Genomic DNA, 71,626 nt, shown 5'->3' with positions numbered 1-71,626 from the left:
TCGACTGGGGATGGGCGACTGAAGCGTAGTCGACCCGGGTGCCTTGAGAGGCGCAAAAAGCTCTGAACTTGTCTGAGTCGAAGTTTGACCCATTGTCTGTGATTATGCTGTGTGGGACTCCATATCTGAATGTTAATTCCCTGACGAAACTGATAGCCGTGCAAGCATCCAAGTTCTTGATAGGTTTAGCTTCAATCCATTTGGTGAACTTGTCGACTGCTACAAGTACATGTGTGAAACCACTCCTGCCTGTTCTCAGTGGGCCAACCATGTCCAGTCCCCACACAGCGAAGGGCCAGACGAGTGGAATGGTCTTCAAGGCTGATGTGGGCTTGTGTGACATGTTGGAGTAGAATTGGCATCCTTCACACTTGTCGACTATTTCTTTCGCCATTTCATTCGCTCTTGGCCAATAAAATCCCACGCGGTATGCTTTAGCCACTATGGTCCGAGAGGACGCATGATGGCCACAGGTCCCCGAGTGGATATCATCAAGGATTATCTGACCTTCTTCTGGCGTTATACACTTCTGACCAACTCCAGTCGCGCTTTCTCTATACAGCTGTCCCTTTATGACTGTGAAGGCCTTGGATCGACGGACGATCTGTCAAGCCTCTTCCTCGTCCTCCGGGAGCTCTTTCCTCAAGATATACGCGATGTACGGTATTGTCCAGTCGGGAGTGATTGTTAAGACTTCCATGATAAGGTCGACCACTGCTGGGATTTCGACTTCAGTCGGATCTGTGGCACTCTTCGGTTGTGGGGCTTCATCTGTAAAAGGATCTTCCTGGACTGACGGCGAGTGGATGCGCTCCAAAAACACATTGCTGGGAACGGCTTCTCTCTTGGAACCTATCTTTGCCCAATCATCAGCTGCTTGATTTTTCAGTCGGGGGATGTGATGAAGCTCTAACCCTTCGAATTTCTTCTCCAGCTTTCTTACTGCATTGCAATAACCAGTCATAGCTGGGCTTCTGACGTCCCATTCCTTCATCACCTGATTAACCACCAAATCTGAGTCGCCATAGACCATGAGGCGACGGACGCTGAGCGAAATGGCCATGCGCAACCCGTACAAAAGTGCTTCATATTCTGCTTCGTTGTTGGAGGAATCGAAGTGAATCTGGAGAACATATCTGAGCTGATCTCCTCGAGGGGCAACCAATACAACCCCAGCACCAGAACCATTCAGCATCTTAGATCCATCGAAGAACATGGTCCAGTGCTCCGAGTGAACTTGAGTCGGAAGTTGCTGCTCGATCCACTCGGCGATGAAATCTGCAATTGCTTGGGACTTGATAGCTTTCTTTGCCTCAAACTTGATATCTAAGGGAAGAAGTTCAATCGCCCATTTTGCCACTCGACCAGTTGCATCTCTGTTGTGTAAAATCTCTGACAGTGGAGCGTCGCTGACGACTATAATGGAATGATCAGAGAAATAATGTGCAACCTTCTTCGTGGTCATATAAATCCCATATACAAGCTTCTGGTAATGAGGATATCTTTGCTTTGATGGAGTCAAAACTTCAGAAACATAATATACTGGGCGTTGAACTTTGAAGGCCTTTCCTTCTTCTTCCCGCTCGATCGTAAGGACTGTACTGACAACTTGTCCTGTGGCTGCAATGTAAAGCAGCAAAGGCTCTTTGCTGATTGGGGCAGCAAGCACCGGCTGGGTGGAGAGCAGGGCTTTGAGCTCTGCAACCGCTGCATCAGCTTCTGGAGTCCACTCAAACTTGTCTGACTTCTTCATCAGTCGGTAAAGAGGCAATGCCCTCTCACCGAGACGAGAGATGAATCGACTCAAAGCGGCCAAGCAACCTGTAAGTTTCTGGACATCGTGCACGCGTACAGGACGCTTCACCCGGAGTATAGTTCCGACCTTTTCTGGATTGGCGTCGATTCCCTGTTTGGAAACGAGAAAACCGAGTAACTTTCCACCTGGAACTCCGAATGTGCATTTTGATAGATTGAGCTTGATATCATACCTCCGGAGGTTGGCAAAGGTTTCAGCAAGGTCAGTCAGCAGGTCGGAACCCTTCCGTGACTTGACCACAATATCATCCATGTATGCTTCCACGTTCCGACTGATTTGAGTGAGCAAACATTTCTGAATCATCCTCATGAACGTGGCTCCGGCATTCTTGAGGCCGAATGGCATGGTGACATAACAGAAGCACCCGAACGGGGTGATGAAAGCCGTTTTGATCTCGTCGGGTCCGTACAGACGGATCTGATGGTACCCGGAATAGGCGACTAGAAAAGACAATCGCTCATATCCCGCAGTCGAGTCGACTATCTGGTCGATGCGAGGGAGAGGAAAATGATCTTTCGGGCAGGCCCGATTTATATGCTTGAAGTCAATGCACATGCGAAGCGACTTGTCCTTCTTGGGGACCATGACAACATTGGTGAGCCACTCGGAATGGTAGATCTACCACGAGATCAAGGAGGCTAAACCCTAGAAGCTAGCCTATGGTATGATTGTGTATCATGAAGTTGTCCTACGGACTACAACCCTCCGGTTTATATAGACACCGGATAGGGTTAGGGTTACACAGAGTCGGTTACAATGGTAGGAGATGTTGAATATCTGCATCGCCTAGCTTGCCTTCCACGCCAAGGAAAGTTCCTTCCGGACACGGGACGAATTCTTCAATCTTGTATCTTCATGGTCCTGGAGTCCGGCGAAGGTATAGTTCGGCTACCCGAACACCTCCTAATCCAGGACTCCCTCAACCACCTACCAACCAACGTCCACTAGCATCGAGGTAAACAGAAAGCGGTGAGGATGACGCCCGGAACCAGAAATGTTGTGGCCTTTGACACCAACTCCCGGCACCGAACGCCTCCCACGTGAGTTGCCTCGCAGTCCACACGACCAAGACAACAAACCAACACCTACATAGCGGCACTCACCGTGAGCGCATAGTCATGTACACTGCCCGGGCCGCCCCACTAGATCCCGAGAGCCTAGCTTGCTCGCCTCCTAGTGAGAGACGAGCCGCGGATGTGCAGCCGGCCAGCCCCACTGCCGCACCAGCGCAGTACCACCAAGGTGGCCTAAATATGATAATTTACATTATCCCCTTCTTGGAACAGAGGTAAACTATAGCTAGAATACTACATATTATTTTTGCAAAGAAAGTTAACCCCATCAAGCAGCAGCTCCAACAGAAGGAGACAACACTAGGTCCATAGTATTCAAACTTAAGCCACATCAAAAACCCTCCATTTGCATGTACCATTTCTCTCACATAATCTCATCACTAGTCAACGAAAGTTTCAGCAAGCAATAATTGAAAGAAGTGATTGCAAGTCATGATCGAGCGATACACGTGGGTGTTAGCGAGTTACTCTAGCATCACATTGTCTTCTACGCGCCATCGCTACAGCTACACTAAGTTTTCCAGTGAAGAAAGTGGACGGCTATCTAGGCGTACCAATCGTAAGTGAACCAAAATCTTCTCATTATTTTGATTTAAGCAACTAAGTTCCTTACAGTTGGATTTTTGTTCTTGCTCAAGGACAACGAAAGTTTCAGCAAGCAATGTTTGAACAAAAGAAGGTTTGAGAATATTAGGGTGGCCGATTTGCGCCTCTACTTGCAAAAAAACAAGCTACTAGTAAATATTCTCAACCGTGCCCTGCGGACAGAGCGTAGTAGTAACGCGGGATGTAAAACCTGCGCTACTACTAAGTGGATAGTTATAGCGGAGGTGCGATATCCCATGCTACCATTAAGCGTGTCACCCCAATCCCATGCCATCGAGATGCCTTCCACCTCCTCTCGTCTCCTCTGCCGTCCACCCCCGATTGTGATTGTCGTTCTTCTCGAATCACTATCGTCCATGTCTCTCCCTCTCTCCGACCAAACCCAACCCACCCACCGCCGACGAGCACTAGCACACAGAGGGGTAAGAGCCAACAGCCAAGAGAGTACACCACCACGCCATGGCGCCTCCCCCAGCGGCGGCCTGGATCCCAGGGATGTGTGTGTCACCCGCGTTGCCCATCGACGCCCTTCTCGGCTCCCTCTCTTCCCTCGCGGCCACCAAGCTCGGCTCCATCGCCATCCAGGGTAACGAAATTTCTCTGTTTTCTTATTCCAATCCTCGCTACTAGTTAAGCAACCACTCAAATCGCGTCGCGGTAGTTGGATCCGAGCACCCAGTCAGTGATGATCTGCCACCCGATTTAAACAGGTGTCTCCGGAGAGCCAACTTCGACCGCACTGGTGCAGGAGGTGTTCATGGGCAACGTCCTCAGCGCCAACCTAGGCCAAGCCCCGGCTAGGCAGGCCTCTCTCCGTGCCGCTTGCCCAACACTGTCCCCTGCACCACTGTTAACAAAGTCTACTCCTCGGGGATGAAGGGTATCCAAAATCCATCTCTTCACCTGCAGTTACTTGTCGATGCTGCTAAAAAAACTTATGTTGTTGCTTGTTGGCCTGCTCCTTGCTATCTGAAGTATATATTTTTTGTCTGTCGCTCATTCTCTATCTGAAGAATTTTATGTAGGTAGTCTTAATGTGTGTTTAGCTTTCAGTTTTTACTTCTACTTCACAGAGTGGAAGATCGTAAGGAAACATTGGCTGATCTTTAACAATTATTCTTAGAAGTAAACCAGAGAAGTATTCGATGATATATTGTGAGTCACTGAAAATGCATATTGTTATTTTCTTCAGGATATGGATGACTATCGGAAGGGATGCAGGTTTCTTCCCAAACTTAACAACGAGATACCATGTGAAAGAAATGCTCCCTACAAGGAAAGGTTGAGCAGCCTAGAGATTTTAGTACTGATCATGGTAAGGCCGGCCGCACCTCCCCCTTTCTCCTTTATATATGGGGGCAGGGGGCACCCTAGACAGAAGTTGATCAGTTGATCTCTCCCAACCGTGTGCGGTGCCCCCCTCCACCATAGTCCACCTCGATAATACTGTAGCGGTGCTTAGGCAAAGCCCTGCGTCGGTAGAACATCAACATCGTTACCACGCCGTCGTGCTGACGAAACTCTCCTTCAACACTCGGCTGGATCGGAGTTCGAGGGACGTCATCGGGCAGAACGTGTGCTAAACTCGGAGGTGCCGTGCGTTTACTTGATCGGTCAGATCGTGAAGACGTACGACTACATCAACCGCGTTGTGCTAACGGTTCCGCTTTCGGTCTACGAGGGTACGTAGACAACACTCTCTCCTCTCGTTGCTATGCATCATTATGATCTTGCGTGTGCGTAGGAAATTTTTTGAAATTACTACATTCCCCAACACTTCTTGCTTCATATCACAATCAAAATATAGACGTCTAAAATGCCGACGAAGTAGTATTGTGCTCGCCATATTATATTTTTGGGCTATATAAAATGTTTCCATATTTTGTACGTATGTTTTCAGATTTTTATTTGTGTTGGAATGAGCATGTGAGGTATTGGGAATTCGATATCCGGCTGGACCAAGCTCAACTGTGGACCGCCTACTATGCACAAAAGGGGAATCTGGTGGTGCGCTGGACGAGATCAGTCTGTGATCAGTTGAAACTGAATGTGGACGGGGCTTTTTGCTACTCTTCCTACTAGGGAAGATGTGGGTTTATCGCATGAGCACTCAGCAGCGCATCTAGCGAACTTGAAACTAAAGGGGAAGATGGTCTTCGGATCTGTATGCAAGCGGCAGCAATGTGGGGCATTTCTGGCGTAATTTGCTGAGAATGAAAGTGCACATCTCTTTTTCAAGACTTATTCGTTTTCTTCTACTGAGACGAAGGAGAAAGCAACAAACAAAAAGAATGCATGACAATATAAACCAGGTCAAAAAATATTGGGCTAGAAACTAGTGATGTAAATCTTTAGTTGAAATAACCAAAATTTTCAAAGTCGCGTCACTTTTAGAAAATTAGTTCATTGGTTTGAACAAAAGAGGGTATTTGAATGTTAGGGTCACCAATTTGCACCTCTAATTTTTTTATTATTATTTTGGCAAAATTTGTGTGTCCACTTTTTGAGGAAAAGCATAGCTTTAACTTAACGGTGTCCCGGCAAATCAGCCTGGACACAAGCCGCCACAGCGGCTGGTACATCATCGTCCCACTGCATCGAGTGGTTTATTTCACACAAGCGACCCAAACTAGCTAATTCATGGGCAACAGAGTTCGCCTCACGCCTACAAGACACGATTACATGACGCGAGAACCACAACTTGAGCTGTAACTTGGTGTCCTCAATGACTGCAGAGTATGCAGAGGAGTCGGCCTTATGCAGGTCCATGGCATCAGCCAGGAGCTGGGAATCTGTTTCGAAGCTCACTCTCAGCAATCCCAACTCCGCAGCTAACGCGACGCCCTGTGCCATAGCATTGACCTCAGCTCCGAAGGCGTCGCCAACCTGCTCCTGTCGACCTGCACGCGCACAGATGACCGCACCCGCCGAGTCCCTCGCCACAACGCCCCAGCCAGCATGGTTCTCACCTGTCACAAAGGAGCCATCGACATTTACTTTGAACATCTCATCCTGAGGCGGGTTCCACCTGTCAACCCTGTGCTTCTCTGGCTTCTTAGTGAATATTTCCTGGTACTCCATGGCATAGCTTCGAGTTCGCCTTGCAACCTCTCCTGCAGACCATGGAAGTTCCCCCTCTCTAACCTTGTTACGGTTACTCCACCACAACCACCATGAGGTCAGGATCCGGACTCTTTTCTGTTCTTCTAACGTCCACAGGAAGTCCATCATTGCATGCACTGATGATATGCCTTCCAACTCCATCCGCTCAGCCTCCATTGACAACTCCCTCCAGACCTCCTTCACCACTTTGCACTTTATGAATAGATGTGCTCCATCCTCTTCCGCCCGGCCACAAAATAAACAGGATTTATCTTCAATAGGTATCCCTCTCCGGGTCAGATTTGTCCGCAAAGCTAAGGATTCATGCTTCACCCGCCAGGCAAACATCTGGATATTCCTTGGGCAAGGAAGCTTCCATATCCGTTTCCAAGTATCGTCCTGGCAGGTGTCCAACATCCCGGTCACCATGGAGCTGCTTCCAGCACCCCCATCCTTCTCCATTTTCTCGAGGTGGGTATGAAGCTTATAAGCGCTTTTTACCGAATGCACGCCCTTAGGGTTAAACTGCCAGGCTATAAAATCTTGAACCCCTTCCCTGACCGGTATCTTCAATATGCATTCTGCATCCTCGGTCCAGAAAGTGTCTCTGACCAGCTGTTCGTCCCAGTTGCCAGTTATAGGACAGATAAGGTCACTGACAAACTCAAGTAGGTTTCCTCCCCTTGGTGTCATTACCCGCCTTGCCCAAGGACGCGGCAGCCATGGATCGCTCCAGATCCTGATGCTAGTACCATCCCCGACCTGCCACACATATCCTTCTTTGATCAGCTGGATGCCATGCAAGAGGCTACGCCACGCATAGGAGATGCCCTCCTTCAGTACAGCTTCGAGCACATGGGTATCCGGGAAATAACGTGCTTTCAAGATTTGTGCACACAGCGAATCTGGGTGCTCAATCATCCTCCAAATCTGTTTGGATAACATGGCAATATTGAAACCGTGCATGTCTCTAAACCCTAAGCCGCCCTGGCCTTTGGACTTTGTTAGCTTCTCCCAACTGATCCAATGGACAGTATTCTCCTTATCCTGCTGTCTCCACCAGTATGTTCCCATCAACGAGCTCAACTCTTGACAAAAAGATTTAGTAAGATAGAAGCAAGACATGGCAAATGTTGGGATAGCTTGGGCTACGGCTTTGACTAGAGTTTCTTTCCCTGTTTTTGCAATCAGCTTCTCCAGCCACCCGTACATCCTTCCTGCCACTGCGCTCTTAATGTATGCAAAAGCTTTCTTTCTGGATTTCCCCACATGGACCGGTAACCCAAGGTACTTGTCATTCCAACTCTCAGTAACAATTTGCAGGGTCTCTTTCACGACGGCCTTCTCACTTACTGGTGTGTTAGGACTAAACATAATTGCAGATTTTTCAGTATTGATACATTGCCCCGAACAGTTCTCGTAGAGCTCCAGTACTCTTTTCATGGCCAAAGCTTCTTCCTGTGTTGCCTTCATGAGAAGCACCGAATCATCGGCGAAGAACAAATGAGACACCACCGGGGCATTAGGGCAGACTTTGATGCCACTTAGCTGACCGCTTCTCTCGGCATCATGGAGCAGAGCTGATAGACCCTCCGCGCAGATAGCAAACAGATATGGTGATGCTGGGTCACCTTGCCGCAAACCCCGGGAAGGACTAAACTGTTGTGTGAGAGTGCCATTAAGCTTAATTTGATACCTCACCGAGGTTACACAGCGCATGATCAACTCAACCCAGTGTTGTTTGAATCCCAGCTTACTTAGTGTCGTGGTTCTAACTCTGACAGTGATGTAGGGGGGTGTGTATGGAGAGGCTAGATCTTAGCTATGGAGAAGCTGTAAACACACGAGGATTACGAGTTCAGGCCCTTCTCGGTGGAAGTAACAGCCCTACGTCTCGGTGCCCGGAGGCGGTCGATTGGATTACGTATGTATGAATAACAGGGGTGCGAACCCTTGATACTGAGGAGGGGGTGGCTTATATAGAGTTTGCCAGGCCCCTCCGGCCCTCAGTAATGCAGGGTTTAAAGTACATTAAGATCGGGGGTTACTGGTAACGCCTCCAATAAAGTGCTATGATGACCATAAAAGCTACTAAATTACCGACCGTTTGCGTGCGGAGTGACTTTAGATCTCCTGGCGGTCGAGTGGTTGGCTTCGTGGTCGAGTGAGATACCTCCAAGTCGATTGGAAGGTAACTTCTTCTAGGGATGTCCTAGAGTAGGGCACTTAGGATTGGTCCATGCCCCTAACCTAGGTACATAGCTCCACCATTAGCCCCCGAATGGATCGAGGTTTGAGTGGGGAAGGAGTTGAGAATCCTTCCGACTGGTTTTCTGTGTTGTACGAGCGCCTTGTCTTGGATCGACTGTCACGGATGACGTCATCAACTTCTTCCAGTCGCCTTGATCCATTCTAGGCTCCTTGTCGAGTGAATTTCTTTGCCTGTGAGGTCCCGAGTGATTGTGTGAAGAGGATCTTTTGCCTGGCGATTTGCTCTGCAGCTCGCGGATTTTACGGGATTTGAATTTCGGGAAGCGCGCGGGACGGGAGCGGCCGTAGTAATCGGATGGGATAAGACGGAAGCTCCTCGATTCCCGCGCCACCTTTTTCGCCACGTACCGCGTGCGCGCCTGTTGCGGGATTTGACGGGATTGCCCGGGCCTACCAGTCAGCCACTCAGAAGCGGCCTCTTATAAGCTGCCGGCTCGGGGTTCCCAAACAGTACGCCTCCACATTTTCTTCTCTCTTCGCAAGATCTTTCGCCGCCTCCGTTCCCATCCTACTATTGTAGGTTCGCTCGAGTTTCGCCGGCGACAATGGTGAAGGAGAGGACGTCGGCTCTGGAGCGCGCAAAGAAGGCGGCGGTGCAGGGGAAGGGGAAGAAGTCCGCTCGGGGCGGATCTTCCTCGAGGACTGCTCTGCCCAAGGGTTGGATCCAGGGCGATTGGATGCCGTCGGTGATTCGGCAGGATGATCTCGATGATCTGGCCGAGGGGGGATTCATCTCCCACGGATCCGCGCACCTCCCGGGGAAAGAAGTCGAACCCCAGCCCCTCGATGGTGAGTGCGTCCTCCTCGCTACCCATATGGACCGCGGATTCTCTCTGCCTCCTCATCCCTTTTTCCGGAGTTTCTTGAACTTCTTCGGAGCGCAGCTCCACCACTTCACTCCCGATTCTATTGTGTATCTTGCTACTTTCGTTTCTTTGTGTGAAAACTTCTTGGGTTGCCGCCCCCATTGGGGACTCTTCAAACACATCTTCACGTGCCGCTCCCAGTCGGTTAAGAAGGCGAAGTCGAGTGACGAACGGACGCAGGTGATCCAGCTGTGTGGAGGCCTGGCGATCCAGACGAGGGGAAAGAGTTCCTTTCCGTCTATCACTTTTCCCGAGTCGGTCCGTGGATGGCAGTCGACTTGGTTTTACTGCCAAGATCAGGCGACCCCAGGACAGTCGACTGGACTTCCCCCTTTCTCTCTGGATCTAGCACAAAAACCTGCCTCTCTGAAGGTGACGCCGGAGGAGAAGGCGCAAGTCAAGGTGCTGGTAGGTCGAGTGGTTCAACTAGTCCGCGAGGGCGTGACCGGCATGGACCTGATGGAAGTCTTCCTTCGGAGGCGCATCCAGCCGCTCCAGGCTCGTGACCACCCGATGTGGCTGTACTCGGGTCTCGACGACACCACTCGGATCCACCCGGAGGAGGTTACCAACGAGATGATGGAGGGGTGGCTGTCGAGCATCACAGGGAATAAAGACAACCCCAGAGGAGCCAGGAGGATCCTTCCACTCGACCACTCATACGAAGTGGAGAAGGTCTGACCTTGAGTTTCCGATTGAGATCTCGTGTTCTTTATTTCTCCTCTCTGAATCGGTTGATTGATTTTTGTCTTGTTTGTTGTCCTCCAGGAAATTGCTGAGATGTACTCGACACCCAATGGTGCACAGGAGCAGACCGAGGAAGGAGAGGCAAGTGGAGGCGAAAGCGGAGACGAGCAAGGAGAGTGGGAGTCCGACGGCGAGGGAGAGGGGGACGACGACGTCGACTCCAGTGAAGAGGAGGAGGAAGCTGAACCTTCCCACACAGAAAAGCGGTCCAAGCTTACGCACGACCCTGCGCGGGAGCGTGGTAAGGCGACTGTCCCTGTTGGGCAGTCGTCGAAGCGCCCCCGGACCTCTTCTCCAGCGCTGACTGAAAAGGCTCCCAAGCATCCACGCGCGACGCCGTCTAAGCCGCCCAAGGCCCTGCCTAGGATGAAGATGACTATCCCCACCATTTCTGGGTAAAAGCAGAACTTGTCTTCCTTTGCCGAGCGTGACAGATTCTTGGTCGACTCATTGAGCGAGTTGACTGACTTTCGAAATTCGCAGTGCTGCCACCTCAGAGATTTCCGCCAAGGACGATGACCAAGAGATGGAAGACGCTGTTACCTCCAACCCTGGTATGATTACTGATGTCTTGCCTTGAGTCGACTGCTGATTTTTTATAATTCCGGTCGGTTGAATTTTTCTTGCAGCTCCTCCTCATGTCATTGACCTCCCTGATGACGACGACGAAGTGCCGCTGAGGGCAAGTAGGAACAGGAAGGCTCCGGCTGGCAAGACTCCACAAACTACTCCGGCGCCTGAGGCCGTAGCTCGGGATGGAGGTGATACCACTCGGGCTTCTGTGACTTTTGCTGTTCTCCTGACAAGCGTGCGTCCTTCAACGTCGGCTGCAAATCCGCCTTCACTTTTTGCTACATACCTTGTCCCTGAGGACCAAGTGGGTGCCGCAAAAGAGGCTATACGCCAAGCGGGAATCATGATGGAGCAAGTGAAGGTGGTTCGAGAAGCCAGCCAAGCAGCTTATGACGCAAGTTCTGCTCTTTAGAGCAACGCCAGGTCAGTCAATTCGCCGCTTGCTCTATTAGTACATACTGTCTGAAGAATCTCTTTTCCGAAGATCCTTATATCTGTACACCCACTGGGTGGGTCTGTTAATTTTTGGACGAGTGGGGGCACGCTAAGTGCACCCACTGGGTGTAGTCCCCGAGACTACAGTGGACTGCTGGCAGTCGACTGTAGTCTTTATATTGTGTTGTTGTAGTTGTACTTCTTCACTCTGTATGGTCAGGCCATGTCGAATGGAACTGTATCCGGTCGACTACGGGCAGTCGCTCTCTTTTTTCTCAAGACCGGTGGGGGCACACTTAGTGCACCCACTGGGTGTAGGCCCCGAGACTACTGTCGAATGTTTTTGATTCGGCTGTAGTCTTAGAGACACCATCATTGTCTCTTGGTTGCTCGGAAGTAACTTGTCTTTGACGTCTGTTGACTGATTTTTGCAGAAATCCTGCGAACTTGTGGCTCGTTATACTGAGCTGGAGAATAAACAAATCCAGCTCAACCTTGACTTGAAGCTTGCTCAAGAGAACTTATAGAAGGCGCGAGAAGAAGCAAAAGGTATGGCTGGTGAGGATTTTCATTCTTGTCGAGTGACTTCTCTTTTCCCATCCATCCTTGATGCTGATCTCACTCGACGTTCCATAGACAAACTGGAAGAAGCTCTAAAGAAGAAGGATCAAGATCTAGCCACAGCATAGCAGGAGACCTTGAACAAGACGAAACTCGCTGAAGAAAAACTGGCCTCAGTCGGAACTCTTGAAAAGGAGAACTCCCGACTGAAAACTGCTCTTGATGCGGCTAACCAGGAAGTCGGCCGTCTGAAGAACGACAAGATAGCTCTGGGTGACAAGGCCAGTGAGTTGGTAGGGAAGAAGAACGATCTGGAGGCTTATCTCAGTGGGCTCGCCAAGAAGCTGTTCGTCATGCTTGAAGGTGGCCATTTTGTCTTGACTGACTTGTCTTCATTACCAGTCGTTGTCTTATCTTTGGCTTGTGTTTATAGAATTCTGCCAGAACTTCGAGGAGGAGACCAGTCGAGTGGAGACCAGCTTGGACCCCATCAACTCTCCGGTGAAGGACAAAGCAGCTATGAACGTGCTCCGACTGGAGTCTCGCGTTGCAGGCGTGGTTGACTATCTGGCTCGACTGAAGGTTGCGATGTCTCGGATCGACACGTCGCTCTGGCCTAGGACAACGCTTCAAAATGACCTCGAGTCTCTGATGACTCGACTGAATGAAGTCCCAGGCCGAGTGGCGGAGTGGAAGAAATCTGCTGCCAGATGTGGCGCTGACGTAGCTCTGTCTCTGGTCCGCGTCCACTGCAAGGAGGCGCGAGAGGAAAAGTTGGCCGCCCTCCAAGTTGCCAATACTAGGAAGCACAACTTTCAGGACTTCATGGAGACTTTCATTGCTGCTGCTACCCGTATTGCAGACGGGATCGACTTGGACGAGTTCATCACCCCTTCCAGTCCTCCGCGTGAGGAATGAAAAACTTTTATGCTTCACTTTAAATTTGCCTCGGAATGCCGAGTGGATTTTGTAACAGTTAAACTGTATTGAGCTGGAGGCTCGAGTACTTTGATCTGCAGTTCAGGACCTTTGGATCTTATCCGAACTTAATTTACCGTCGAATATCCTCGTGGATTTTCCGTCGAGTGGAACTTGGCCTTCACTAAAAATAACTTCGTATTTGTGGTGCAGCTCCGAAGGAGAAGGTAGCAGTCGATTCGTACTGGACTGCAACTAAGCCCCCGAGTGGGAGGGTTGCTCTCCACTCGGTGGAATTTTTTCATCCTTAGGCGAGCACTGGGCTGCAGCTAAGCCCCCGAGTGGGAGGTTTGCTCTCCACTCGGTAGGATTTTTTAAACACTTAGGCGAGCACTGGCCTGCAGCTAAGCCATCGAGTGGGAGGTTTGCTCTCCACTCGGTAGGATTTTTTAAATACTTAGGCGAGCACTGGGCTGCAGCTAAGCCCCCGAGTGGGAATCTGGTTCACCACTCGATAGGATTTTTAAACAGTTAGGCGAGCACTGGGCTGCAGCTAAGCCCCCGAGTGGGAGGTTTGCTCTCCACTCGGTAGGATTTTTAAACACTTAGGCGAGCACTGGGCTGCAGCTATGCCCCCGAGTGGGAGGTTTGCTCTCCACTCGGTAGGATTTTTTAAATACTTAGGCGAGCACTGGGCTGCAGCTAAGCCCCCGAGTGGGAGGTTTGCTCTCCACTCGGTAGGATTTTTTAAATACTTAGGCGAGCACTGGGCTGCAACTAAGCCCCCGAGTGGGAATCTGGTTCACCACTCGGTAGGATTTTTTAAACACTTAGGCGAGCACTGGGCTGCAGCTAAGCCCCCGAGTGGGAGGTTTGCTCTCCACTCGGTAGGATTTTTTAAATACTTAGGCGAGCACTGGGCTGCAGCTAAGCCCCCGAGTGGGAGGTTTGCTCTCCACTCGGTAGGATTTTTTAAATACTTAGGCGAGCACTGGGCTGCAGCTAAGCCACCGAGTGGGAATCTGGTTCACCACTCAGTAGGATTTTTTAAATACTTAGGCGAGCACTGGGCTGCAGCTAAGCCCCCGAGTGGGAGGTTTGCTCTCCACTCGGTAGGATTTTTTAAATACTTAGGCGAGCACTGGGCTGCAGCTAAGCCCCCGAGTGGGAATCTGGTTCACCACTCGGTAGGATTTTTTAAATACTTAGGCGAGCACTGGGTTGCAGCTAAGCCCCCGAGTGAGAATCTGGTTCACCACTCGGTAGGATTTTTTAAATACTTAGGCGAGCACTGGGCTGCAGCTAAGCCCCCGAGTGGGACGTTTGCTCTCCACTTGGTAGGATTTTTAAAATACTTAGGCGAGCACTGGGCTGCAGCTAAGCCTCCGAGTGGGAATCTGGTTCACCACTCGGTAGGATTTTTTTTACAAACTTAGGCGAAACGGATTCGCAGCTCAGTCACCCACTGGGGGAATATCATAAGCAAACAGAAAACAATCAGCGATTATAAGAACAATTGGAACACTCTTTGCTTTGATAAATAAACTATAGAAGTTTTTATTATTACATCTCATCCGAGTGAGAATTCAAGTGTAAAAGGGGCGGAGCAGGTCCGCATTCCAAGCTCGTGGCTCGTTGATCTGGCGATCGACATAGTAAAGGTGATACGCTCCATTGTGAGAACTCTGGTGCCGATGAAGGGGCCTTCCCAAGTAGGAGCGAGCTTGTGTGATTTCTGTTGATCCACTCGAAGGACCAAATCTCCTTCTTGGAAGGCTCGACTCTTCACGTTTCTGGCATGGAATCGACGCAAGTCTTGCTGGTAAATAGTCGATTGGATCATAGCCATTTCTCTTTCTTCTTCCAAGAGGTCGACGGCATCTTGCCGAGCCTGTTCTGCTTCAGCTTCGGAGTAGAGCTCGACTCGCGGTGCATTGTGAAGTAGGTCACTCGGCAGGACCGCTTCTGCTCCGTAAACTAGAAAGAAGGGGGTCCTTCCAGTCGACCGATTAGGGGTGGTCCTCAATCCCCACAAAACTGACGGAAGCGCGTTGACCCAGGCGCCTGCTATGTGCTTGAGATCACGCATCAGCCGAGGCTTTAGTCCTTTGAGAATCAGACCATTTGCCCTTTCTGCTTGACCATTCGACTGGGGATGGGCGACTGAAGCGTAGTCGACCCGGGTGCCTTGAGAGGCGCAAAAAGCTCTGAACTTGTCTGAGTCGAAGTTTGACCCATTGTCTGTGATTATGCTGTGTGGGACTCCATATCTGAATGTTAATTCCCTGACGAAACTGATAGCCGTGCAAGCATCCAAGTTCTTGATAGGTTTAGCTTCAATCCATTTGGTGAACTTGTCGACTGCTACAAGTACATGTGTGAAACCACTCCTGCCTGTTCTCAGTGGGCCAACCATGTCCAGTCCCCACACAGCGAAGGGCCAGACGAGTGGAATGGTCTTCAAGGCTGATGTGGGCTTGTGTGACATGTTGGAGTAGAACTGGCATCCTTCACACTTGTCGACTATTTCTTTCGCCATTTCATTCGCTCTTGGCCAATAAAATCCCACGCGGTATGCTTTAGCCACTATGGTCCGAGAGGACGCATGATGGCCACAGGTCCCCGAGTGGATATCATCAAGGATTATCTGACCTTCTTCTGGCGTTATACACTTCTGACCAACTCCAGTCGCGCTTTCTCTATACAGCTGTCCCTTTATGACTGTGAAGGCCTTGGATCGACGGACGATCTGTCAAGCCTCTTCCTCGTCCTCCGGGAGCTCTTTCCTCAAGATATACGCGATGTACGGTATTGTCCAGTCGGGAGTGATTGTTAAGACTTCCATGATAAGGTCGACCACTGCTGGGATTTCGACTTCAGTCGGATCTGTGGCACTCTTCGGTTGTGGGGCTTCATCTGTAAAAGGATCTTCCTGGACTGACGGCGAGTGGATGCGCTCCAAAAACACATTGCTGGGAACGGCTTCTCTCTTGGAACCTATCTTTGCCCAATCATCAGCTGCTTGATTTTTCAGTCGGGGGATGTGATGAAGCTCTAACCCTTCGAATTTCTTCTCCAGCTTTCTTACTGCATTGCAATAACCAGTCATAGCTGGGCTTCTGACGTCCCATTCCTTCATCACCTGATTAACCACCAAATCTGAGTCGCCATAGACCATGAGGCGACGGACGCTGAGCGAAATGGCCATGCGCAACCCGTACAAAAGTGCTTCATATTCTGCTTCGTTGTTGGAGGAATCGAAGTGAATCTGGAGAACATATCTGAGCTGATCTCCTCGAGGGGCAACCAATACAACCCCAGCACCAGAACCATTCAGCATCTTAGATCCATCGAAGAACATGGTCCAGTGCTCCGAGTGAACTTGAGTCGGAAGTTGCTGCTCGATCCACTCGGCGATGAAATCTGCAATTGCTTGGGACTTGATAGCTTTCTTTGCCTCAAACTTGATATCTAAGGGAAGAAGTTCAATCGCCCATTTTGCCACTCGACCAGTTGCATCTCTGTTGTGTAAAATCTCTGACAGTGGAGCGTCGCTGACGACTGTAATGGAATGATCAGAGAAATAATGTGCAACCTTCTTCGTGGTCATATAAATCCCATATACAAGCTTCTGGTAATGAGGATATCTTTGCTTTGATGGAGTCAAAACTTCAGAAACATAATATACTGGGCGTTGAACTTTGAAGGCCTTTCCTTCTTCTTCCCGCTCGATCGTAAGGACTGTACTGACAACTTGTCCTGTGGCTGCAATGTAAAGCAGCAAAGGCTCTTTGCTGATTGGGGCAGCAAGCACCGGCTGGGTGGAGAGCAGGGCTTTGAGCTCTGCAACCGCTGCATCAGCTTCTGGAGTCCACTCAAACTTGTCTGACTTCTTCATCAGTCGGTAAAGAGGCAATGCCCTCTCACCGAGACGAGAGATGAATCGACTCAAAGCGGCCAAGCAACCTGTAAGTTTCTGGACATCGTGCACGCGTACAGGACGCTTCACCCGGAGTATAGTTCCGACCTTTTCTGGATTGGCGTCGATTCCCCGTTTGGAAACGAGAAAACCGAGTAACTTTCCACCTGGAACTCCGAATGTGCATTTTGATAGATTGAGCTTGATATCATACCTCCGGAGGTTGGCAAAGGTTTCAGCAAGGTCAGTCAGCAGGTCGGAACCCTTCCGTGACTTGACCACAATATCATCCATGTATGCTTCCACGTTCCGACTGATTTGAGTGAGCAAACATTTCTGAATCATCCTCATGAACGTGGCTCCGGCATTCTTGAGGCCGAATGGCATGGTGACATAACAGAAGCACCCGAACGGGGTGATGAAAGCCGTTTTGATCTCGTCGGGTCCGTACAGACGGATCTGATGGTACCCGGAATAGGCGACTAGAAAAGACAATCGCTCATATCCCGCAGTCGAGTCGACTATCTGGTCGATGCGAGGGAGAGGAAAATGATCTTTCAGGCAGGCCCGATTTATATGCTTGAAGTCAATGCACATGCGAAGCGACTTGTCCTTCTTGGGGACCATGACAACATTGGCGAGCCACTCGGAATGGTAGATTTCTCGGATGAACTCCGCTGCTAAGAGCCGAACCACCTCCTCACCAATGGCCTTCCTCTTCTGGATGGCGGACCGTCGAAGATGTTCTTTCATAGGTTTAACTTTTGGGTCGACTCGTAGGCGGTGCTCAGCCAGTCCCCTGGGAACTCCAGGCATGTCAGAAGGCTTCCATGCAAAGATGTCCCAGTTCTCACGGAGGAACTGGATGAGCGCTTCTTCCTATTTGGAGTCGAGTGTCGTTGAGATGTGAGTAGGGGCAGCATTTGGATCGGTCGGGTGAATGTGAACTGGCTTTGTTTTACCAGACGACTGAAAAGCTGATTCAGAAGCAGGCTTCTTGGCCCGCAGCAACTCACTTGGATCTGCAGTCTTCTGATAATCTTGTAACTCGACTACTGCCATCTGAGCATCAGCAATCTTTGAGCCTTTCTAAAAACATTCTTCGGCCTTCTTCCGATTGCCCGTAACAGTGATCACACCTTTGGGACCAGGCATCTTCAACTTGAGATACACATAACATGGTCAGGCCATGAAGCGTGCATAGGCTGGCCTGCCCAAAATAGCATGATATGCACTCTAGAAATCCACAACCTCAAATGTCAATTTTTCCTTGCGGTAATTCTTAGAATCACCGAAAACCACATCGAGAGCAATTTGGCCGAGTGACTCGGCTTTCTTCCCAGGAATGACTCTGTGGAAACTCATGTTACTGGCACTGAGCCTGGACATCGGAATGCCCATCCCTTTCAAGGTTTTTGCATACAGTATGTTCAAACCGCTGCCACCATCCATCAAGACTTTGGTCAGTCGAGTGCCTTCGACAATCGGGTCGACCACCAAAGCTTGCCTCCCAGGGGTGGCAATGTGCGTAGGATGATCAGACTGGTCGAATGTAATGGCAGTTTGAGACCACTTCAGATAACTGGGTGTCGCCGGAGCAACCATGTTCACCTCTCGGTTAATAACTTTCAGTCGACTTTTGCTTTCAATGTCAGCAAAAATCATCAGCGTGGAATTGACCAGGGGGTACCCATCATCACTATCTTCTTTGTTCTCAACCTTGTCCGACTCCTTTTCCTTATCTTTGGACTGCTTGCCCTGAAACTGCTGGATCAGGAGTCGACACTGTCGAGTGGTATGCTTTGGGAAAATGAGTTTGCCTTCTTCGTCTTTCTTGGTATGAATAGGACATGGCAGATCCAAAACAGCATTCCCATCTTGATCCTTAACTTTCTTGGGATTCCAAGGCCCCTTAGGTTTACCCTTGAATTTTCCCTGGGTTACGGCCAGAGCCTCCCCAGGAGCGGCTGGCTCGGCCTTCCGCTTCTGTTTCCGACTGGAATTTCCTCCGGTTTCCTGGGCGACTGCCTTATGCTTGCCACTCCGGAGTCGCTCCTCATCTTCACCATTAGCATATTTGGTGGCGATCTCCATCATCCGATTCAGAGACATTTCTCCAGTTCGACCGAACTTCATATTCAATTCTCTGTTCTTGACGCCTTCTTTAAAGGCACAAACTGCTTGATGATCCGGCACATTTTCAACGGTGTGATGCAATGTGATCCACCTCTGGATGTAATCCCTCAGAGTTTCACTCGGTTTCTGCACACAAGACCGCAATTCTGTAAGACCTGCAGGTCGCTTGCATGTTCCTTCAAAGGTTGTGACAAACACTCGGGAAAGGTCCTCCCAAGTGTAAATGTTGCTGGGTGCTAACTGATTTAGCCATGCTCTCGCAGAGCCCTCTAACATGAGAGGCAAATGCTTCATAGCTACCTCATCGTTGCCACCGCCAATCATGATAGCCACTCGGTAGTCTTCGAGCCAAGTGTCAGGCTTAGACTCATCTATGAACTTACTGACTCCAGTTGCCAACCTGAAGTTGGGAGGAATCACAGCGGCTCTGATGGCTCGACTGAAACATTCTGGCCCTGAAACGTGCCCTCTGTTACTGGTAGGCGCATCTCTGTCGTGGCCTTCACGGTGAGCTCTGTTCCTGTCGACCAAACCTTGAATGAGAATAGATCTCGCATCAAAGCCTGGCTCCCTGGGGTCGACTGGAATTCTCCGCCCAACACTATGAGGGCGTCTGTCATCTTGCTGTCGAGGCGCGTAAGACCCACTCCTCGAGGGAGGGGTTGGCGCTCGACGCCGATCATCTTGATCGAACCTGTGATCATATTGCTCATTCCTTCTGTATTGATCGTGTCGGTCCCCACGTCCCTCACGCCTCGGGGGCGATCTCGGGCTGTGAGGCGACTGGACTGTATCCGCTGCAATGGACCGACTATGGATCCTATTCCGCGACTAAGAAACAGCGGAATTCTGGTTCCCTGCTGCCCGGAGCAACGCTCTGATTTGCAGCAAGCCTCTGCCAGCCTCCGACTGGGAGGGTTGATTCGACTCTGCTATACGGGTCGCAGCTTCCAAATTTTGAACTGGAGTTCGATATACCTGCGTAGGCGGGAAGAGCTGACGTCGACTGGACTCTGGAACCCATTGACGCGCTCGCTCGTCGAGTGCTCGTTGAAGATTTTCCAGTCGAGTGCGCTCGGCCAAGTTAGCCAAGCGCGCGTCCTCCAAGACCCGGGCCTCGGGGGTTTCTCCAATGATAGGAGTGTGGAGGGCATCCATGTTCCGGCGGCGAAGCTCCTCCTGCTGCAAAGACGTGAGAGGCTCGGGGAGATACTCTTCGTGGGTACGTGAAGGATCACCCCCAGCTGCGCCTCCGTCACCGCGGGGGAAACCGGGGGGACTGCGCGACCCATCGATCGCCAGAACCTCCGCCGCCGGGTCGCTGCTGTCGCACTCGGATGCGGTGTCTACGGAGCCAGTCGACAGATCGAACAGGTCGCAGAGGGACTCGTCGGGCTCGATCGCCGCGACTTGTGGGGTGGCCGATTGGCGGGCCACCGCATGCCTCACCCACCTCTGAAGTCTCGACCGACCGGAGCGCTTGCGCCGGCGAGAGACAGGGCGAGGAGGTGCCATAGGAGCCGACCGATATTGGGTCGACGGCTGTCGCCGCGGACGGGGAGCGCGTCGATGTCGAGTGGGGCCTCCTGAAGCCAAGCGGAATCATCGGCGATGAACGTGAGCGCGCCGAGATGGATCTCGCGGCTCTCCACCAAAGCTCCGCCCGCAACCATGATCAAAGGGATCGGAAAAATCGCAACTTCTCCAACTAGGCGCTAAGACTCCTAGCCCCACGGTGGGCGCCAACTGTCGTGGTTCTAACTCTGACAGTGATGTAGGGGGGGGTGTATGGAGAGGCTAGATCTTAGCTATGGAGAAGCTGTAAACACACGAGGATTACGAGTTCAGGCCCTTCTCGGTGGAAGTAACAGCCCTACATCTTGGTGCCCGGAGGCGGTCGATTGGATTATGTATGTATGAATAACAGGGGTGCGAACCCTTGATACTGAGGAGGGGGTGGCTTATATAGAGTTCGCCAGGCCCCTCCGGCCCTCAGTAATTCAGGGTTTAAAGTACATTAAGATCGGGGGTTACTGGTAACGCCTCCAATAAAGTGTTATGATGACCATAAAAGCTACTAAATTACCGACCGTTTGCGTGTGGAGTGACTTTAGATCTCCTGGCGGTTGAGTGGTTGGCTTCGTGGTCGAGTGACGGCTCCATGGTCGAGTGTCTTGAACCCGTCGAGTGAGATACCTCCAAGTCGATTGGAAGGTAACTTCTTCTAGGGATGTCCTTGAGTAGGGCACTTAGGACAGGTCCATGCCCCTACCCTAGGTACATAGCTCCATCACTTAGCACAGCTGCCAAAAAGTTCCATTCAACTCTATCGTAAGCCTTGCTCATATCAGCTTTGACCGCAGCGATTCCTTCCTTGCCTTTCCTTTTATTCAACAAATAGTGTGACAGCTCATATGCAATGAGCACGTTGTCGGTGATAAGCCTCCCGGGGACGAACGCACTCTGATTACCAGATATTATATCAGGTAGGATGATTTTTAGTCGGTTAGCGATCACCTTCGACACAAGCTTATATATGACATTGCAGAGGCTTATTGGGCGGAGATCTTTAATACGGTTCGGGCACTTGACCTTCGGGATTAACATGACCACCGTGTCATTCCACCCCTCCGAGATCGGGTCCCCATTTAGGACAGCCAACACTTCCTCAACTACTTTGTCGCCCATGAAATCCCAGTGTCGTTTATACACAATTGCAGGCATCCCGTCCGGGCCCGGTGCTTTGAGATCTCCAATGTGATCGAGAGCCGCCTTCACCTCTTCTCGGGTAAACTCAACATCAAGGATTGCCTGCATTGGCTGTGTGATCCGGGGTTCAACTTTAGCAATGAGCTCATCAAGGCGATCACCCATGCTGGACGTAAAAAGACCCTGAAAAAATGAGCAGACATAGTTAGAGAGCTCCTCCCCTTCCTTCACTACCGTTCCATCCTCCCTCTTCAGCTCCTTCACTCTATTCATTTTCTTCCTGGCCGAAGCAAACGCCATGAAATAGCACGTGTTCCTATTGCCATCCTTCAGCCACGAGACCCGCGAGTACTGTTTTGCCTTCGTATTCTTCTTTTCTTCCAGATCCTCAACCACGCACCGCAAGGCTGCTTCCTCTTTGATTTTCTCTTCACTAACAGGAGCTCGCATGCAAAGTTCGAGCTCACTCCGTGCCTTCCTCAGCCTCTCCTCGAGATCCCCAACCACATCCTTCTGCCACCTCCTCATAGATCCCGCAATGTCCTGCATCCCTTGGCTTACCCCTCCTCCGGTTGCCTTCGCCCATTCCCAAGCATCCTTCACCACATCTCTGCACCCCTCCTCCTGAAGCCACCAAGCCTCGAACCGAAAGCTTCTGTCACCACCATGCACTCTGCGCCCACCCCCTTCCGTGCATATAATCACCGGCCGGTGATCCGAATGCCTGGGATTCCCATTCAACACCGAAAAGTCCGGGAACGCCTCACACCATTGCGTATTAGCAGTCGCCCGGTCAAGTCTCTCACAAATATATGAAGCCAACTCCTTGTTGTGGTTACGCCATGTGAACTTATCCCCCATGTAACCAATGTCCGATAACTCACAGCCTTCCAATGCCTCCCTGAATCGTTCCATGCATGTTTGAGGTCGGACCGCTCCCCCACACTTCTCATCACATGTGAGAATCTCGTTAAAATCTCCCACGCACAGCCACGGTCTCCCTGTCTGGTGCTGCTGCCCAAGAATCCTCATCGTCCTCCAAGTTTCAGATTTCCGCTCCACTACAGATTCCCCATACACACCTGTTAGTCACCACACCATACCACTCCCTTCTGTTACGTCGACATCAACATGCCGTCGTCCATAAGAACGCAACCCTACATCCACTCCCCTTCTCCAGAACATGGCCACACCACGACTCCTCCCATCGGCACTCCAGGCAACCATATTAGCTAACCCTAGCATCCATCTGAACCGTCCCAACTCCTTCTCCGTCATCTTCGTCTCAGCTAAAAACACAATATCGGGATCCTCCTTCCTTCCCATTTCGAGAAGGCTGCGAACTGTCGGGCCGTTCCCGAGACCCCGGCAGTTCCAGCTTACAATTTTCATTGTGCTCGACGGGGCTGCTCCTGCAGCCCGGCCGATGTGCAATTAGGGTTGTCCAACTCCAGCTTCTCAGCAGTCTCCTGCATCATCCCTTCCCCCTCCACTACTTTCCCTTTCTTGCTATCTTGTCCAACCATGTCATCCACCCTTCCTCTCTTTTCACCCAGCACAACTTCTCCCACTGTAGCCGACCCCATGCCTTTATCATCACGCCGAACTCTCCTAAATTTCTTGCTCTGCCTGTGTTTAGTACCCTCCTGGCTCTCCTAGTCGCTGGGTTTTTGTGACCCCACTAGCTCCAGCTTCTCTACCTCCAGGCTTTTGGCTTCTGCATCTACCTTAGCCCCCGATCCTTCTGTCCTCTCCGGCCCCATTGCACTGTCCCCCAGCTTGAGCTGCCGCGGTGTGCCAGCCCTTCTATCATTCTTGTTAGTCTTTGCTGGGCTCGTTACCTCCTCTCCCTTCTCCTCTGACCGCCCTTTGGAGCCCAAGTCACGTGATCCATCCTTGCGCCAAGAAAGACTATCACTACCACTCCCGGACCTCCCCGCCGATCTGCTAAAACCATAGCTCCTGCTGCCTCCCGACCCCCTACCCCCAGACCTCCATCCACCATTATCATGGGAGCTCCTCCGCTGCTCCATGTCTGCTTTAAGCCACCTCCCAAATTGTGACTTCACTCCTTTCTCCAGGATAGTCGAGCAGTCCTTCTCACCATGGCCTATGATCCCGCAAGTATAGCAGAAATCAGGCAGAAACTCATACTCGAACCGGCACCACCCAACCTCCTCCTCTTCCCCACCGCCTCCATCCTTCTCCTTCATCCTTCCTTTAACAGTATCCTCCTCCTTCCCTTCCAACGTAAACCCCCTCATCAGCGGCTTATCAATTCTCATCCTAATCTTGATCCTCAAAAACTTCCCAGTAGCATTGCCATCCGCCTCAGTGTCTGCCTCCACAAATTGCCCAATGATATTGCCAATATCCTCCGCCGACTCCTCATTCATCATACCCTGCGGTAGATTGTACACCCTCACCCAGATCGGAATGTTGTTGAACGCATAATCCTCAATTCTCTTGCTGGGCACAAAGTTCTCCACAACAACCAGATCTTTATCAAACATCCAAGGCCCATTATCAACCGCCTTCCTCTTCCCAGAGTCTTGGAAAAATGTAAACATGAAACGATTCTCTCCTACTTCCTTGCAATCGATGCCCTTGATTGGACACCAAACTCTTCCCAGAGACAGGCGGATAGCATCTGAGTGCACTAACCGATCGGACAACACCTTCCCCACCGCCTGCAGCTCCACGTTCTTCCCTTTCTCCTTAGCCGAGGCCCTGATCTTCACCCCCTTCTTCTCCTCCTCCGACAGCTTTAGCCCCTTCAACATCCCCGCCACTCCCTCCATCGCGCCCCGATCAGAACTACACTCCACCCCTCCCCCTCCACCTAGGTTTGTGTTTTACGACCGTATGCCCTAGGAACACACGGAAGGCCTCTGGTGGATGGGTTGGGAATCAGTCTCGGCTACGGATGTGATTATTGGAAGGAGATGAGCGACACAAACAAACCCTGATCTGATGGCGGCGCACCAGATCGGAACCCTACCGCGATCGCCTCCGCAATCGCCGGACAAAACGCTAACCGCCACACGAGGGGCGACTGAGAGGAGACAACAGGGTGAAAATTTGTGTGTCCACTTGATGAGACCTCCAAGTAGCCTAGTTTTTTTAGAAAGAAGGTTACTGCCCGGCTTTAAATTAATGAAGCCCTTACAGATCAGGATGGGAATGGGCCGGGTCGGCCCGCCAGGTCGCTGACCCGACCCAAAAATTCAAGGCCAATGGGTCATGTGGGTCGGCCTCAAACGAGATTTGGGTCAACAGGGCCGGCATCGGGTAACCCACTGGGTCAGCCGGGTCGGCCCATCCTATAGTCTTATATTTCACATCAGCTGCAATCTTCGTCGTGTCAATGTTGCCATAGGACTCGATTTTACGACGTACTTTGTCGTATAATTTTCGGTGAACGCTCGCATATATCAAGAACAAAAATGTGTTGACATCCCCACAAAAAAAATCTTTATATGTTTCAGCAAGATGCGCGCGTGTAAAACTACAAGTAGATGGTTAGATTATTTTTTCTTGTTAGACATGGGTTGTGCCGCCTCCCTGCTAGCTAGCATGCAGGGCGTGTACCAGGCAGGGCATGTACTCTACCAGTTGCACCGCCTCGAGTCGGATATGCCTCGAGTCGGATAACTGGTACTGGCTGTGACTGCGTATTCATCTCTCTCACACACACTTGTACGGCTACTTATTTGTAACCCCAAGTGAAGGAATATAGTGTGCGATGCATTCTTAGCTCTGCTTAATTCTACCATTCTGTTAACAACATATTAGTAATCTTACTAGTCGGATTCCATTATAAATCGTGCTAAATTTTAACACCTGTTTATCCACACAAAGCAATGTAAAGCAAAAAAATTGGATCGACCCAAAATACTCATCGGACCAACGAGACCATTGACTATTCTTTATATGGGTCGACCCGTGGCCTCTCAAATTGGCCTTGGGGCCACAGGGTCTGGGTCCAAGGCCAGGGCCGGGTCGGCCCGTTCCCATCCTGACTTACATAGTACAACTCTACACCGCAACACACATAACAAAGAAAAATGAAAGAAAAGAAAACGGCATGATACAAGGATGCCGAGGAACAACCACAAAAACCCCAGAAAACAGCAAGCCAACGTTGGGGAAGAATGAAGCACCGCTTGGAGTTAATTGGGTTCTCGTCCGCGGTCTAGCATCCGGAGCCAAGAACGAATCCAACTTGACAAAGGAACAAGTCGCCGAGGGGGCCCGTGCCATTGCCATCACATGGACGTCAAGTATCACAGAGCCAACCAGCTCCATCACCGAAAGGAGGCCCCTGCTCCCTCGCCCTAGCTCGAAAGGGTACGATGAAAATGCCCATCCCAGAGCCTGGATGGAAATTACCGCTGAGGTCCCAGTGTGAGGACTCCGAACACAACCCCTCTCCAAAACTCACAAACCTTGAGAGCATCATCGCCGAGGCCACAAAACCGTCAACACAAAGAGAAGAAGTTGTCGTCCACGACTGCCGCCGACCACCAGCAGATAGTGACTTGCTCATGAGACGGAGCCTCCAAGAAGGCAACGACGCCTTAGCGCCGCCTCAGCCGGGTATAGACGGACCAAAGGTTTTCACCCTGAGCATGGTGGATGAGGACACCTACAATGACGCCTTCAAGGAGGGGAACAACGCTCAAGAGTGTCACCGGCACCGACATTGTCGAGCAAAGCTTTCGCTTGGGAAACGACCACCTACCAACCAACGTCCACTAGCATCGAGGTAAACGGAAAGCGGTGAGGACGATGCCCGGAACCAGAAATGTTGTGGCCTTGACACCAACTCCCGGCACCGAACGCCTCCCACGTGAGCTGCCTCGCCGTCCACACGACCAAGACAACAAACCAGCACCTACATAGCGGCACTCACCGTGAGCGCACAGTCATGTACACTACCCGGAGCTGCCGCACTGGATGCCGAGAGCCTAGCTTGCTCACCTCCTAGTGAGAGACGAGCCGCGGATGTGCAGGCGGCAAGCCCCACTGCTGCACCGGCGTAGTACCACCAAGGTGGCCTAAATGTGATAATTTACATTATCCCCTTCTTGGAACAGAGGTAAACTATAGCTAGAATACTAGATATTGGTTTTGCAAAAAAAGTTAACACCATCAAGCAGCAGCTCCAACAGAAAGAGACAACACTAGGTCCATAGTATTCAAACTTAAGCCACATCGAAAACCCTCCATTTGCATGTATCATTTCTCTGACATAATCTCATCACTAGTCAACGAAAGTTTCAGCAAGCAATAATTGAAAGAAGTGATTGCAAGTGCTGATCAAGCGATACTCGTGGGTGTTAGCGAGTTACTCTAGCATCACATTGTCTTCTACACGCCATCGCTACAGCTACACTAAGTTTTCCAGTGAAGAAAGTGGACGGCTATCTAGGCGTACCGATCGTAAGTGAACCAAAATCTTCTCATTATTTTGATTTAAGCAACTAAGTTCCTTACGGTTGGATTTTTGTTCTTGCTCGAGGACAACGAAAGTTTCAGCAAGCAATGTTTGAACAAAAGAAGGTTTGAGAATATTAGGGTGACCGATTTGCGCCTCTACTTGCAAAAAAACAAGCTACTAGTAAATATTCTCAACCGTGCCCCGCGGACAGAGCGTAGTAGTAACGCGGGATGTAAAACCTGCGCTACTACTAAGTGGATAGTTATAGCGGAGGTGCGATATCCCATGCTACCATTAAGCGTGTCACCCCAATCCCACGCCATCGAGATGCCTTCCGCCTCCTCTCCTCTCCTCTGCCGTCCACCCCCGATTGTGGTTGTCGTTCTTCTCCGATCACTATCGTCCATGTCTCTCCCTCTCTCCGACCAAACCCAATCCACCCACCGTCGGCGAGCACTAGCACACAGAGGGGTAAGAGCCAACAGCCAAGAGAGTACACCACCACGCCCTGGCGCCTCCCCCGATGGCGGCCTGGATCCCAGGGACGTGTGTGTCGCCGGCGTCGCCCGCACGCCCATCCACGCCCTGCTCGGCTCCCTCTCTTCCCTCCCCACCACCAAGCTCGGCTCCATCGCCATCTAGGGTAACAAAATCTCTCTGCTTTCTTATTCCAATCCTTGCTACTAGTTAAGCAACCACTCAAATCGCCTCGCGGTAGTTGGATCCGAGCACCCAGTCAGTGATGATGTGCCGCCCGATTTAAACAGGTGTCTCCGGAGAGCCAACGTCGACCCGGCGCTGGTGGAGGAGGTGTTCATGGGCAACATGCTCAGTGCCAACCTCGGCCAGGCCCCGGCTAGGCGGGCCTCTCTCCGTGCCGCCTGCGCAACACTGTACCCTACACCACTGTCAACAAAGTCTACTCCTCGGGGATGAAGGGTATCCAAAATCCATCTCTTCACCTGCAATGTCTCGGTAATTACTTGTCGATGCTGCTAAAAAACTTATGTTGTTGCTTGTTGTCCTGCTCCTTGCTATCTGAAGTATATATTTTTTGTTTGTCGCTCATTCGCTATCTGAAGAATTTTATGTAGGTAGTCTTAATGTGTGTTTAGCTTTCAGTTTTTACTTCTACTTCACAGAGTGGAAGATCGTAAGGAAACATTGGCTGATCTTTAACAATTATTCTTAGAAGTAAACCAGAGAAGTATTCGATGATATATTGTGAGTCACTGAAAATGCATATTGTTATTTTCTTCAGGATATGGATGACTATCGGAAGGGATGCAGGTTTCTTCCCAAACTTAACAATGAGATACCATGTGAAAGAAATGCTCCCTACAAGGAAAGGTTGAGCAGCCTAGAGATTTTAGTACTGATCATGGTAAGGCTGATAAAGCCTGAAATCTCATTTTGATCCACGTTCAAAGAACATGGTAGCATATATACTTGAAGTTGGCATGGAATATCAAAATTCAAAATAGACTTCGCATATTCCTTGTTTTGAAAAGCAGTGGGAATCAATTTTCTCAAGTCCTTGGTTGGCGATTTTCCTGTCCATGCAACAATAAATGTTGAACGGAATGTTAACTGTCAAACATTTCAAGCATATATAGCTCAAATACACTAGTATTTCTTGTGTGCACCAAAACAACAAGATAGCATGAACACATACAACTAGGGTGCATTTAGTAGGTGTCGTTCAGTTTTGAAGATTCATAATAGACTAAAAGAGACTGATAATTGAAGAAAGTACCCTATTGGATCTGCAAGAGGACGCGAACTAACAAGTTTTCACTTTCCCGACGTGGGCGCAGGGGTGATCGACGTGGACTACCGCGGACCGGTGGGCATCGTGCTCTTCAATCACTCGAAGGCGGACTTCGCTATGAAGCCCGGCGACCGCGTCACATAGATGATCATCCAGGTGATTTTGACGCCGGAGGTCGCCGAGGTGGAGGACCTCGACGCCACCGTCCGGTCGCCAAGGTGGAGGACCTCGACGCCTCAGTAGATACATCTAGAGAAGTGGTCTGGTTAGGTTGGTGGTGAAACACTAGGGAAGGTACCCACCTTTCGATGATGGTTGTGTGCATCCCATGTATAAATGGAATCTCGTGATCTCTTCGAGTTGAGATGTTCCGTGTTGCATCCATAAACACTGCAAGTGTTAAGATGGTTCTGTAACCTTAATTTATTTTGCACTGGACGTTTCACCGATTTCCATGCATGAATACTGCATCTATTTTTTAATTCCTAATTAGTTACTAGTAGCATGCGAAAAAACTACGCGCTAGTAGTATTTAGGATAGTAGTAGCACTGGTGCAGTATAGTAGTAGCGTGGGTGCACCCGTGCTACTGCTAACTTTTTACTAGTAACTAGGGTGACATCCGCACTACTACTAACTTTTAAGTTGTAGCGTGATAGTAGTAGCGCGGGACCCTACGCTACTAGCAGTCAGTTTACCCACGTTACTGTTAGGCTTTTCCCTAGTAGTGGGTGATAAATTACCAATCATTAGACAAGACATTCAAGCTAGTAGTAGCCTAGTACCACCAAGGTGGCTCATACATGAATATTTACATTTTTTTCCCCTTCTTGGCACAAAGGTAAACTAGAGATAAAAAAAGACATTGGTTTTGCAAGGAAAGTTAACCCCATCAAGCAGCAACTCTAATAGGTAATAATTAAATGTTAATTCACCAAGCCAACATCCCCATATCATGGACATAAGCTATATATCCCATGTAAACGTGTATATAGCCAAAAAGATATATAGCGGCGAAACCTAATACTCAATTAGTTACTTAGAAATTTCCCGAAAACTCTCCAGATTCTATACAAGACAGGAAAGAGAACATCTTGTTCCTCTCTACCAAGGTATGAAATTACATGCACATTGTACCAAACGAAAAATCTCCACAACCGATCCTTGCTCCGCAGAATCAATGGCAATGCTCAAGAAGAATTAGCAACAACGACGGTGCACTTTGCCGCATGTTGACATTGGCAGGACTTCGACGCCATCCTCACCTGGTTCTTTGAGATCAACCGAAACATGTTAGGAATCTAGATAGAAATTCACATCTTGCAATACATCAATTTGGCCTTTTGCTTACCTCCTGTGATAATTAACTTCTCAGCCCGCGCAATGGAATGTTCGTTCAAGTGCGTGTCGATGCTTGACAAGATCTGCTCGTCGAGGATCAATGTTACTCTTTTTCTATTTCCTTTGTTTTTTCATCACCTAGGCATAGCTTCAGTCTTCAACAACTTTGCTCTTTGCATATGTGTGCGTGTGTGTGTGTGTGTGTGCCTCTTAGTTGTAATTTCTTCTACAAGTTACAGAGAAGGATGAAAAAAGTGCACAAGTGGCTGGTTCCCATGCCAAAACCGCGACATGAGTCACACTTCAACATTATATTCCTTGATGTGAACTCTTTTTCATTTGTTCTCGCAATTAACTCCCTCATGTCAAGGGTGATGTTTCAGCATACTAGATGAGTGGTTCTTGGCTGATGAGAAGAGATGAGTGGCCAATCTTTATATAGGTCCTTGCTAGATGAGTGGTTCGCGGTAGCATTACACTAATTATGTCACAACTCTAGTAATGATAATATACTGAGGCTTTTTAACATGCTTTATTTTTGTGGTTCTTACTTTCATGTGTATGTACATATTCTCATGTTTCCATCAATAAGCAATACAAGTACAGCACCACCTACCACCATATGGTTTCTCGGTAGAGCAGTGCATCTAGCTAACTTTGAGCTGAAGTTGAAGCTAGCAATGTAGGCCCTTTTCAATACTTGTTGAAACAACGAAGCTTACAAGAGTTATAAACACAAGACAAAACAAATATTGCTTGAAACAAATATTGCTTGAACTAGTGATACCATCATTAGTTCAATCAGATAAACAAGTTTTTCAAAATCACATCACTTTTGGAAAACCACTTCATTTGCTTCAACAAAAGAGGGTTTGTTTAAGAATGTTAGGCTCGCCATTAGACAAGACCTCCAAGCTTGTAGTAGCCTGGTACCACCATTGGTTTTGCAAAGAAAGCTAACCCCATCAAGTAGCAGCTCCAACAGAAACAAATTAAACAGTCACAATTCACCAAGCTAACAACTCCATAACATGTACAGCTATATATCCACCTGTAAACTTTTACATGGCCGAAAAGATATACAGCGGCAAACCCTAATACTCAACTAGTTACTCGGAAGTTTCCCGAAAACTCTCCAGATTCTATACAAGACACAGGAAAGAGAACACCTTGCTCCTCTTTACCAAGGCATGACATTACATGCACGCTGTACTACCGGAAAAACCTCCACGGTCCATCCATGTCCCACCAGAAGTGATGGCAAATGCTTAAGAAGAATCAGCGTCAGCGTCAGCGCACTTCGCCGCCTGTTGGCATCGGCAGGGCTTCGACGCCATCCGCACCCGGTTCTCTGAGAACAAGCACAAAGTGTTAGGAATCTGAAAAGAAATCCATATCTTGCGATACATCAGTCTGACCGTCTGCTTACCTCCTGTGATAATTAACTTCTCAACCCGTGCAACGATATGCTTCCCATATGTGTAGTTCTTCAGTTCGTTCAAGTGCACCTTGATGCTTGACAGGATCATCTCAAGGTGTTTGTCATCACAGGTCTGAAGGACTTTCTGTACGACATAGTTGCCAAACTGATCCTTCATCAGTGTCTGCATAACAAATGGGCAAAGTCAGACTGAAGTGCGCTGAAACCATTAAAGAATAGGTGTGCATCATGAAAAAAATTGCACAGCCAATAATAGAACACAGTAACAAATTAGAACCAAGGTTTGTCTGATAACCAATGACACAGAAGACAAGCACGCACTAAACCTGCAAGACTTTTGCAGACACTATCAACTCATGTATTGTCTAGCCATACAAAAAGAACAACACATTTTGGGGCTTTGATAAATTACTCCACTAATCGAAAAGTTAGCAGTGAAGATGCTCAGATATTTGTAGCAGTGAATATACTCTGTAGTCTATGAGTAATAGGTTAGGTTTGTACGGAAAATATGTTTACATATAACAAAAATGTATATGATCTTGGGAACACATGCTGTGGGCGATTGGTTTTGCACGGGCAGTGTTGATGACTAATAGCCAATCTGGCAAACTGAACTCAGTATCACCTCTCAAACAGTTTGATTAGAATAGTAGTGCGTGCATGCACAGTGTCGTAGTGAACTGGGACAAACCTGAAATGTTTGACCACAAGAAAATATCTCCCTTATAAGGACATCACGCTCTTCAGGAGTTCCGTAGGTCAAACACTTTTCAATGACATTAGATGCATATTTCTGCTGGCTCAAGATAACCACTTGCCCTGTGAGCTTCTGAATAATGGACGACCGTTCCTCTGGCTTCCCATGTTGCAAGACATGCTGAAGAGTAAGGGTTCATCAATAAGTACCTAACATCAACACTAGGTGGAAAGCAGCAATAAAATGGACTGAACAAATACAAATGCATCAAATGACATGGGAACTTTTACATGCTTCAGTTCTCAAATGGTCTGAACAGATTACATGGCCAGACTGACAATGAGATAAGGACTGCATATTGCTAACATAACTTGCTTTGGAGCACCAGCATTGGAAAATTGGAATGACTATTAAAACCCCTATAAAGGGGTATACTATGTTTATTTTTAAATGATACTTCAAAATCCTCATGGACAGATATTATCAAATTAGATAATATGGTATATACAGAAGTATTAAGTTTGATATTGCAAGATTCATCATGGACTATTACTTCTGCAATGCATAACTACATTTATGTGAGACAACATGTTCTATATGGTCAAAGTGCCGTCATGTCCTAAAAGACTTGCATTTTCAGTCAGAAGTACATCGTTAGATTTATCATAGTTAAAAAAGGCACACCCAGGCTCTAAACCACAGTAAAACGCCTTGCGCTTAATGTGTGCAGAATTGCGCTCAGGCGCTCGCTTTGTCAGAAAAGCATAACGCGGTGGCAAAACATAAAAGTAAAGCCTAGCTCTTTTTTTAACTTCTGCAATTTATATAATAAAATGTACGCATGTAATGTACAAGACTTTATTTAAAATAGACTAACATTTTAATATTGAAAAACATGCGGAAACTAGGTTGTTAACTAAACAAGTCATGTTCAAGTCTTGCTAAAAAAATGTGTATTATTTATCCAAGTATTCCTAAAACGAGCTGGTCTTTTAATTGAAAAGGAAATCCCCTGCAGATAAGTGCAAAATTATTTGTTATTGGATCAAATAGATTTTACACACTTCAATATGAAAGAGACATACAACTGGCAGCTAGTTAAGGAAATGTATCCTACTGTCAGTTCACATGATAAATGCAACACAACCTTTCTAGTTAGGATGTCACTCAGAAGTCAGAATTCAATAGAAACAAATTATTTTGTCAGCAACATATGCAGATTATTTGGCTGGACCAGTGGCTTAGGGCTGTACGATGTATAAATATCATACAAGTCAACACAGAAATAGAAAACTATTCCAGTATATACAATACATATACAGAGTGTACTGAAATACCTGAACAACGTAGTTCCCATATTTATCTTCAGTCAAGGCAAAAGCATGCTGCACAATTTCATTCATCACAGCACTTTGAGTCGCCGGTTTACGGCAATGCTCCAAAACTCTCTGCAAATACATAATACAATCTTCTTAGTTCAAAAGGGACTAATCTAACACTTTAAAAAGAAAAAGAATGTGCAATTTTTGTACCTGAATAACTCTACAGCCATATTGGTGAGTGCAAAGCTTACAAATTTGTGATAGTATAGGCTCTATAACAAATGGAATGCGATCTTCAGGAACACACTCAATGCACTTCTGGATTACATGGTTGCCATTCTGATCACCGATACAATCCAGAACAGAATCCATGAGCTCATAAACTATAGCAATCTTTGTGTCCATATCAACTACCTCAATAACCTGTCAATACTGAATATTAGGATTTCATAATTTAAAGCATGCTAAAGATATATAAAACTCCATTGCAAACGTGCCATGTCAATCAAAACCCCAATGGATGAGAACTACCATTCAATGCAACAACTCTTAGAAGTGAAGAACAGGTGCTCCAAAATGAGTAGAAAGGGAGCATGCTGACATCTATACAGACCAATAATGATTTACTACTCAATGGAACAGGGTAAGAAAAACACCAGTCAATAAATTTACTACTTCGAAAGGAGTAAAAACTCAACAATGCAGCACTGTCTCTGAACCTAACCTTTGTTTAGTATGGGTATGACAAATCAATGAGTTGGAGTTGGTCATCACAATGTCAAATGCCATCGGAAGACAAGAAATCAGGTCATCACATAACAACAAATGGATGGCCTCGTGAACAACCAAGACATCCTTGAATGGCTGTCAAGTTACTACTAGCAGGCTCAAAAGTCAAGTAAACTGAAGATTGACCTTTTGGAGGTCTAAGTATGGCTGTGCTGTCAAGTTACTACTAGCAGCAACATGGAAGTACCAGAATTTGGTGGATTATCTCATGTACAAACAACTGGAGCATCCAAAACAAGGTCAGGGCACAAACTAAATCGAAAGATAAATGCATTTTTGTGAAATATGCAGTACCACATAATTTTGTCACAAAAAATGGCTAAATAACTCACAAACTGCTTTCTAACTACCCATTCCTACACTGAATTTTGATTACTCAAAAATCAGAAAAATTCTTTAACACTGAATTTTTTATGGGTTGCGTTTTTGGGACATTTACATAAAAACAGAAGGAACAAATTTTGCATGACACTGTAACAGGAACAAATCGTTAACATTAAACTGACCTTTTGAACAACTCTGCAACCATACATCTGACCGCTTAGAGCCTTAATATGGCCATTGAGTTTATCTGCTAACTGTTTCAGCTGGCTCTCCGTAGCAAACTCAAAGAACTGTGAACAGTGCATCACAGGCATCAGTATATCCCAAAAAACAAATAATCAATAAATTACCAGGACCAGTTGATGTACCTTCTGGATCACATAATTACCAAACACATCAGTTGTTAGAGCAATAACATTGGCCAGTATCTCTGGAAAGATCTTTTCCCTATCCTCAGCAGATGCCTCTTCTAGTTTCTGTTGAATAAACCGACTGCCATGTTGATCCACACTGCATTAAGATAAAAATGAGATGACTTCCACAGAAATATATATTGAACTAAAAAGCCAACTGCGGAATAAAACAACAATATACCTGACGTTCATGACATGGCCAACTGCATCAAGTAGCTCCAAGGTTTCATCACTGTTTCTATCAATAGAATCTATGCAGTGTTCTACAGCATTATCTTGATTGCTCTGTAGGCCCATATTCCTACCAGCTGGCCTTCTATTAACAGAGAAGAGTCGTGATTGCTGGTCACCGTGACATGGAATGCTCCCCAAGTTAGGATGAAACTGCGACCCTAATCTTTGCGCCCTTGAAGAGGGGAAACAAGGCTCATCATGATAGAGCCTGTTACCACTATAAGAGAGACCAGATTTTGGTACATAACTACTTTCATTCTGCAGACACTGCCGGGCAAACTGATCCTCAAGGTATACCCTACGACTCCTAGCCAAATCCAAGTCTGTAATGGTGTTGTTTCTACAGCTCAAGGGGTTTATCATATTTGTCGTAGCTGCATCACGGAGATAATTGGCCTCCCCACGCAAATTGCCTGACTGCATCAAAGTTAGCCTTTCAGCAAAAGACAGTTGATCAACATTATCCATGTGATGGTGATTCATCCTTGGGACATTGGGGGCATCAATTGAACTGTTCTGCCTACGGAAACAATTTCGACGTGTCGGGCGAAAATCCATGTGCTTGGACCTAGGTGAGTGAAAAACATTACCAGCTGAAGGAAGCCGGCTATCATCAGCCATATTAGAGTTGAAATATCTGCGATGCATATGCATTTCATCAAGCAGCTCTTTCTCATGACTCCTTTCATCAAATGATGCCCTATTAGATAGCCTCAATCCAGAGAAAGTATCTGAAAGATCAGATTCCGAGAGATAAGTAGAATCAAAGTCCCTTCTGCCAAAAGTGTTGATCTTTCCCATGTCTGGCCTGAAGTGATTCTGATGCCCATACAATTCAGCATCATGTTCTGTCAATGTTGAACCCATATCAAATGTGGAGTGGTTTGGTGTTGCGCCAACACCGTGAACTATGCTTGGTCTAAATGGCTGCCCATCAAACCCTCTGGTACCATTAAGCTGGAGGCCTCCTGCACCTTTAGATAGTAATGCAGAGTTACCATAATGGTCCTGAAACAAAGAACACAAAACTTTATTAAGTGATGTATCAATTATGAACATGAACAGCAAAACTACATACATCTGAAATTGGTGTCTTTATATGAGATGCATTTAGTAAATCAGGATAGATGCCAAAGCTTTTGCTGATGAAATTTGCACACACCAGTTACACAATCACAGAAGAACAAATACCAAAAGTTAAACTACAAAAAAAGGAAGTTATGAGGACGCAAGTGCAATGAGCTCACACAACATATTCCATGACAGAGTACCACAAGTCCATTGCCTAAACGTGTGGAGCAGCATGGGTTAGCATGGGTGATTTAGTACAAAACAAGGGACAATTCGAATATAGATGTGACAGGGAAGAAGTGATAGGTAGAGTTGTGCCTTTGGTTTGCAGAGCATGAACCAACTGCAAACCCTACCGTATTTCTCTTTTCTTCACCCAAACCAGCTACCTTCCTCTCAATCCCTCTCCTTTTCCAGAGAGAAAAGAGAAAATAAATTATCAAAAATGTAAATGAAAAAGGGCGACATATTTGTACACTTAATAACTGACCAAAAATCCAAAACCTTGCTTGCCACATATAAGCTTGATGATATTTGCCACTCATTACATCACACAGAACGCACTAAGTCATACTGAAACAAAGTAGTCAACATAGGCAGCAGGTTATTAATACCTATGTTAAACAACCCGTGCTATATTTAGACTAAAGCCGAATGGTCTTAACCACATTGAAAAGAAAAAATAATCATCAAACTAAACAAGAGAAACAGGGCATCTACCAAAGCAGATGCCACGTTTCCCCCACGATCCAACTCATCACGGTGAACAGACACATAAATCGCAACTCAAGTAATTGCCAAGCAGAACTAACAATGGTTACCATTGCAAGCTAGGCAAAATTTTGACAAAAGATGTTCCAGCTGAATTCCTGCAGTACTCAAATATACTTGTTAAAAACAGGACTGCACAACCAAGAAGACATATGGACAATCAAATCAATCAATAAAAGCCATAGACCACATATGGATCCAAACATTGGAACCAAAACAGTGGTGCTTGCCTGCATCTGTAACATTAGAACCGATATACAGGACAAAAACAATGAAAAAGAATCAGGCTTCTGCCAACTTTAGCACACAGAGAGACCTGAAGCATCCAATTTCAACCCCCGCAGACGCACGAAGCGGGGCATAATGTACTCAATCGGAACCAATCTATGCCGTAGCCCTCGCTCGCCGGCATCTGCTCAATTAGACTACCAATCTAGCAACCTTCTTTTTGCGAGATAAACAAAAAGACGACAAATTTACAGCCACCCTCGCGCGAGCAGGAGAGGAACTAGCGGCGCACAGATCGAAACTAAATCCGACGGGAAGCCCCCTGCTAGAGCACACCGATAGATGATAAGTAGTAGATCCAATCTACACCACGCACGGCACGGCACGACGCCATTAACCAGCAACGGAAAAGCACGGAACAGGACAGGATTGAAGCATACAGAGCCAATCAAGAAACAGCGGCGCCGGCCTTTTCTTTACCTGGTCGATGACCCCGCGGCGCCTGCTGACCTCGTCGAGCCGGGCGCCGAGCCCGCCGGCCCCGGAGAAGAACGAATCCCCGCCGCCGCCGCCGCCAAGAACCCCCTCCGCCCCAAGCAGCGCGCCGTCCATGGTCGGCGGCGCGCTGCCGCTGCGCAGCGGGTCCCAGCCCCACCCGGGGTCGTCCTCCCCGCCGTGCCCGAACGCGCGTCCGGTGCCGCCGAACGCGCCGCCGCCCATCCCGCCGTTGCCGAACGGGCCTCCCCCCATCCCGCCGCCGTCCCCGAACGGCGCCATCCCGGAAAGCCCGCCCCGCGCCCGACCTGCAGACCGGCACCGAAATGGCTTTGCGGTGGCGGCGGCGGCGGCGGCGGTGTGGCTAGGGTTAGGGGTTTAAGCGGGGGCGCGGGACGGGGGAGGGAACGGAAAATTTTGGGGAGCGGCGGTGCGGTGGGGTGGCAGGGCAGGGAATGGGGCCCTGGCCCTGGGGTGGCGTATATATAGGCGTGGCGCAGGTCAAAGGGGCGGGCTGGGCGGATGGATAGCGACGGCGAGCCGGGGACGGACGGGACAAAACGGCGCGGCCGTTACTGGCGCGTGCTGGGCCGGTGGGCGCGGGTCGCCGGAGCCGCGGCGGGGCCGGCCCCGGCTGTCAGCGGAGGAGTGGAGTAGGGATGGATGCGGTCGTCACGGAAGGATATGGAGCGGGGGGTGGCGTGTGCGGGGCTGCGCGGCGCCGTTTCTGCTTTTTCTTTTTTATTAATAATAATAACAATAACATGGTACATACGCAACCGCGTTCGGACGCGCATCACCGGAAATTCTGAAATAAATCCGGAATAAATGCGAGCAGTGGAACTTGACTCCTGATGGGCTAGGATAACACTGTCCGCCTAACCATCCATCCAACCATAGGATAAAGCAACTCCACCGAGTAGGGCTCGAAAGCCGGGGACTCTCCTGGCAAAGAATCTGAACGATCTGGGTTATTTCTGAGAAAGAAGAAGATGCAAGGCATGTATATATCCAAGCCTGAAGGCGACGTGGAGTGTTATTATTATCGTTACTCCAGAGAATGGGAGGTTGCAAAATGCGAGATCTGTAATCTAGATGATTCTGGTTGAAGGGGGCGATGCAGCCTAACGGTTACGAACTTTTTGTTTGATGCAATGAAAAGGGAAGGAGGTGACCAGGTTCGTGCGGGCGGGGGCCGGGTTGGGGTGGCCCTTGGCTCCCCTGATCACCGTCGAAGCTGCCATGCGTGCGTTTGTGTTTTTTAAAGACCTGCTTGTTGATATCCTTCTTGGCCCTGGTATAAAAATCAGTCAACAAGTGGCTTTCAATGAGATGGACATCAGTCAAACGGGTGCCTTTCAAGGAGATCCATATCGCTAGTCTTTCTTAATAACAAAGAAAACGATGTGTTGTATTCGTGCTCTTTGATGTCGGTTCGGGTAACAAAGAATGCCGTTTTGTTTTAAATATGGTGGCGCCCTCATGTTAGGGCTTTGTTGACGGTGGTGTTCCGTTAGCGTCTGGTCCGGTCCAGACGTCCGTTTGTCTCCCCTCACGTACTCCTTGGAGCGACCGTTTTCGCGTGCATGCGCCATGCGGCGTATATGTCACTTGCGCGCCGAACGTTACGTTGCGTCTGCATGTCCCATGCACGTATACGTCTCACGCGGATCACGACACCTCGGAGCGCCTAGCGTGTGTCTCCACGCGCGTAAGGGGGTAGTTACACCTAAAAAGGCATGCCTTCTTAATTATTGATGCCTGTATTGGGAATCTGATGACGACAACTACAAATTTGGTAGTTTTGTCGGGTTCTTCTGATCGAGCGGCTATGGATTGATAACCGATATTAGTGGGTTTATCTATCGTGGCTTTCAGAGGAGGACGGAATTAGGGGGCAAAAACTTTGTGTCATGCAGATATTGGTTATGGTGCCCACCATAATGGTTGACTTGGGGCAAGCCGGTGCTAGGATCTAGGAGGGTTCATGTGATGGTTGATCCGATCAGGCTCTGATGGTGACCACTGAAGTTGCCATTCGTTCACTTGTGTGTTTCAAAACCTACATAGAAATCAGTCAACAAATACCTTTCAAGGAGATCCATGTCTTTCATCTTTCTTAACAAAGAAAATGGTATGTTGTGTTTGTCTTGTTTGATGTCTGAGGTCAGGGTTATCTTCGTCGGAGGCTTGCAGGAATCCATTTGTTTTAAATATGGCGGTGCCCTCATCTTAGGCTTGTCGGCGGCGGTGTTCCGTTAGCTGCTGGTCTAGTCTAGGCGTCTGTTTATCTCCCCTCGCGTACTCCTTGGAGACAGATTTCACGTGCATGATCCATGCAGCGTATACGTCACTCACGCACCAAACGTTACACTGTGTTTGCATGTCCCATGCACGTATACATCGCCCGCGTAAGTGGGACAGTTACGCCTAAAAAGGGATGCCTTTTTAATTATTGATGCATGCCTCGGGAATCAGATGACGACAACTGCAAAATCAGTACTTTTGTGCAGTTCTTCTTCCCGAACGGTTATGGATTGGTAACTGGCGGTTGGGTTACCTATCATAGCTTTTGCAGGAGAACAAAATTAGGGGACAAGAACGTTGTGTGATGCGAATATTGGTCATGGTGCATACCGTGATGGTTGACTTGGATGGAACTGATGCTATGATCTAGGAGGGTTCCTGTGATGGCTGATCCGTTTGGGCTCTGATGGTGACCACTGAAGTTGCCATTTGTTCGCTTGTGTGTTTCAAAGACATAGATAGAAATCAGTCAACAAGTACCTTTCAAGGAGATCCATGTCTTTCCTATTTCTTAACAGAGAAAATGGTATGTTGTATTTGTGTTGTTTGATGTCAAGGTGACGATTATCTTCGAGAGAGGCTCACGAGAATCCATTTTGTTAAATATGTCGGTGCCCTCACGTTAGGCTTGTTAGCGGCGATGTTCCATTAGCTTCTGGTCCAATCTAGACGTCCATTTATCTTCCCTCACGTACTCCTTGGAGCGACGGATTTCACGTGCATGATCCATGCACCGTATACATCACTCGTGCATCGAACGTTACATTGCATCTGCATGTCCCATGCACGTATATGTCTCGCGCGTAAGTGGGGACAGTTACGCCTAAAATGGGACGCCTTCTTTAACCATTGATGCACGCCTGGGGAATTAGATGACGACAACTACAAAACGAGTACTTTTGTCAGGTTCTTCCTCCCGAACAGTTATAGATTGGTAACTGGCGGTGGTTGGGTTACTATCTTAGCTTCCGCGGGAGAACAAAATTAGGGCACTGGAATGTTGTGTGGTGCAAATATTGGTTATGGTGCATACAGTAATGGTTGAGTTAGGTGGAGGTGGTGTCAAGATCTAGGAGGGTTTGTGTGATGGTGGGTGGCATGGAATGGGTTGCCAGTACAAAAAACGTTGGCCATCATCACAAATTGTATGGTGGTGGTGGTGTGTCACAGGTGGTGCGCTATTTCGGAAAATGGAAATGATGGGGTTTGCTTTTGTTTTCTAAGGCCTGGCTGGTGAGACCTTCTAGGCCTTGGATAAAACACACACAACAATTACCTTCTAAGAGAAGATCCCAAAGATTGCAATTGAGTGTATCTTGTCACTAGCATAGAAATGCTTATCAGCAATCTACGTCAGTGACGCGCCTTCAAAGAGACACGCCAGTGGTATTTGCCCAAAATACCGGTGGCATACCAGAACGAGCACACGCCATCAATAACAGCTTGCTAGTGGCGCGGCGAGAAGTACATACGCCACCAATTCAAGGACCCAAGCAGGCTAACCCTCGTGTAATTTATCAATGGCACAATACCTTAAGACACACTACTAATGTGCCAGCTACTAGTGGTGTGTGCATGGGCCGTGTGGCCCTAGGTTCCGATCGATGGTGATCGTTGAAGTTGTCATTCGTTCGTTTGTGTATTCAAAGCCTTGGTTGGTGTTGTGAGATCTTCTTGGCCTTGGGTATAGAAAGTTAGAAACTACTCATCAAGTACCTTTCAAAGGAGAAGATCCATGACATTCATCTTTCTTAACAAAATGGCCGGTTGTATCAATGTTTTTTGGTCTCGAGGTCGGGGCTATCTTCGCCAGAGGTTCGCGCACGAGATCCATGTCCTCGCGGGAATGTTGTTTGTTTTAAATATGTCGGTGCCGTAACACATTAGGGTTTGTTGAAGGTTGTGTTCCGTTAGCTTAGACGTTTGTGCGTGTGTCTCCCCTAGCATACTCCTTGGAGTGATGGGTTTCATGTGCATGCACGATGCAACCTCTCGGGGGCCCTAGCATGTGTCTTCAAGCGCGTAAAGGCATGCCTTCTTTAATTATTGATGTACACCTAGTGAACCGGATGACGACACTACAAAATTAGTAGCTTTGTTGGGTTCTTCCGCTCGAGAAGTTTTGGATTGGTAAGCGATATTAGTGGGTTTATCTATCATAGCTTCGAGTGGAGAAGAAAATTAGGGGACAAGAACTCCGTGGCATGTGATTATTGGTCATGGTGCCTACCATAATGGTTCACTTGGGGTGGAGTCTGTGCTAGGATCTAGGAGAGTTCATATGATTTGTGGGCGGCATGTCGACATGGCATAGCTTGTCAGTACAAAGACGTTGGCCATTGTAACAGAGGGTAAGGTGTTGGTGGTGCACTAGCTAGGGGGTGTCACGAGTGCATTGTTTCGAAAACGAAAAGGGGAAGGGTGAGGTTTGCTTGTGCTTTCAAAGGCTTGATGGGTGAGATCTTCTTGGCCATGGATACAACTTTTTATGCATAAGAAGAAGAAACACACATGTACATTGCATCCTTTAATACAACAAATTACCTAGTACCTTCCTGAAAAAACATGCAAGGAAGAAAACTGGATACATAGTAAATTTGGTAGGCATGATCACAACTGCGTATATCAACTTCACAATCAATGAATGTTGCATCGAAGGCCACAAATTAAATAGATGGGAAAATGAGGATCACAATTGAAGATGCAAACCTCATCATTACTAACAAAAATTGATGCACTAAGAGGAAAGAGATGAAGTCACTTTCGGGGTACTCCGACCAGGAGAGCAACCTCAAACTGATTGCCCTTTCATGGTACATCCTATCTATCATGACATGTTGTTGTCAAAGTCTTGCAAAAAGATCACTAGAAACAAGTAAACATTCATCTTTTAGTACATACAAATCACCGTGCTTCACAAGGATTTACTGATAATTTTGGATGATCTTAGAAAGGGAGGAGTATGTGCCAACACCCGCACAACAGAGACCGACGACAATGATGAACACACATAGTACTATCTGCAAAGAAATAATACATTTGTTTATTAAATGGTGTCTTCAGATATTTGAGCTTTTAGTCCATTCTGCTAATATGCCTGATCAAGAACACAATGATATAATTTTGTGAAACTTTTGAATTTGTAGAGAATGGAGGCTGATGTGTTCCCCCTGAGAGATTCAGTGTTCATTTGAGTGAATAAAAAACCATGATTCAAAAGAAATGCTTAATTGATCAAAGTTGAAAATTAGGTGTATTTAAAATTTATGAACCAACTATGCATCATACATGCATTTCAATCCTCGATTCTCCCATACATGTACCACTTTTCCTTTTCATCGGAAATAATGTTTAACATGGTTATGGTCTAATAATATATTTAAGAGGACTTCTTGATAAGTGTTCGAACTAAGAAACAATTTTTTACCTGACTCCAAGTCACTGTACTCCTTAGGATGGCCAAAAAGCATGCACAAGGTAGAATATACGCCTAAAAAATGTCATGTGTTAGCCACAATAATCAACAAACAAATGGCACTGCTGCAGTACCGCTTGGCATGAGCGACAACAAACAAACGACACTAAAATTCTGAAGAAAAACTTACCACAAACATGGTGAGAAGAGACCCAACTAGGGACATCACAAGTCCTATAAAGGCGCGGTAAAATCAATTAAATCAGAATATTAGGAAAATCAGCAAGATTTAACTCAAAAATCAATTTTTACTCAAATGATAAGTAGTGATGAAAATATTTACCAAAGAATGGAACAGATAGAGCAACAACAAGGGAAGACAACACTAGTGCTGATCTGAGCATAATTATGTTCCCGTACGTCTGCCTATTCGAAGGCAGCAGCTCTTCCAAACTCAGGGCAAGAGGAGTCATGGTAAGTGCATATTTGGTTATTGGATTTGTCACCTGAAAGACACTGTCAGCATGATATGCTTTTTTACCTAACAAAAAGGAACCCTGCGTATTTAATATATTCTGTAAATCATGCTAGAGAAAGAAACCTAAAATTACACTGAAACAGAGAGCCATTTCATAACAGAACAAAAATGTACACTATCAATAAATGAACCATATGAACTTAATTTGCTAATCTAGACAAGAAAATGTACCGTAGTCCAGACTGCAATCTTGGAAGACATGAGATTTGGGGGCATGTTCAATGTGAACTGAGACTCCGTGGTTTCGCCAAACATTATGTACCCCATGACCGCGGCACCCGCGAACAGAACAGTAGATAGCGCAATGCTGACAATAAACACAACCCCTCCTGAGATCATGGATTGCTCCAACAATGTTGTGTTGTACATACATTGGTTTTGGTGTGCTTACCATGTGAAAAGAACAGCATTGAACTGGTTGCTTTTCTTGAGAGAAGAGTAGATGTTAGGGAACACCCCATGCCCTGAGTAGCAGTACCCATACAAGCCAATGGCAATGGGGATCCCAGGGAGGTTCAGTGCCGTCCCTTCGCTCTTGTTGACACCAACATGATCAACAAGCCCTGCCCAAAAGAGGCAGGCGACGATGACGATCGACGCAACGACTCCTCCAGCTACAGAATTCAGAATCACTAGAAGAGATCACATATTTGGTCAGATGATGAAACACATGAGCTGCTGGCAAATGAAATAATACCTGAAATGAAGCTTAGACAACTGAGGTCACGAAGCCAAGTTGTCGGCATGACAACGAGCGTGGTAAGGATTGCGAATAACACATGGGCATCCAGGCTGAAGCCCCCTATAGTCAGGTGTGCATTGGGGAACAACTTTGATAGATTGTCACTCTCCAGTATCAGATACTCAATGCAACAAGCCTGCAGGGAAAGAATTAGGAGCTATTGATATGCTTATAAACAGCGGTAATGTTCAAGAAACAACATGTCTTGAAAAATATTATACTTCTAGTGAAGTTTCTGTATGCTGGTTAGACTGTTAGACTCACTTCACTGTGTTATGCACACCATAAAAACAGAGTATCTAATAATGTACTCTGTCAAAGTAATAATATTTCTAAACAAGCAAGCCAATGTGTCATGAGAAGTACTTACATACAGTTCCATGTACAATATTATCTGCAGGTGTCAAAGACAAAGGTGTCAAGAATCGGCAGAAATTATCCTCCACTGTACTCTGTAGTCTGTACTGAAATGAAAATGAATTTCAGATTTGGCAGAAGTTATATACCGAGATGACGATGCGGCCAGGCGTGCCGAACGCGGCATGGCCGATGTCCGGGTAGGTCTCGAGGCCTTCCTTGCTGTCGAGGCAGCGCCGGAGGAGCACGCCGGTGTACCACGCGAGCACGGCGAGCACGGCCAGTATCACCAGCCCAAGCCAGCCACCCTGCCTGACGGCATAAGGTGTTGACAGGATCCCCACACCACACAGGACGTTCACTCCTGCAAGTGGCACACAATGATTTCAGATCCAGAAGTCCTAAACGGTGCAGGATGAAAACAGCAAGCTTGGTGTCCAAATTATATAGTTGATGAAAACCGGACTTAGCTTTGACTTCGAATTTGGAGCCATTTCAGGCGGAGCATTCATAAAATAGAAACTTTCAATTTCCAAAATTAGTAATTCTAATGTTCCAACTACTTGCAGGCCACAGGTGAAACTTTCAACTTGAAAAACAATTATTAACCTTTAAATCAGCTAATACTGGACATACAGAATGTTCAGTGACAATCCTGTTTTGTTAGAAGTTCAGACAAGAGTGGGCGACAGAGCTGTCTTACTCACAGAAAAGTTGCTAATGGACAGAAACATGAACAGATTAGTAAATTGCACACTTTGATAGTGGTAGACAGAGACGTCTTGCGAAATAATGGTCTTGACAGTGACAGTGACAGTTGGATATCCACATGACCAGCCCAGATTAGTAAATTGCATGATTTGATTAGGACAAGGTTCCTCTTTCTCCTGACAGATCTCAATCAACATGCCTGGGCTGCAATCATGGTCCAGTTAATCATTTTATTGATCATGACCATGTTCCCGGCTCACATGACACTGCTGTCCTGGCCCATCAGCCATGTGATGCAGGTCTACATCACAGGGAATTGGCCAGAATCTGATGGGCTAATCGGCAATTCTAGGTGTTATATTAACACTACAGCTGTGGAAACTCGTTCTTGGACAGAATCTGTACATTCAACCTGGGTGTCAGCATGTGGGGTGTGCGTCCAGGTTCAGCAAACATGGCATCTTTTTGTCATGGCATGCATGTTATCCAGTGTGAGCATCCTAGGTTGCAGATGCCAGATGGGATCTCTTAAATTGACTTATGTACTGTATCCTTCCATGTTAGCATGGCCATCTGGTGTTCAATCATATTTTCATTTTGATGTATTTTCATTAGTGAAACAGTGACATTTTTTGATTTATTTTTATTACTGGCTCTCTCAAACTAAATTCCAAGCCATTTTATAATCGATATATATCCTACCATCCAGTGGTAGTTACCCCACATGTCTCATATACTACCATATGGTAATATATATATGGCTTGGAATTTAGTATATATATATGTACGTATTTCATAAATATATATATATATATATGGAAAATCCTACCACCTGGGGGTAATTACCCCACATGTCTTATATACTACCATGTGGTAGTATATATTCTACTTTCTCATTTTAAATATGATCATATACTATATATAAGATACTCCAAAGTGAGTTACATGAAAAAATTACAAGTTGGCTCATGGTTTTTATTATATTTATGAAATACGTACATATTTGTACGTAAAAGTGAGCATACTCAAAATACGATACATACTATCAAAAAAATAGTATATATACTACCTAAATATACTTATATACTACATACTACGCGTACATACTCTCCAATTTGATAGATAGTACATACAACATACAAAACTCAAGTGGTGGTAACTACCACTGGTGGTAGATAATATTTGTCCTATATATATTTTCCTTGTTACTATATTTTTTTCTCACATAGGCGAAAAAATGATGATCTCAAACCCTGGTTTTTATCCAACTGAAACTGGCTACTTTCATTAATTTGCAACCTACATTTCTCTGCAACTCTGGATCTCACAATGTGCAATTTGGCTGACTGTTATTCTTCATCAATTTTAAGAATTGCTATTTTTCTTCAACTCAGATGAATTTCGAGAGCAGTCTGCCTTCTATTCGTGAGTTTTTTTTGCGTAAATAAAAGAACATATGCACGTACCATTCAAGACGCCCTGGGTGTAGGAGCACTGACGGTAGGGCCCCACCTCATGGCCACCCCCACCGCCAGCAGGCTTTTGGTCCTCGGGGATCTTGAACAGGGATGACGCCTTCCTCGACGGCGGCAGGTAGTGGTGAGAGCTCTTCCGGGCATCATCGACATGGTCATCTTCGGTGGCGGCGATCAGGGTGGTGGGCAGGAGCGGCTTGACGATCTCCGGTGGTTGCTTCCCCCGGAAGGAGGTGGCGAGGAAGGAACTGGAGAGCCTGCTGAGCGTGGGCGTGCCCAGGAACCCACTCAGGCTCGGCGACTGCACGCTGCTGTAAATGTCCATCGACTGCCTGCAACGCCAAACCAAAGAAGATCGCAACGGTTGTTACTGAATCGTGCATGGAGATTGTGCAGCAGAACATCTCTTCGTAAATTTTATGCAGAGCAAATGGATCAAGAACAAAAAAATCTGAGTTAACTCGATCAGTTTCTCATGAAAAGAAACAAACAAAAATGATACTAACTCTTTGTTCTGATCTTCACTCTAAGGGCCACTTCTTTTGGGCAATTCTCCGAGAATTGACCCCCTTCCAGCTTCTCCCAGAATTGGCACTCTATATTTTCTTACAATTCCTAGCTAATTAGCTCTTAACTAGCTAGGAATTGTAAAAAAAGATGAAGTGACAATTCTGGGAGAAGCTGGTGAGGGGGTCAATTCTCGGAGAATTGCCCAAAAGAAGTGTAATAAGTACATTTGCTTCGACAGATGATGAGACCAACTGAAGTTGCCACGTCGGCAGACCTATCCACCATGGACCCACGCGCACAGAGACATCTAGCAAACGAACAAAACGTGGCCCACCAGCCGCTGTGAGGCCCACATGTCAATGCCCCCCTACACTCGCACACGCCATCCGCAGTTTCGTCTGCTCGTGGGTCCTCCCTGGCCTGGACTTAGAAACTAGTGATGTGCATAGAGTTGTGTTTAGAATCTCTCCTGATTAAGGCTAAAATTTCAAACATCTCGTTATTTCGATGTGTCAAATTCATATGCTTATCGCAACAATACAGTACGTAAATGCTGCTTAACAGAAAATGTTACCATAATGCTGATTGGTGAGATTTTTATAAATACGTAGTATTTTATACATGGTCAGGAATGTTTGAGATGCATATGCAAAAATAGCACTACTGATTAACAAGGAAATGTTATTAGAAGGATAAAGAAGAAGCTCTGCATGATGCAGCTGGGTGTGGCCACCGCTGCGTACGCACGCACCTGTAGCTCTGCGGCCACTGGTGGCTGGCGTAGGAGCCAGGGTGGCCACCGCCGGCGGCCTCGACCACCCGCGGCCGCGGGCTCCCGCACGACGACGACCCGTCCGACTCCTCCTCGCTGCCGCCCAGCTGGTGCTCCTCGTCGTCGCTCTCCATGGCGAAGCTCTGATCCGACACCGAGTTCCTCATCGCTGCCCTCAAGCTTGGTTAGCGGCAATGGCCGACGGGCCGAGCAGAACAGAGAGGGAACGAGAGAGAGAGGGAGCGGGAGATGGTAAAGTGTGAGGAGAAGAATGAAGGAGCGAGAGGGGGTCGTGGGTGTTTATACACAATGGCACACGGATTAAACAAACCAGTTGTACTAATATGTATTTTCAGATGCGCGAGGTTGAATATTCGGCAGGTTCCTCGTCGCTCGCTCGCGCTGATCTAGGCCTCACATGTCAACGTCAGTTTGGTAGCACAAATTTGTGGTGCAGGGGAAACCAGGAACATCGACGTTGTGTATTTAGGGCATCTCGAACGCTGACCCCTACACTTCCTCCCGCATCTGTCCGTAAACAAAGAGTACCAGTATGTGGACATGGATGCGGGAGCCGGTCATCCAACAATATCCGCATGCATTTTGAACCAAGTTTAAACAAACCAGACAAATGCAAACGGGATGTTATTCATACAAACCGAAGCACATTCATTACATTTCAGACCATTTAAAAAAGAGGGACCTAAAACTAGACTGGCGGCATTCGTAGACCGCGTCCTCCATGTGCCATCTTCATGAGCGGCGACGACAAGACCCATGAAGTGAAGGTGCAGTCTCCGGTGAGAAAAAGTAGAACATGGGTAACAGACCGGCCTACTTGGGACACAACGCCTTGACGCCTCGCATGCTCTACTCATCCTCGGAGGAGTCCGCGATCATGAGGTCCACGATGGTAATGGAGAGGCCGACGCTCTCATAGTCCCACCGGCGCGTCCGAAAGTTCATTGGCGGCGCGTAGGACACGCGGCTATCCGTCTCATCCTGTCTAGTAATCGTCTCTCTGGCATTGAACAGGTGGGAAGACCGGGGGGCGTGGCGCGGGCGGTGCCCTCGGCCGGCGAGTCGCTTCAATGTTGGCGCGAACGAGAGCGGTCTCATCCGTTCCGGGCCAGTGTCAATGCAGAGCGGCCGTTCTAAAGCGGCGTGAATGCGGCAGCTAGCTTCGGGCGGGAAAGCATGCGGTCCAAGAGGTTTTTTTGGTGAATCAGGATAGTCAGGAGCGGACGTGACAGCGGTCCAGACACCCGTAAAGTCCTCTAGTTTATCTCTGGTTTGTGAAAAAAACACGTCCGGACCGGCCCGCGGACCGATACAGATCCATGTTAGACGGCAAAATACGTTTGAACCGCGCGGTTCGTGATGCGGATGGTCGCAGGTGGTTTGAGGGGAGATGCCCTTATCTCGATCGGATTGAAATGTGGAGATGTGCATCTTCTGTGGATAGTGTTTGATTAGTCGTGTATCAAAGGAAAGGACGCCGGCCGGCCAGGAATCAAGTGCCCTTTGCGGCTACGACGGGGTTCTCTTTTGATTCTGCAGGCAGCGTCCAAATGAGAGAGAGGTCCTGTTACGTACGGTGAGTGTGACGGCCGGATGGTGGCTCCTTTGTACGGTCGTCGTGCACCAGGCATTGCGATGGTCGATCAGTGGTCACTAGAGACGGGCTGGACGGACGGGCTGTGCTGTAGCAGGGTGCACATATGAACCACAGGGCAGGGGAACCTTCTCTGTCGCCGGAAGGCCGGATCTTCAGCCTTCTTCATCCATGGATCTATCTATATCCAGGATCTCTTGGCCACGGAAAGAGGAAGAATTTGCATCTGGATAATTACGACGGTGATGCCATGCGCGCCCCGGAAGGGCTTTATAGGTCGATCGGCCGATATATTGCATATATACTTAGAGCATCTACAGCGGAGCATCCCAAACTCGCCTCAAACGTTTGGACGGGCGGATTCGTCACCGACCGATCACGAAAATGCGACCCAGACGAGCGTCAGATGGGTCTCAAACGGCCCGACTAACCGGCACCCCTCGTATCCAGCCCAAAATGAGGCGTATATGGGGGCACCTGGGCGAGTCCACCACGTCGGACCCGGCCTATACGCTGGCCCACCCAACCCCACATACATTTCCTCCCATCCGCTTGCCGGACCAAATCTTAGTCACTTCACTCCATTCTTCTTCACTCTCCTCTGCCACCCAAGTTACCGTCCGGCGATCTCCGGCATGGCAGAGAGTATATCCGAGTCCTCCACCTTCAAATCCGTCGACCCTGAACTTATTCCATCGGGCCCGAGGACGAGATGGCCGTCTGGCTTGCGCTCCGCCGCTCCCGGGAGGAGGCTCTCGCACGGACTCATTCCGTCTGGAATCCATTCTGTCAGCCCAAATGGCGCATGGATCTGGCGCTAGGTGTGCCATCGTTGCCTCACGGGAGGCAGTGCGGTCCGTCTGGCGTCCGAGTACGGTGGTGGACGCGCAACCCCTCTGTTGGGGTGCCAAGGCCACATACGCACCATGGGCGTCGTCCGACGAAAACATGGCGTGGCTGCGCCCGCCGTGCGAGGCAGCGAGCGCAGGATGTGGCGGCAGTCCTAGCGACGGTGGACGTCGGCGAGGCGGAGTCGCATTCTCCGGCGCATCGTATGGTGCACAAGTCCGGGCGCCGCAACCGCGTCGTGGTGGATGTCGCCGGCTCGTCCCAGGACGGATCCATCATCGATCTGACGTCCATCGGCACCGTTTAGGTTCCGGGCTCTGACGAGGAAGAGCAGGGCATGGGAGACGGCGGCGCCTTGAGTGCCGTGAGCCGGCTCGTGTCCCATGCCTTACTCTACCTTGCTGGCGACCGAACTAACATTTTGGGGAGCACAGCCGGCTGCCGGACATGAGCGCGGCGGAACCGGGCGAGCTATGCTTAGATTAGGTTTCACGTCCGTTTGTAAAATAAAATATTTAAGACGTGGCTGGTAACTGTCCGTGGACGTGCCCGATCGCGTCCGCAGGCATTTGAGGGCTCGACTGTAGATGCTCTTACACCAATCTTCAATGGATCCAAACATATTTGCTGGCTCAGACGGCTAGCTGCCTAGCTAATAATGGTACCGATTTGTTCTTTCGTATCGATCCCTGCAGATTATGCCCAAATTATGCGCATCCGCTGGAACATGTGCCAAACTTAATCCATCCATGTGAACAAACTCTGTAACACTATCCGGCAGCTCACCTAGCTACAGTACTACTAGTATTTTCCACGCATGAGTCAGCTAGAAACAGACCTGAGAGACCGAGAAGACGGCCGGGACGAAACTGCCTGTCCACATGGCTTCACGTGATACGTCGCTAATTGTATAATACCATCACATGCATGCCTCGTTGTCCTATATATATTTTTCTTTTTGTTAATTCCACCTCTTGGCAGTGGACAACACTGCATTATTTTAGGACTTGATTGACACACCAGCACTAACCACATGCCACTGCTTGATTAGGCATGCATGCATGGATGTAAAACAGTGGGCACGATCCATAGACGCTTGTATGCATTGCACACCGGCTAGCTGCTTCTCACGACACCCTCGTATGGTTCCCACTGTTTTTCAGTCCATGTTGAGGTAGTAGCTGGGATCGTGGATGCCATCGCGGCCGAGGACTCTTCTTTTGGACTACTAGACCAATAGTATCACATTTACCGAAAAAGACTTTCACCCCGTTTTATATATAAAGCATCGACCAACAGCAATCCAGTACAAACGCACGCCACCACAACACACGCACACATCCAAGGCAAGATACATAAGCACTGAGCGCAGCAACACCACCCCAAGCACTACAAGAGCATCCGGGTCCTCGACCGCGAACACGCCACCGCGAAGAGATGAAGCTGCATATGACGAACCGTGGGCTTCAAGGCGGTGCCTTCACGAAGGATACGACACCGGAGCGCCGCCACCGCCCGACCCGAGAGTCAGAGTTTCCCCTAGAGCAACGCGACGGGTAATGATGACCGCGACGACGCCTTCAAGAAGGGAGCGAGCTTCGCCTCCGCCGATCTGTCCGAAGATAGAACAAATTTTCACCCCGACCTATACTCACCGCCACCGAACGCCACACCCCGGCGACCATGCCGCCCACACGACCATGGTCACTGGGCAGCACCAAGGCATGAACTTTGCCCATGAGCACCGTCAAACCACCACCAGGGCCGCCGCCCCGGCATCCAAGACCTCGACGCCACCTCACCAGTTACTCAGCGCCACGCCACCTATAGAGACGGGTGGAAAGGCCCCGCCTTCCGCATCCCTGAGCTGCCCCCAACTGGCCGCCATCGGCCCATCCCGCTGCCGGGTGCGAGACGGGTGCGGTCCTGCCACCGGGCGCGAGACGGGCGATATATCACAGCTGAGAAAAGCCCAGTCCTTTGACAGAAGTGGTGCGTGGGCGACGGGGAGAGGAATCGAAGTCCGCCGCACGCCGCCTATGGACGAACCGACGCCGAAACATGTCAGACGCCGCCGCAGCAGACATGCCAAGCTGCCGTGGATCCCTCCACGGCCGGAGCAACAGCCACACCAGGCCACTGCCCATCCCGCGCCGCCCGCCAGACTCCAGGCATTGAGTCCGCCGGGCACACAGCCAGCAGATCGACAGCCATCCCCGACCCTCGACCCACACCACCACCTCCCTCCGGTCGCTGAAGAAGAGCATGGGAAGGCCGAGGCCGCCACTGCTGCGCCGCCACCTCCGCCAGTCGGCTGCCACGGCGAAGGAAGCCACCCGCAGCCCTCACCGCCCGCAGCCCGCTCCTATCGGATCTGGATCGAGCCGACGCCGTCACCACACCAGCCGAGCACCACCGAACCACCGCCCGTCACGCCACCAGCACACCCACGCGCCATCACCTGCGCCAATGAGGGGCCGTGCCGCGGCGCCCCGCGAGAACGCCACGACCAGATCCAGGTCGGCCGGCCCGTGTCAGCCCTCCCGCATGAGGCGACGAAGATGCCCCCCCCCCCCCGCCGCCGCCGCCGGTCGGGCTTCGCCTGGGCGCGCCCTCTGGCGGCGTCGGGAGGAGGAGGAGGAGGAGGAGAGGAGATGTGGTGAGGTGGCCGGCGGCTAGGGTTCCTCCCCTGCCGCCTGTGGGAGCGCCAGAGGAGGAGGAGTCCGCGGTGCTCCAAAAATTCTCTCTTTTACCAAGCCATTCATAATGTCACATTTTATAGTGATGTTAGTTTGTTTATTGGTAAAACTTGCATTTGTCGAGCTTAATGTTGCGAGTTCAAGTAATGCTGGAAAGATTTTTCTATTCGCTTTGAGAGTGAGAAATTATTAGATGTGGAAGGTGGATATGCATTGGGGGTTAGAAACAAATAAGGGATAAGTGTAGACATTATTCACTTGGCTTACTTTTCCTCCGAATTATTTTGGACTAATAAAATCCCTTGAATTATCAATTTATTTTTCCTAACAAACGAAGCAAGGCGGGAGGTTTGTCGATGCAGTATAAGAAAATCGAGATACTTGGTTAACTAGAGAAAAACTGAATGAAAGCCTACATACATATGGCTAACTAGCATAAGGAGCATCATGTGCCTGCGGCCGAGGCGACATGGTCAGGTGCTCGCCACCCAAAACCACATATCGATATTGCAGAGGACCTCATCGTCAACACTTATCGGCGGCGATCAGGGGTGTGCTGCACTTCGAAGGGACAAAGACCGCGACCTGCAGCGGTGGATGGAAGTGCGAGAGCTCGAGGCAGCCATGAGCAATGAGGTGACAGGCTTTGCACGGATGGGGACGTCGTGCGGCGGCAGAAGACGTTGGGCGTGCGTCAACCACACGGATGGTTTGGGTGAGATCATGCATGGAGGGAGGGGGGATCTCTAGGGCAAGGAGGTTAGGGAAAATGGGGAGGAAAAACCAAGTGTGGGAGATGGGAGGAACGATGTGGGAGGGCTTGATGAAATGGAAGTGGAACAGGAATTTTACTTCTTTTTTATATAGGAGAGATACATAATCATATAAAATAATTCATATGTATTTTTAATTTTGATTCTCATGTTATCGACCCAATTTGCCAACAACCAATTCCCGCATCATCGTGCGCAGTATCCTCTAGTTTCAACAAGAGTCAGTGCTTCCCGTTTCGTACAACATAGCTTTGTGAGTTAGGATTTCAAATTCCAGATACCTCCGATGCTCAGCATAAATGTATAACAGAACTACTTTCCGAAACAGACACAAACAATCTAGAACATATTACATTGCCAGAAATCTTCATATGTCGAGCTTATCTCACAGGTACTTCATAAGCATTTCCATCACTATTCAACATCTATGTTATGTTATAAGTACAATATGAAGAACGAGAAGGAGAAGGCGCATATGGTATTTATAGATGTCAAAAACACACCGAGTAATAATATAAGGTGGTAGTTGGTGTTGTAACTGTATTGCTTATTGATAGGAACATGTGAACTTTTTTTTCGAAACGCGGTCCTTAGGATCCGATTCATTAAGAAGAAGAGAGTTGCCCGGTTAATCAACGGAAAACCGGACGTAAACCATTACAACATGCCCCCAAAAGGGCACCATCAACCCACGCCGACCCCAGGACCGCGGCAGGTACTGGTGAGAGCTCTTCCGGGCATGATCGACATGGTCATCGTCGGTGGCGATCAGGGTGGTGGGCAGGAGCGGCTTGAGGATCTCCGGCGGCGGCTTCCCCTGGAAGGAGGTGGCGAGGAAGGAGCTGGAGAGCCTGCTGAGCGTGGGCGTGCCCAGGAACCCGCTCAGGCTCCGCGACTGCATGCTGCTATATATGTCCATCGACTGCCTGCAACACCAAATCAAATTGAAGGAGATCGCAACTGTCATTACTGAAAGGCAGCAGCACTGAATCCATGTCTAAGTACATTTGCGTTGAACTGCATAAAAAGGATCAACATGAAAAAAAATCTAAGTTAACTCGATCAGTTTCTCATAAAAATAAGAAACAAACAAATGGTACTTATTATCTCTTCGTTCTGATCTTCACTCTATGTCTAAGTACATTTGCGTCCTCAGATGATGAGACCAACCGAAGTTGCCACGTCGGCAGACCTATTCCACCATGGACCCACGTGCACAGACATGTGGCAAACGAACAAAACGTGGCCCACCAGCGGCTGTGAGGCCCGCATGTCGCCCCCTACGCTCGCACACGTCATCAGCAGGGTCGTTTGCTCGTGGGCTCGACTAGTTCGAAACTAACTAATGTGCATAGAGTTATGTTTAGAATCCTAACAATCTCGAAAAAAAAATGTTTAGAATCCTAATTAAGGCTAAATTTTCAAACATCTTGTTCTTTCGATGTGTCAAATCCATATGTTTGTCGCAACAGTACATTACGTAAAAACTGCTTAACAGAAATGTTACCATAATGCTTGATGGGCAGGGTAAAGCGGCTAATGTGGAGGTGAACGCCATGCCAATTTGGGCTCGAATCTATGACGTCCCACCTCTCATGCTCTCGGAGGAGATCGGCTGGAAGCTTGGAGGCCTTAGGTGAAGTTTTGAGGGTAGATACTGATGAGTTTGGCAATATTTTCTCTGAGTTTCTTCGTGTGCATGTAAAACACAATGTAAACACTCCACTCCTGCGTGAGGCTAGTTCCAGGGAATTAGGGGATGATGAGTGGATGGATTTAGAGGTTAAGTATGAGAGGGCACCCAGGTTTTGTATGTACTGTGGGCATATAGGTCATGGTGAGAGGGATTGTAGGCTGCCGGTAGATGATCAAACAGTGAGGTACACAGGTGCCATGAGGGCGTCGCCTTTCAAGAGGAGTAAAAACAAAGGAGGCTTCGTGGCGCCGGATGCGTGCAGTGCGAGGCGCTTCCTACACTTTGGCTCGGAAGTGTATGGGGAAGCGTGGACTGTTCCGGCCAAGCTGGCATGGGAAAGGCTTGGGAAGGACAAGGATTCGGAGGACACCGATCGCTCATAAGAAATGGTAAGGTACAGAAGGATCCCTGATGAAATCCTGCTTGATCCAGGAGTACAAGCGACAATTGCTGCGGTGAGCAAGCTCAAGGTCAGCGATGGCCCAGAACATGGAGGTACCCGAAAAGTGAGCATCGGGGAAAATTCCTTGGTGCCGATGGACATCCCTCCACGGACTGTGGCCTCTACACCAGCAATGGCCGCAGTCATCGCGGACTCTACATCAACACCACCAGCGGGGATTGTGGCCTCTACACCAGCAATGGCTGCGGTCCCCATGCATGGAGGCTACATCAACGCCACCAGCTGGGAATGTGACCGGGACCGACATCAACACTACCCCGGCAGTGCACTCCATCTTGGAGGTGGTGACTCCTCCTTACCCCCTGGGTTTGGACAAGAAGCGGTGCTCAAGGCCACGCCTCCTGTTGCTGCCATCCCATCAGCGGACGGTGGTGATGTAGGCAAGGAGATGGTTGCAGTAGCTGCTGAAGAGGAGGACATCTCGGAGGATCAGGGCGGGGGTACTGGTGGCCGCACTAGCAACCCTACTGCAGCACAAGTGGACAGCGTCAAGGGCAAGATCAAAAAGAGATACATTAATCAGTTCAAAGGAAGAAAGAGTTCAGGGGTGGTGGAGTTGATCCTTGGTAAGAGGGCTGGGTGTAATACTTCTATAACAAGATGCTAAAACCGTTTAGCACTAAGAACGACAAGGAGTGATTCTTGCCGAAGTCACATGGAAAGAGTTTTTGCAAGAATCGGTGTCCCAAAACACCGACGAGCAAAATACATGATGGAGATTCCACACACTCATGTGTTTGGGTTAATCATGTATTCCATGGTATGTAAAACAACCAGATATGTCCAATACTCCCAAGTTGTTGCGAGTATAGATACCAAAGTGATCAAAAGTACTGATCATGGGACAACAGTAAAATAGGTCATTGAGTACTAAAGTAGGTCACAAGTGGAGATCATGAAGAGTTCATTGTAAAATGTTACGTCGATACAATCTTCATCTTTTCTCCATGCGATTTTTAATTTAAATTGAGGATTTTGTGTAACACACAATATGGTGGCACACTTAGTTGGAAATTGTTCCAAACAAGTTACTGTGGCGAATACTATAACAAAGGCGAAGTATGTTGCCGCTTTAGAAGCGACAAAGACAAAGATGTTGAATCATATAGTTCATTCATGTACTTAGTTTGGTTTCAAGAAGGCTTTGGTCAATGTGACACTATTGCAGATAATTGCTCCATAGCTCAGTCCGAGAGATCAGGTTTCGACCAATGATTCACATATATACAAAGCCAAGTTCGTACAAAATATGAATTTTGTGAAAGCGTGAAAATGCAAGGATATGCAGAGATACACACGGAGTTGAAGTTGTCAGATCCGATGGACATCAGGCTATACCATATGCGAAGCATTTTTTACACCGGTATGCCATAGGTGTAAAGTGCATTAGGATTAACTAGATTATTGACTCTAGTGCAAGTGGGAGTCTGTAGGAGATATGCCCTGGGGGCAATAATAAATGCTACTCCCTCCTTCCTATAATATAAGAGCGTTTTTGACACTACACGCTCTTATATTATGGGATGGAGGGAGTATTATTTAATTATCTTCATGTTCATAATTATGTTTATGTTCCATGCTATAACTGCTATTGTTCTCGAGTCTGCAATAACACGAGGCTTGGAGGAAGACTCATATGCACGTGTGGAATAATAAACAGTAAAATATATTCCTAGTCTCGCCTCTAAGACTAGCTCATGTGTTGCATGATGGTTCTATTTTTCTGACCATGGGCATGACTATGCCGACAACTTTGAGGGCACAATATTAGAAGTACACCTGATTCGTCATAAGTTTATGGTTAATAACACAGAGATGGTTAATGTTTGCATGATTTCTTGGACCATGAGAGTATCGAGTTTCTTCATGCTTGATTCATGAACTTTGGGGTTTGTTAAACGTCATCCGTAACTATATGGCTATTACGGCGGCTTACGGGTTCATGGGAAAGTATGTCAAGTAACTTGATAGCTCAAGATTGAGATTTGCTCCTCCGACGATGGAGAGATATCTCTGGGTCCTCTCGATGTTACAGTATCCATCATCGTCTGGCCAGACACAGGGTGATTTGATCACAGAGATGCCGAAACACGGTAACGAGAAAAGAGAATAATACCGGTAATGAGGTAACTGTCATAGTGGACAAGTAGTTGATCCACGAGGATGCTAACATGTCTCACTTCGTGTATTTGTAACATATCACAAAGCAACACGAATAGCACATGGCAACTGGAGGTTCACTTGAATATTCATTCATGTGGGTATGGGGTCAATATGGGTGTCCACGGCTCCGATGTTGATCATTGATTAGAAAGTGTTCCGGTCATGTCTATGCTTCAACGAACCTATAGGGTCACAAGCTTAAGGGTCATCTATCTGCTGAATACTAGACAGGGAGTCTGAGAGAAAGTCTTTGGAAAAAGTTTCGGAGACAGCGGAAAAGTTCCGAAGAGAGAGGTCACCGGATGAGTTCCGGTGAAACTGAAAAGTTGTTTCGGAGGATACCTTAAAGTCAAATTGGTTTTGACACATGCCTGATAATTCTTGAAGGGTGCCAGAATCATTCTGGAAACTTACTGGAATTTTTCAGGATGAAAACCGAAAATGTTCCGGAGCTGTCGGAATCACTTCATATGCTTCTCGCAGATGAAAATCACTAAACTGGAATTGTTCCGAAACGCGTTGAAAATTATTTTAGTAGGTACTGGAAATGTTCGAAGCCCACATAAATATTTTCAGTTCGAACGGACGCTGAAAAATGTCGTCGTGAATAGTGAAAAACACTAATCGGTTGCTTTTTGGGAAATATCTAAAGGGGATCTTTCCAAAAGATCTAGGGATTACATGGAAGGGCGGGAACCTCTTTTTTTTTTGGGGGGGGGGGGGGGGGGGGCACAAGGGGTGGGACGTTCATGGGTACAGCTCATCCATGCGGTCCCACTTGTCCCTTGGTTTCACTCTTTAGGTCTTTGGGAAGGACTCCATTTCATGTGGGTTTTGGGTTTTCTTGTAAAACCACCCTACCCCTTGGGTTTCCTATAAACAGAGGAGGTGAGGGATGCCATCTCTTCACTCTTACTCTCATAAAAAGGCCATGCATGATCTGGCTCTCTCTCTCCCTCCCAGCGAAATAGTTTTGTAGAGCCGAAAGGCTGTCTGGGTTCCGGCAGAAACTAGTCTGGAAGGCGAAGCCCTGCCAGATAGATGACACCGTATATGTGCAACTCTGTAGAGAGATTGTAGTTTCGGTCTTAGTTCGAGAGTGCCTCCCGAAGGGCTGTCCGTGTGACCATCCGAGTTTCGAAGGTCCTCCCGAAGGGCTATCCGAGTGACCGTCTGAGTTTTGAAGGTCCTCCCAAAGGGCTGTCCGCGACACCATCCGAGGGACTGTTTGACCGCCTCCCGGAGGGCTGTCCAAGGGGCAAACGAGGGAATACATCCTCGCGGTTGGGAGGTTGTAAATCCTAGCTGCAGGGATCTGCACCGCCAATCGTCATCGACTCTACTTCCGCTGTGCCACGAGTCGGTAACGAAAAATATCAAACTTTGTATGTAGTCTCCGTAGTGGTCCTGGGCTAGTGCATAGGTCGGAATTTTTGTTTTCTGTTGCGTTACCCTACATTAAAACAAACAGAATTGAAGGCTTAGCAAACAGCGCATAGTTCACACATGGTTCATGATTTCGATCATCGTTCCACTACATAAACATCATGACAGATAGATCACTACCAAAAGAAATGCATACTGCCTCCCCAACCCAGCACACCTGGCTAGAGTACATGCAACAACTAAACATAACTAGACATGAAACCATAACTAGACATAGGTATATATACATGCCCTTCTGGAACACCTTGGCATACTCCTCCTTAAATGCTGCCTTGTAGACACCTGCAGATGTACATACTTACTTAGACCAGGCAATAAAATATCAATCCTTCTACAAATTAAACACACGGTGCATATACGAACCTTCTTAGATCTTGTGAACGGTGAATTCTGGTTTCCCATTGCGAGCTCGAAGGGAGAAAACACATATTTCCCCTTTTGTCATCTTTGCTTTCTTTGCAAAGTCACTCCAGTTAGTGTTATGGTGGCCCTATTGTCCACACCATTAATAAGGCGAACCTGTCTTGCACACCGTCCAGATGATAGCTTGATCTTTACCCCATCGACTGGAGTGGTAATGAAATCCACCAGATACTTCTTAGTGAAGAAAGCAGAGAAGTACTAAAAAATACACCAGAGCTATAGTCACATGGTATGATAGACTGATACGCTGATGCAAATGTAAATACATTCAAGAATTCCAAACCATTCTCTGCCCGGGCTTGGCAAAAGTCTTGTTTATTTCACAGACGTAGTGGCATATAGCAGGCTTAACTGACTGAACATAGTGGCTGAGACGCTTCCGAGCACACGTTGACATCTTAAACTTCTTTGAATACATCCATCTACCATTAGAGTCTGGATTATATATAGCCTGGAAACAAAACTAAACAGGTTAATTTGATTCAGCCATCAAACATCAGAACCAATTAATCATGAGCAGGCAACACTTACGAACTGTGTAGTGTTTAGGACAGTCATAGACGGACATGCATAGCATCTAAGGCTTCTTTTCCTTCATCTGCCTACACACTCCTACATAATTGAACACGCCAAGAAAGTATAAGTTCAAATGATTACAGTAACTGTCACGGTTATATCTTATAGTGCTTGCATAACCTAGCCAATGCAAATTAGGCTCTGAATTTAGGGAAGCAATCCAAACAAAAATAACCCAAGACTAGATAGTTTCATCATTGCTGAACAAATAAAATAGCGAGATGATGTTCCGCTTATGGTGTTATTGATCATATGGAGATGTATGAGATCATGGCGGCGCCGGTTGATCATTCGTCACCTTGACGATGCTATACATATGTCACCCAAACAATAAAAGACTTACTATACATATACATACGTCCTCCAATTTCCATTAATTCTAATAAATAATCTTCAGCTAAGAACAGAGTTGGGGCCAACCAAAATTACGCAATTAATCAAAGCATAAACCTAAGAATAGGTCACAAAGTTACATAGTGCTCAAGGAATGTTCATCCCACTACTTTTACAGCCTAAGAACATTCTCTGTAGTCTACACTCCTCCATTTGTTGCCTATTCCAGCAAGTAGATGGCCTGAGGGTTGAATATGAATATATGTAGCTAAAAAGACAGAGCGTTCACACGAAAGTGCCATGGATCAAGAGGCCTCTAAAAATATGAAAGAGGAAAACTATACAATAAATGCGATGAAAGGCAGGAAAACTGATACTTCCATCACACACTATATCACAAATTGAGATCATATAACCACCATTAGCAAATCAGACTTAAAATCGTGTCAAGCAGTTCGGTCATAAATATCTTTAATATCAGGTTCTGAGAATAACAATAGGCTAATAACCACACCAGAGTACTGCATGCCTTTATTTTACTTTATATGAACTGAATTTCTCTGAAATCCTCATAATTCATGTCAGAGGTTCTGCCTTGAAAGTGAAAGGTTCCAGTTCTAGGATTTGTGTCTCTAAATACATGAAATGAAGCTCTAGGATTTGTACAAAGCAAGTGAAAAACGGGAACAATGATGTTTATGAACCGATCCCATGGGGAGGAGGTGCCAGGACTAGGTTTAGCAATCATGATCACTTGGATGGGATATATGCTTGTGTTTAGTTTAGATCGTTCTGCTCCTATTGCTTACAGTGACATTCTTTTTCATCAGAGATGCATACTGAACCTTCGGCATAATCAATTCAGGTGAACTTGCCTTTATAGTACCTTACACATCAACAAGACACAGATTAGAAGATATTTAACTGAGATGCATGTGTAAAAAGGTACCTTTAGCAGAGGTGGTCTGTGCACCTTCATCAGAGTTGGTGTATGAGTCTTTGTCAGAGCTGGTGTATACGCCTTCATCAGAGCTGGTGTCCCCGCCTTCATCGGAACTCATGTACCTTCCTTCATCAGAGCTGATGTACATCACTTCATCGGAGCTCATACACACTCCTTTGTCGGAGGAGCTATCAGCACATGCATCTGAGCTGTTGTTCGAGTGTTCATCGGAGCTGTTGTCAGTGCTTCCATCGGAGCTGATATCCACAGGATCGGTTCGAGATCCCCTCATGTTCCCCCGTCGCAGGAACCTACGAAATCATGGATCTTCAATCAAAACAATGACACCATTGGAATAACCACGGCGATTTACTTCCCTATGGGTACCTCCCTAGATAAAAAAGATTACAGCACAAGATCTATAATGCCTAAAAAAGGAGACAAGAGGGGTGGAAATCGCCACAAAAATAGGGAAGATGCAAGTTCCAGATAAATCAAAGGTAAATCCATACATGTAGACAAATCCAAAATCAGAAGAAGGAAGAAATCGCACCGGTCGGCGGCTCTGGAAACGCCTCTGACGCCGAACTGAAGAGACGAGGAAGAAAGGGGATAGACAAACTCGGTGGATCAGCTCGCTGCCGCTTCATATTCAGCTCCTCACGGGCCTATTCGTGGGCTGGGCTAAATAACATATGGGCCATCCAAATACTTATCTCCATATACGCGGAACAGAAAGGTGTTTCTTTTCCTTTGCCTAAAAAACAAAAATTTGCAAGGCACGATTTTGTTTTCCCATTTACTATTACTTTTACTTGAATTTCTCTTTTTTTTCCAACCGGGCTCTCAACCCCTTTCCATTAATTTCGCAATCAACGAAAATACATCAGTCTGTATCCAGATGTTCTTAGTGCCCAAACCACTACAACTAACAGGATGAAAGATATAAGCTTTTTGAGATCAAATGAAGCTGAAAGGGGAGAGCGAGCTGGCGCACCATCAGGAAACCCACCGCAGGATGATCCTGGAACGGACCACCCGCCATGGGACGAAAACCTGATGACACTCACAAACCGCAGCCCAAAAACGACAGGAGAGGAAATCCCAGGATGAGGCAAGTTAAACAACATCTGCGACTAGGCTAACCGTAACCAGAAGACATAAAACCAGCGGGCATCAAACCCCAGTGGGAGGCGGCAAGCAAAAGGACCGAGCGCTGAGCACTGCTAACCAATCTGGATCCCTTCTCTGTCACCCAAAAGGGATCTGCCTCGAGGGAGGGACCTGTCCGCCAGCGCAGCAGCCGCGTGAGCCAACCTCTTCACTCCAGCCTGGAGCTTCGCCCTTTCTTCTTCCTTTAGCAAACCTGCCCAGTACAGCAAAAACGAGCATGCAGTGAAAACAGCCTCAAGAGGAGAACGAACCATATGATTATCAAATGTGACTTTATTGCGGAGGGTCCAAATCCCCCAGCATATTGCAGCAATAATCATCATGTAAAACTGTTTCCCATCCGGAAAGAACTTATAAAGCCAAGTTAAGCTTTGCCACAGAGAGCGAGGGCAACATGAAACCCCGGCCGTCATGCCCAACACCCCCCAAACCGACCGAGCAAGCGAACAGGTAAAGAACAAATGATTTGCTGTCTCGACTTCATTACAGAAGGAGCACACAGGATTTCCAGGCCAGTTTCTAATGCGCATATTATCACGAGTGAGAACTGCGTTCTGAAACAGCTGCCAAAGGAAAATCTTAATTTTCAGCGGAATAGGTGCTTTCCATACCATCCTATAGTTAGGACCTGAAAGATTTCTTTCCAACCATACATATACGGATTTAGTAGTAAACTTCCCTTTACTATCAAAATCCCACAAGATTCTATCTAGGGAGTCATTCAACGACAGTTTCTTAGCCTCCATAACCATCCAAGCCCACTGCTCACCCAACACCCCAACCAGTCTACGTCTAAAGCCCAGCTCATAGTTGTTAGTCACCCAAGATGCAACCGTGCATTTCTGCTCCTGGCAAATACCAAATAGATCAGGAAAGTGATCTTTCAACGCAATATTCTCAGCCCACGGATCATACCAGATCCTAGCCAGGTTTCCACTTTCGATTTTAACTTTTCTTCCTGCCATATAAGAATCCTTGACCTTCATAATTGCTTTCCAGCAGGGAGAGTCTGAAAAGCGGCTCCGAATGGTAGCCACTGTTTTGTTCCTGAAGTATCTAGCTCTTACAGTACGCTGCCATAGCCCATCACTTGTTTCTAACTTCCACCACCACTTAACAAGTAGGGCAATATTTTGTTTATGAAGATCTTTAATCCCTAATCCCCCAATCCTTTTCGATCAACATATCCTCGTCCACTTAACCATATGGTATCCATGTTTCTTATTTTTCCTCCTCCAAAAGAAACGTCTGCGATGTTTATCCAGCTTCTCAATAAAGGTCTTATTAAAAAGGAACATTGACATGAGGAAAGAGGGAATTCCATCCAAACTGGACCCTAGCAACGTTAGTCTAGCTCCAGAAGATGCTGCATATGCTACCCAGGCATCAAGTTTTTTGATCATTTTTCCGTCAAGGAAATCTAGATCCGCATTCTTGAGGGTAGAATAAGTAACAGGGACTCCCAGATATTTCATGGGAAGTGTGCCCACTTGACACCCAAACATGTTGGCATACACCAAATCAGTATCATTATCCCCCCGATACTAAATATTTCACTCTTCTCAAAATTGATCTTAAGCCCAGACATAAGTTCGAAGAGATAAAGCAAGAGCTTGATATTCACAGCTTTGTCAATATCATGCTCAAAACAAAGTACTGTGTCATCCGCGTATTGCAGGATGCAAACCCCATTCTCAATAAGATCAGCAGCTAAACCTTTAATGAGGCCATTTTTTTGTGCTGTAAGTACCATTTTGGTCAGACAGTCAGCCGCAATATTAAACAGGAAAGGGGAGTGAGGATCCCCCTGCCTCACCCCCTTAGCACTTTGGATGTAAGGTCCCACTTCATCATTGATCTTGACACTAACTGTGCCATTCTTCAGTATTTGCGAGACCCACCCACACCACTTAGAATTAAAACCACGTTTCCTATGACAGTCAAGCAAAAAGTCCCAATTGACTTTGTCATATGCTTTTTCAAAGTCAAGTTTCAAAACCACTCCCACCTGCCTTCTGAAATGAGTATAATGTAAAATTTCATGGAGAGATAGGATTCCATCCACTATGTGTCTCCCCTTAATAAAAGCATTCTGGTGAATACTAAACAGCTTGTGTGCATATTTGCTAGCTCTAATATCCATGGCTTTTGTAAGTAGTTTGTAGGGGCAGCGCAATAGACAAATGGGTCTATATTGTTGGATCCTACTAGCATCAGTTGACTTAGGCAACAAGGTTATGATGCCATAGTTAAGTCATTGTACATCTAGCTTGCCATCATGAAACCAATCAAATAAGCATAGAAGGTCTTGGGCTACTACCTCCCAGCAGTGTTGATAGAATTCTATAGGAATATCATCTGGACCAGGGGCACGGTTAGAATTCATGCTAAACAAAGCTTTCTTGATATCTTCTAACGAAAAAGGTCGAGTTAATTCCTCATTATCACTAGGAGTAATCATCTCATCCTGAGACCATAGAGCAGCATCTATCTGACATAAATTGCCAGGAGCTGGACCAAATAAGGATTTATAGTATTCAGTAGCATGGACTAGAAGGTTTTTAGTGCCCTCAATAATAGTGGACCCACACTCCAGGGAGATCATGGAGTTTTTCCTACGACGGCCATTGGCTACTTTATGGAAGAAACCAGTGTTATTGTCTCCTTTCAGAAGCCACCTCTCATTAGAGAATTGATGCCAGTGTAGTTCTTCTTCCACATACATCTTATTAAGCTCCACTAGAATATCCAACTTCCTAGTGTAGGCATCCCCACATAAACCATCAGTCTCTTCCAGTTTTTCAAGCTCCTGCAACTCGAGCTTGATAATTTTTCTCCTGATCTTATTGTGACCAAACAAATTAGATCCCCAGCCCTTCAAAAACTTCTTAATCCTCTTAAGTTTAATATTCAAGGAGTCAATGGGGTTTGAAGTGTATACAGGCCTCGACCAGATCTCAGAAACCAGAGGGAAGAATTCTGGATTACTGAGCCAAGCATTATCAAATTTAAAACACCTGCTACCTGGTGTTCTAGAGGAGGCACTCCCACCATCCACTAACAAAGGGTTGTGATCTGATATATCCTTGACCAACTTATGTACAGAAGCAAGAGGGTATAGATCCTCCCACTCAGGAGACATGAGAACTCTATCTAGCTTTTCCAAAGTTGGGATTTCTTGTTTATTTGACCAGGTGTAACACCCACCAGTCATACAAATCTCTCTCAACCCAAGTAGATGAATAACAGAATTAAACACCTCCGAGAAGTGGGACATAGATGTTTTTTGTTCTTCTCCCCACCATGCCGAATGATATTAAAATCTCCCCCAACTAGATAAGGAATATTACTGCTGTGACACATAGATGACAGTTCAGCAATGAATTCAGGCTTCTGTTCATCATGTGCAGCACCATACACAGTCATCAAGGCCCAGCTACAATTTTTGTTCTTATCGAACAGGTTCAGCTGCAGGATATATTTACCACACTTAGTCGTAAGGATATCAAATTTTTCCTTGTTAAGCCCACAAAGAATGCCACCAGATTTCCCCCTTTGAAGGGATCCATTCCCAATGAAACTTCTGATAAGGGTCAATTTGCCTAAAGAAAGCAGGAGTATACGACTTCTTCATAGTTTCCTGAAGTCCAATAAAATCCAATTCATTGGCACTTATCATGTCAATGAGGCAGGTGGACATGCCTTTTTTACCCACTCCCCTACAATTCCAAAAAACCCCTTTCATTTATACCGATCGGGTTTATCTTTCACTCTGGTAGGTCTGCCAGGTTCCATAGCAGCCTTACCCACCCCCTTTTTCTGTTGACTTCTAGTCACAGGCCCGCTGGATTTATTGGGAGATAAAACCACCACCGATTTCTTACGGTGATACTTCTTTTTCTTGTTTTTAGATTGAACCAGGATGAATGGTTCTTCAATATCTCCACTATCAACGTCCCATGTTAAAGAGAGGGGCACATCATTGCCAAACCCATCACTGACAGTTATTTTTTGCGAATTACTATCAATGTTTTTATCCTGCAACAGACATCTAGAAAGTTCTAATTCACGTAAAATATCAACAGTAGCAAAGTCATCATCAGGTATTTGTACCCCCATCAAAGATGCACGCAGTATAATGGCAGAGTCAGATAAAGCATGAAATTGATTTTTTGAGCTGGGCATATTCGTACCTTCCAAATTGCGCTTCTTCATTCTGTTGGTGGCCACATCTCCCACCTTCTCCAACTTCTGCTTCTGTCTGCGCGAGATATCTTCTCCCTGACTCATGCAGTCATGAATTGGGGATCCAGAGGGAGATTCAACTGTATAGACACTGCAGTTTTCTCCTCCTTCCATGAAACCCTCTTCGAGAGGCACAATGTGAGGCAGGGAGGGCCAAACCACATAGTCTGACAAGGGAGGAAAAGCATTCCCATAAGTATTCACATTGTGACACATAAACAGAGGTGAGGGTGGAACAGGAGTAATCATTCCCCAAGCACCTTGATGCACACTGATCTCATTACTGGGAGATTCAGTCATCTCTTCCACTTTCAAATCCTCAGAGACATTCTCACATGATTTTTTATCAGATTGAGATCCACAATAAGACATTTTTTCAGCCGCATGTTCTCTGGCCATAGTCTCAATCAGAAGCTCTGTGTTGTTACCTTCCTCACTCTCATCTTCTTCTTCACTCTCAGCCACTGCCGGAAGCCTCTGCATACCCTTACCATAGTTCTGAGAGGAAAAATTACCAGTCACGGATGTATTCGTCTCCCCCTGCCCCATGGAAGAAGCAGGATATGAGTCCATCCTCGCTTTCTTGGGGAAGGAAGGAGATGCACTGCTATCCACAGCAGTATAGGACTGACTTTTCTCAGCACCCACAGTCACAACTTTTTCAACTTCATAGAAAAAATCATAATACTGTTCTCCCAGCATTCCTTCAGCTGAAGGGGGAATTTTCTCAACCTCTCTACAACCGAGAAGGATTCTAGCATATTCAGGTTTATGAACGGTCGATTCATCAACTTCTAAAGTAATCCCAACTAGAGCTCCAGCATAAGCTATATGTTCAGTGCATCTTTTCTCTATGGGAATGTTGAGAACCCTAACCCATGCTTTCTCCATAATGCCTTTGGCTCCAATAGAAGCAGTCCAAGGAGTAATACATACAACAATGTTCCCTTCCTTCAGAGGCAAGCGTTTACCATAACAACATGCCCTTTCTACTTCACTAGCATTAGGGAATCGCATCACATACTGAGCAGGGCCAATAGAGCGGGCCGTACAGCGCCATTTCTTTTTCCCAGGTTTTTTGGCAAATATAGCATTAAATTCCTGCTCAATGTCTTTAACAGTAGCATCACCCTCCACTATAGTAATCACCACATTATTAGTTTTCTCTGCACTATGTTTAGCAGCACACATATCAGGAATATAGAAGAATCCCTGACCAGGCGACTGAAACCCACACATGAGAGGAATGCATTCCCAAGGCCTCAGAACTTGGCAAAGCTGAGCCATATGACCTAATTTGTTGCATTTTTCGCAGCGAATAGTAGGACAGCGAGGAGCGAAATGACCTGGGAGGGAACAGTTGATGCAGATCTCGGCATTGCCCTTGGTCGTTGCTTGCCCAGGTGCAGGATGCGGAGGCGGCTCCTTGGAGCCCGCCGTCTTGTCCTTGGTCGCGCTGCTCATGGCACGCGCAACAGCTTCCCATCTGTCTCCAACTTCACCATCACCAGATCTCGAATCTCCCGACGTCGCCGGTGGCGGATCTGGCCGCTGCCACACCATGTGTCGAGACTGATTTGGCAGCGGAGCCCTTCGCCCACCTCCGAACCCTCCGCGCGCTGTGTTGTCGCGCCAACCACCAGATCTCCCCCCGCCCCGATCTCCCATCGAGGCGCGAGGCGCACCCCCCGCCTGCTCCGCCGCAGTCACTTGGGCGAAGGATCGGTCGTCACCGCCAGCCTTGCCCCGCCACCAGCCAAAGGAATCAGGGAGGAGAGGATTGGGGAAGGAAACCCTAGGGCGCTCCCATAGATGCTTGAAGAGAGGTGCGAGGTGTGCGTCTCGCGTAGTGGAGGTAGGTGGGGGAAATGAGGCGACTCCCCTCGCCCCCTCCGCTCTAGAAGGCGCCACGCTCGGCCTGGTGTTGGGCCCCGCCTGTCGGTCGGGTGGCCATGAAGGGGCTCCCACGCGTCCCGCCGCCATTAGCAGGCGGTTGGTGAGGTGCGGGGCCACCCCGACCCGGTCCGCGCCCGCCTGGATCTCCACATGCCCCCCGTGTACCGCACCATGGATCGTGCCGTGTGTCGCACCCACTGGAGACGCGCTCACCGCCGGGGATCGCTCCCTTATCCTCGCAAAATGACACGGCAGCGAGATAATGTCACCAATGTCTATGAATTCCCCTGCACGGAGGAAACGCGCATCCACTATGACTCCACGGTCATCCACCAGATTAAGCCGGAGAGCATCACGCCGGAGAATCAACTCGCCATCATGGAACTTGAATTTCTCTTACAGAAAACAATATTAATTTATTCAGAGAACATCATTATTTTACATTTGTGAGATAATTAGAAAGGTTATTTATCTTTCCGAGAGACATCGGCCATCCTACATGACTTTAGTGCATCATTTCCAATCTTATGTACTTACTACATATAGTATATGAGCTATTCTTTTCGAACATCAATATGTTAATGCACACTCTTATAACGATTGGCTTACTCTCGGCCTTTGCGCCATTGGCGCAACGGGTCATCTAGTTAGATAGAAGGATAAAGAAGAAGAAGCTCTGCATGATGCAGCTGGCTGTGGCCACCGCTGCGTACGGACGCGCCTGTAGCTCTGCGCCCACTGGTGGCTGGCGTAGGAGCCGGGGTGGCCACCGCCGGCGGCCTCGACCACCCGTGGGCTCCCGGACGACGATGACCCGTCGGACTCCTCCTCCTCCTCCTTGCTGCCACCCAGCTGGTGCTCCTCGTCGTCGCTCTCCATGACGAAGCTCTGGTCCTACACCGAGTTCCTCATCGCTTGCTTGACGGCAATGGCCGATGGGCCGAGCAATACAGAGAGGGAACGAAGAGAGAGACGAGAGAGAGAGGGAGATAGTCAAGTGTAAGGAGAAGAATGAAGGAGCGAGAGGGGGGCGTGGGTGTTTATACACAGCGGCAATGTGGCTGCTCTGCTCTTGGCGGACTCCGTGGTGGCGACCTTCATTAAACGAACTAGTTGTACTAAATCAACAATAATTAATATGGATTGAAGGAAGTAGTATATATATTTTTTATTTTCAGATGCATAAGGTCGAATATTCGGCAGGTTCCGATCGCGCTGAGCTACGCCCACATGTCAGCGACGGTTTGGTAGCCCAAATTTGTGGCGCGGGGGAAACCAGGGAAACCGGACATTGTGCACTTAACTGGATCGGATTGAAATGTGGAGATGTGCATTTTGTGTCGACAGTGGGTCTGATTAGCCGTGTGTATCGAAAGGAATCAAGTGCCCTTTGCGGCTACGCCGGGGTTTTTTGATTCTGCAGGCATCTTCC

The 71,626-nt window shown here is 47.7% G+C and overlaps 3 protein-coding genes across 4 annotated transcripts; all 3 read right to left on the bottom strand.

The window, feature by feature from the left end:
- Nucleotides 1-31,256: 31,256 nt before the first annotated feature.
- On the bottom strand, nucleotides 31,257-38,538 carry LOC123043325 (pumilio homolog 2). Of its 2 annotated transcripts, XM_044465742.1 has the most exons (9): nucleotides 38,060-38,535; nucleotides 35,457-36,517; nucleotides 35,231-35,372; nucleotides 35,045-35,152; nucleotides 33,960-34,172; nucleotides 33,765-33,875; nucleotides 32,422-32,607; nucleotides 31,716-31,890; nucleotides 31,257-31,637 (listed from the first exon to the last, which is right to left on the bottom strand). In XM_044465742.1, the coding sequence occupies exons 1-9, from the start codon at nucleotides 38,354-38,356 to the stop codon at nucleotides 31,555-31,557; spliced, it is 2,376 nt and encodes a 791-aa protein (XP_044321677.1). In that variant the 5' UTR covers nucleotides 38,357-38,535; the 3' UTR covers nucleotides 31,257-31,554. The 2 variants fall into 2 exon arrangements, with proteins under 2 accessions (XP_044321677.1, XP_044321678.1); XM_044465743.1 differs by lacking the exons at nucleotides 31,257-31,637; nucleotides 31,716-31,890 and having other exon boundaries at nucleotides 32,514-32,648; nucleotides 38,060-38,538.
- A 4,445-nt stretch (nucleotides 38,539-42,983) lies between these two features.
- Nucleotides 42,984-49,187, bottom strand: LOC123040206 (amino acid transporter AVT1C). The gene is made up of 11 exons (XM_044463115.1): nucleotides 48,881-49,187; nucleotides 47,611-47,951; nucleotides 45,583-45,797; nucleotides 45,447-45,470; nucleotides 45,032-45,212; nucleotides 44,726-44,948; nucleotides 44,506-44,641; nucleotides 44,140-44,302; nucleotides 43,987-44,030; nucleotides 43,809-43,871; nucleotides 42,984-43,401 (listed from the first exon to the last, which is right to left on the bottom strand). Exons 1-11 carry the CDS (start codon nucleotides 49,066-49,068, stop codon nucleotides 43,306-43,308), a joined length of 1,674 nt encoding a protein of 557 aa, XP_044319050.1. The 5' UTR covers nucleotides 49,069-49,187; the 3' UTR covers nucleotides 42,984-43,305.
- A 14,600-nt stretch (nucleotides 49,188-63,787) lies between these two features.
- Nucleotides 63,788-69,147, bottom strand: LOC123040205 (uncharacterized). The gene is made up of 3 exons (XM_044463114.1): nucleotides 68,559-69,147; nucleotides 68,247-68,465; nucleotides 63,788-64,246 (listed from the first exon to the last, which is right to left on the bottom strand). The coding sequence occupies exons 1-3, from the start codon at nucleotides 68,998-69,000 to the stop codon at nucleotides 64,107-64,109; spliced, it is 801 nt and encodes a 266-aa protein (XP_044319049.1). The 5' UTR covers nucleotides 69,001-69,147; the 3' UTR covers nucleotides 63,788-64,106.
- Nucleotides 69,148-71,626: the final 2,479 nt, after the last annotated feature.

Source organism: Triticum aestivum, chromosome 2B (assembly GCF_018294505.1).
Source record: "Triticum aestivum cultivar Chinese Spring chromosome 2B, IWGSC CS RefSeq v2.1, whole genome shotgun sequence".
Taxonomy (NCBI): Eukaryota; Viridiplantae; Streptophyta; class Magnoliopsida; order Poales; family Poaceae; genus Triticum; species Triticum aestivum.
The sequence above is the reverse complement of the archived record's forward strand: the minus strand, read 5'-3'. Positions and strand labels throughout refer to the sequence as shown.

Bases quoted from the DNA above. Each gene is read 5' to 3' on its own strand.
- LOC123043325 (XM_044465742.1), bottom strand. From the start codon at position 38,356: ATGGCGCCGTTCGGGGACGGCGGCGGGATGGGGGGAGGCCCGTTCGGC. The intron at 35,373-35,456 runs GTATATTGTTGT...ATCTTAATGCAG, and splicing joins GGCCATGTCATGAACGTCAG to TGTGGATCAACATGGCAGTC. The intron at 31,891-32,421 runs GTTTGTCCCAGT...TTTGTTATGCAG, and splicing joins CTTGTGGTCAAACATTTCAG to ACACTGATGAAGGATCAGTT.
- LOC123040206 (XM_044463115.1), bottom strand. From the start codon at position 49,068: ATGAGGAACTCGGTGTCGGATCAGAGCTTCGCCATGGAGAGCGACGAC. The intron at 45,471-45,582 runs GTATATAACTTC...TGACACCTGCAG, and splicing joins CTGGCCGCATCGTCATCTCG to ATAATATTGTACATGGAACT. The intron at 44,642-44,725 runs GTAAGCACACCA...GTTTATTGTCAG, and splicing joins AATGCTGTTCTTTTCACATG to CATTGCGCTATCTACTGTTC.
- LOC123040205 (XM_044463114.1), bottom strand. From the start codon at position 69,000: ATGCTGGGAGAACAGTATTATGATTTTTTCTATGAAGTTGAAAAAGTT. The intron at 68,466-68,558 runs GTGCTTGGGGAA...CTCCCTTGTCAG, and splicing joins TGAGATCAGTGTGCATCAAG to ACTATGTGGTTTGGCCCTCC. The intron at 64,247-68,246 runs GTACGAATATGC...TGTACTGGGCAG, and splicing joins GAAGAAGCGCAATTTGGAAG to GTTTGCTAAAGGAAGAAGAA.